Raw genomic sequence first — 69,545 nt, 5'->3', positions numbered from 1 at the left:
TAAAGGATGTGCCTCTACTTAACATGTCATTAGCTAGAACTTAATTATGTAGTCTCACCTAGCAGCAAAGGAAGCTGGGAAATGTCTTCTTTTGGCTGGGTACCTCAATGACCTGAGTAAAATCAAGGTTAGTTTATAAAGGAAAAAAAGGACAGTGCATTTTGAGTGACTATTAGCAGTCTTTGTTTTAGTCTAAGTGCCCGACTGTCAACTGCAGTGGCTCCGAACCTTCAATAGGGCACCTGACCCTGAGAGGACTAGCCTGCCACCTGGTGGCAGGTTGGTGACACTGGCTTCCTTTCATTATGGGGGCAGCGTGAATTTGTCCTCACTGGAACAGGCATTTTTTTCTAGCTAAGGGTTTGCATTCTCGGCCTGTCATGCTTCGGCCAGCAACATCATTAGCAGATTTACTGAGTAACTTATTCAGAGTCACGGTAGTCCAAATAGCATTGCTTTTGACCGGAGACTTCATTTTTCAGCCAAAGAAGTAAGTAAATTGGCAGGTGAGCTTGAGATTTACTGGTCTTGCCACATGTTCTTATCACCAGAATCATCTCTCTTTGTGGGCTGGTGACATGGCCTACTGGGACTCAGTTAGCATCATCTAGAAGACAACCTTGTATGAACCTGAAGTGTTGGTCTAAAGTTGGCATCTGTTCTGAACCAGCAACCAATGCAAGGTGCTGTTTCTCTCTTTTCTAGAATCCATGGACCAGGGAATCTTGGGTTGGATAACTTACAACATTTCTGCTTCCCTCCCCAAGACTTTTGGTTCTGCTAATTTAGAGGTCTTCGTATGTAAAGGAAGACTATTTCCACCAGGCACAGCACAGAGTCCCACTAAATGGAAACTGAGGCAGACATATGGCCATTTCCGACTCATCATGCCCACAACAGGGGGAAAAGGAGGAGTGTGGTTCGGGGTTGGCTGAAGTGAGTGATTCTGGTGATCAAGGGCAAGTCCGTTTGCACAATGGGAACAGGGAGAAGTGTGTCTCTGGATCCCATGAAATCCTCTGGGTTGCTTTTTAATTTCACAGCAGCCCAGTATGAGCAGGACAACCAGGGGTTCAGTTTCCTCTTGAATGAAGCTCAGGTGATCCCATTGGGCTAAAACCTCTGACCATGTGAGGTTCTTACTGAAGGCAGAGGGAAAATGGAATGGCTAGTTGAGGAAAGCTCTGATAAATGCCTCATGACCCACGGCAGAAACGATAATTTATAGCCCTTATTTTGCTGTGTCATCCATATTTGTATCGATGGTGCTAACTGTCCTTTCTTTCTCTACCATTTATATAGGGTGTCTTGTTGCTGGTAAAGTTTACAATTTTAGTGCACGGAATACAGAATATCAGCCAGACTCCTGGAGGTAGGAGCTGGATGCAGTAACTGTGGGACTTTGGGTTTTCTTTTCTTTTCTTTTTTTGAGAAAGGCTGAGAATGTTCTTGATTGATTGAGATACATTTGCATTAGGTTGGGCAGTAACATGCTGTGGTTGTGGGTGCTTTTGGAAGTTTAAGATGGAAAGTAGGATGGGCATGAATGTTGAGGAACTAAAGAGTGAACTGTAGCAAATACTGAAGACTGAGCCTACTCAGTACCCCTCCAAACCTCCTTCCATCATAACTGCTTCTGCGTTAGAGGCTGGATGGCTGCAGAGGACATTCCCAGACTCTCTTGCAGCTAGGCTGTCCATGTCACCTGGCTTCTGCCAGGAAGGTGCAACTGAACTGGAAATGGCAGGTAGAACTGAGTGCTGGGAGGAGGTGGCCACGTGGCTCTTCTGGATGCGTGGTGGTGGAGGTGTTTCTGTTCTCTTGAGGCGGCTGTGGTGGAAGCCCTGGTGCCAGATCTGTTCTGAGTTTCTTGGTTCAGAGCAGGAGTGTCAGCCCCTTCCTACCTTGGCAGCTTTCCCAACTACAAGTTGGACAGGGAGGTTCCTGAGTCAGCAATGGTGGCAGAGGTTTCCCTGCAGGCTAGTTTTGCAAAGACATTGTGGGGTTATTCCTGGAATAGCATCTGCTTCTCACCCCTTCTGAAACCTACGGAATCACCTTTTAAATCTGGCGGGTGGAATATTTTGTCTGCAATGGAACCCTGACTAATTCATTGTACTTAAGTTTTGTGTCTTTTCCCCTTCTTTTTAAAATTCAGATACTCTGGACATATAGTGTTATTTTAGTTTCAGGTGTACAACATGGTGATGTGATTTTGTATATATTGGGAAAGGATTACCACAATAAGTCTAGCTAACATCTGTTCCCACACATTGTTACAAATGTGTGTGTGTGTGTGTGTGTGTGATGAGAACTTTTCAGATCTACTCTCTTAGCAACTTTCAAAAATGCAATAGTTTTATGAACTCTAGTCATCATGCTGTATATCACACCCCCAGGACTTATTTTATAACTAGGAGTGTGTACCTTTGGACTCCTTTTGCCTATTTTGCCCACCTCAATCCCCACCCATATCTGGCAACCACCAATCTGTTCTCTGTCTATGAGCTCACGACGCCTGGCTTTCCCTCAGCCCCACATTCACTCTGTCACCATGCTCTGGTGAGAGCATCAATATATTTAAAAATTTTTGAATTCAGCTACTCTTCCCCACCTTCACCCCTATAACCCTTGTCCAAGGCACCACCAGTTCCTGGCTGGACCTCTAACTGGGTCTCCTGCTTCCTCTCTTCCTCTCTCTTCCAATTATGTTCTTTAAAAAGTGGCCTGAGTGAGCTTTCGAAAACACAAACACTCCAGAAGTTTCCACTATGTAGAAGGGAAGCCAAGGTCTTCACCAGGATCGATGTGGCCCCGCCCACCTCTCCAGCCTCCTGCCCTGCTTGCCTCCCATCACCCTCCAGACACATGGAACCTGCGAGGTTGTTCTCACCAATGGGTCTTTGCACAGGCTGCTGTCTCTCCTGGGCCTCTCTTCCCTGGCAGCCTCCGATGGCACCTCCTCTGAGAGCCTTTCCTGGCTGCATCTCCCCCATCCTCTCCCCTCACTCCCTTCACTTTCCTTCAGAGCGCTCATCCCAACCTGATAGCACTAGTTATGGGCTTCCTGTTTGTCTGTCTAGAATGGCAGGTGGAAGTCTATCTTGTATCCTGGGCACTAGACCAGTGCCTGGCACACAGTGGAGGTTAAAAACAAAAAACAGAAACAGGTGGGAGGTAGGGAGGAAGCCCCCGAAGTACAGTTCAGGGCAAAGTCAGGGGCCCCAGAAAAGACCTGAGTTGCTCTATTGGGTACTTGACCTTAAATAGCTCCCTGTTGGGGTCACCTGGCCTCTGCCAGAACTTCCTTTCTCCCCCATTTTAGAGTAGGCAGGCTGAAGCCCACCCAGGCAGCCCTTACCCTCCCCTCTGCAGCCCCCACAGGCCAATTAAGGCGACCTCACAGAATCCTCTAGCACCAATTCACTTTACACGGGAATAACTAAAGAAGCCAACAGGGAGGGCTCCCAAAACAAAGAAACTTGGCTCCAAATCATCTGATAATAATAATAACTAGATTCTAGTGAGCTATTATTTTGTACCAAACAAGATTTTAGGTGCTTTCTGTGCATTTTCTCATTCAGTGTTCAGAAACACCCCTTGAGGTCATCGTATGGGTCATTGATTGCTGCGTTACAAACCACCTTAAACTGAGCGGTTTAAAAGAACAACCATTTTATTTGCACACAATTCTTGTGAGCAATTTGGGCTGGACTCAGCTGGACAGCCCCTTACCACCACCACCCCCCCCCCCACCTCCATGACAATAAGAGGTTTTCTCCTCTGGACAAGAGGCCATTGTGGCCACATCACTCACACCCTGTGCCACCCTTGTGCACAGAGCAGCTGACACCAATCCCATTTCCCACCCAAAACTTGATTTTTTTTTTTCATGTAAAACACAGAAGGGAGCCTGGGTCCTCTTTCCCGATTTTGAGGGGCACGCACGATTGTCAGGTAAGGACTTCAGTGTCCAAGCCGTAGAGCTGCCCCGCTCCTAAAGCCTTCCTGTGCTTCATTTTCGAGAGGAGGAGACAAAGCCCAGAAAAGGAAGGAGACTTGGCCACGGTTGCACAGTGTTCTGGTGACCAAGGACTTCTGGACAGCACTCCACACCGCAGTCCCAGAGGAGAAGGGGTGTAGGGCCCTCCCTGGGCAAGGCCAGGAATGCCTGCGGCAGGAGAACGGGCAGCCAGGGCACACTTGGAGAAGAGGCGAGTTGGGGCAGGGAGGAGAGATGAGGAGAGACCACTCTGAGCTCCAGCTGGGAGCGCAAAGTAGGGGTCAAGCAGAGAGGAAGATGAAGGCAGCAGAGAGAGGTGGGGGCCTGAGGGGTCTGAGAGAGGATTCAGACAGGGGCTCGGGTCCTGGCTTTGAGGGTGGAAATAAAGAGCATCCTCCTGTCTGGTCCCACCTGAGTCCTTTTAATTCTTTGGGACCCCTACCCTCTCCCCAGCCTCTAGGAAGCTGGCAGCCAGCACCCTTCCAGAGCCGGAGCCACCGGCCTCTGCAGCCCTGACGTAGCAGGGACACCCCTTGGCGTGGAGGGCGCGTCACTGGACCAGCAGTCAGGAGACTTGGGCTCCATCAAGTCAAACGTGTTTTTTGTTTTTTTTTTAAATATATATTTTTATTGATTTCAGAGAAGAAGAGAGAGGGAGAGAGAGAGGAACATCAATGGTGAGAGAGGAATATTGATTGGCTGTCTCCGGCATGCCCCCCACTGGGGATCGAGCCCGAAATCCAGGCATGTGTCCTGATCCAGAATTGAACTGTGACCTCCTGGCTCACAGCTCCACGGCTCAACCACTGAGCCACGCCAGCTGGCTTTACTAAGCACCTACTATGTGCCAGGCACTGCCCTCAACAGACAAAAGTGTCTGCCTCATGGAGCCTCTGTTCTAATGCGGGAGATTGCTATTGGACAAGTAAACAATCACATGCTCAAGGTCACTTCCGATAATGACAAGCACTGTGAAGTCAACAGGCGGAGTAATGGGACCGATGACGCCTGGATGGGCCAACATTAGTTTGAATTGTGTGTGTGTTGGGGAGTGGGGGGTGGGGGGTGAGGGGTGGAAACAAGGAGGGCCTCTCTGAAGAGGTGACATGTGAGCTGAGGTCTATGTGTGAGAGGGAGGCAGCCATACACAAATCAGAGGGAGGTGTGGTCCCTGCATAGGAAATGCGAGTCAAAGGCCCTGAGACAGGAATGAGATTGACGTGTTTGGGGAATCTGACTGGGGAGGGAGCAGGAGGCAGAGTCTAAAAAGAGGCTCCTTTCCTTCGCCACTCATTCTCTGTGGGACTTGAATACATCTCATTTCCTTGTTTCACCCCCAAAATCTGGGCATCTGGGAGCTGAAAGGACCTTTCTTGGACCTATTTTTATTTTAACAGCTTTGCCCCTCCCTACCCTCCCTGTCGTTAATCCTAATTAATCTTAACCTGAGGGTATTTTTTTCCATCGCTTTTTTAGAGAGTGGAAGGGAAGGAGGGAGGGGGAGAGAGAAAAACATCGATGTGAGAGAGACACATCGACTTGTTGCCTCCCACATGTGCCCCAAATGAACACCTGCACCCAGGTACGTACCCTTGACTGGGAATCGAACCTGCAACCCTTCGGTGCATGGGCAGATGCTCTAACACTGAACACCAGCAGCCAGGGCTATTTTAATGGCTTTTGTCCAGAGGAGAGGACATCGGTCTGGGAGTCAGAATACCTAAATTATGGCCCCAGATTTCTCAGCAGCGATCTGTGTGACCTTGGACAAATCCCCTTTCTTCTCTGTAAACCAGGGATTGGGCCACAAATTTTAAGGGCCTTTCCAGCTCAGCCTTCCCAGCACCAGGAATTCAGGTAAACTCTTCTAGATCCTATTGAGTTCCAGCCCACACGTGGCTGTGCTCAACATACGTCTGCTCCTTCTTCTAGGCCAGCAGTTCTCAACCTGTGGGTCGTGACCACCGGAAAACACATATAGCATATCAGATATTTACATTACGATTCATAACAGTAGCAAAATTACAGTGAGGAAGTAGCAACAAAAATAATTTTATGGTTGGGGGTCACCACAACGTGAGGAACTGTATTAAAGGGTCATGGCATTAGGAAGGTTGAGAACCACTGTTCTAGGCAGTGCGGTTTGGAGATCTGCATACAGCAGATAAAGACACAGGACAGCCCAACACGCATTAGCAGGGCACCGTCAAAGACACGGTGCAGCTATTAAAAGTAGAACGAGTTCAATTTCCATCCACAGAGCTGGAGGGAGGCTCATGATGTAAGTGAGAATAAAGCCAGTTGCAGAATGTGTTCAAGAATGACTCCATTTCTGTAAAACCAAAAGGCAAACTCCCTGTATGTGTATATGTGGGTTATTTCACACCTAAGGAGACTGGAGGGAGAGAATCATGCCCAGTCTGTAGCATTAGTTACCCGTGTGAGGGCCGAGAGTCTGGGGGGTGGGAGAACAGAGGGGGCAAGAGAAGAGTATTTGTTTTTCTTATATGTCTGCTGTTTCCCTGATTGCAAGACAAAATGCGTTGCTTTTATAATCTTGGAGGAAGAATTAAATACGTCTCTAAGGAGCCAAACCACCAGGGGACCCATCCTCGCAGACATGTCCTGTCACGGACAGCAGGCCCTGCCCCGTGGGCAATGCTCAAGCCCATTGTCAGCCAGCCCCGTGTGTGCGCGCGTCCCCTACGGACTGGAGGTCCAGGGCCTGCCCTGTGTCCAGGCCTGCGTATCAGTGGGCTTGGGCAGAGGGGTTGATGTGAAGCAAACCCTGAGTCTTCTGCCCTTTGGGGACTGTGTGAGTGAGTGTCCCCTGTGATCGTATTGGACTGACCCTCTCCCCTGTTTCAGAGGCTGCCAGTGACCCCCTCTGAGGCCAGCTTCGGTGGCCGGAGACGCGGGGGAGCTGTCCAGGGCCTGTGACATATGACATCACAAGCGTGATTCCCACACGGGAAGCAGGTCCTCCAGGCACCTCTTCCCCAGTCCTGCGTTAGAGCTGCAGAGGCCGCTCCGGCTACAAGAGTCTCCGGGGCCTCCCTGGTCATGTCTCTGACTGCAGACATGGATGCGCCACTCAGCCCTCAGGTCCACCTGGGGCAGGGGTATGTGTGTGTGTGTGTGTGGGGGGGGGGGTGAGAAGGGTGGGGAGGGGAAGGGGCTTATTGTTTGAGCTCCACAAGCTGTTTCCTGGTCAGACCATCCTCCCCTCCAGGAAATCCCCGCAGATGTCTATTTAAAACCTCCCTCACTGCTGTCTGTGCTCATTTCCGGGCAGTGGGCTCCTGCCTCTAACTCAGTGGTTCCCAACCTTCTGGCCCTTTAAATACAGTTCCTCAAGTTGGGACCCAACCATAAAGTGATTTTCGTTGCTACTTCATAACTGTCATGTTGCTACTGTTATGAGTTGTCATGTAAATATCTGATATGCAGGATGGTCTCAGGCGACCCCTGTGAAAGGGTCGTTCGACCCCCAAAGGGGTCGCGACCCCCAGGTTGAGAACCGCTGCTCTAAATGGTGCCTTAGAGCTGGATCTGACTGAGCCGCCTCCCTCCAGCTTTCTTGTCTTAGTGCCAATAAGGAAGCACCCTGCCCCTGGCTCTTGTATGATTTTTTGATGCTTTTCAAAGTCCCCACGAATTCTATTCCATTTGAATGGTCCCTTAGGAGAACCCCCTGAGGCAGGAATGCAGGGAATATTACCTCCATATAACAGAGAAAATGGAGAATAGAGCACTTTAGTGACTTGCCCACATCCCAGAATAAAGAAAGGGCCCTGGCCGGGTAGCTCAGTTGATTAGAGTGTCATCCTGATACACCAAGGTTGTGGGTTCGATCCCTGGCCAGGGCACATACGAGAATCAACCAATGGATACATAAATAAGTGGAACAACAAATCAATGTCTCTCCCTCTCTAAAATCAATAAATAGCCCAGCCAGTGTTCTCAGTGGTTGAACATTGACCTATGAGTCAGGGGTCACAGTTCAATGCCCAGTCAGGGCACATGCCAGGGTTGCAGGCTGGATCCTCAATAGAGGACATGCAATAGGCAGCTGATCAATGATTCTCTCTCATCGTTGATGTTTCCATCTCTCTCCCTCTCCCATCCTCTCTGAAATCAATAAAAATATGTTAAAAAATAATAAAATCAATCAATAAACTTTTTTTTTTTAAAAGAAAGACATGGCAATTCCAGGCCTTTGCCTCTGAGATCAGCCCACCCATCATCAGTAGTCTCCCCTCCCCACTGCGGGTCCCCCAAGAAATGGGCGTAGGGGACCAAATTCCATCTAGTGAGCCCACTCCCAATTGCAGCTGAGTGACCAGGGTGGATTCATGATCTGGGGTGACACCCAGAGGTTGGGCTGACCTATCAGCCTCAGGTTCTAGCACTTGAAGGAAGGCCTGAGGCTTTGGTCAGACTGAGGAGGAGGCGTGTGGAGTGGGCGCAGAGCCATGTGCTGATAGAAGGCACAGAGGGACAGGTGCTGTGAACAGGGAAGGGGGCTGCTCCATGGAGAGGAGACTGGGAAGGTGGGTGAGAGGCAGGCAGGATGGAACACGGGGTGGCCCCAGGGAGGGAAAGGGCCTGGGGATGGCTGGCTCTCATGAGCAGGCTGGATGGCCCTCTGCCAGGCCCTGTAACAGACCCCGAAGCTTTTTCAATGACCCCTCCTCCCTTGTCTAGAGCTGGGGGCCTGATGAGAACAGTGACAGCAGGGCCAGGGCTTTCTCAGATTCAATGGACAGGAAGCCAAACTGACTTAAGCTAAAAGTACATCTTATTGGCTCAGTGAACTGAAAACTCCAGGCACAGATCTGGGCAGGCCTGTTGGGATTCAGGGGCTCAAGCAATGTCATGGGACTCTGTCTTGCTCTCCATGTCCTGCTCTGCTGTCCATGGTGAGGCCCCTTTTCCTCATGGGGGCAAGATAGCTGCCGGTGACACCAGGCATACTCCCCCCCTCCCAGCAGCTCCAGCAGAAAGTGAGTGTCTCCCTTCGCAACAGTTTCAACAACGTCCCAGAATTCAGTTCTGTTGGTTCTGGTCATGTCACACGCTCGTCCCGGAGCCAATCTCTGGGGCTGAGGAGGTGGGATATTCTGATTGCTCAGGCCTGGATCACATGTCCTCCCCTGGAGCCCATGTGTGTAAGGTCATCTCTGCTAGAACCCCAGGAACCAAGAGTGGGGAACTGTGGTTTCACCAGGGGCATCAGGGCAGTGGGTCACAAGAGGAGTGTGTTGGTCAAGGTGAGCTCTGTGCTGCTACAAGCAACCCTGACTTGTCAGTGGCCGGCACAATCACATTTTATTTCTTGTTCCCGTTGGTGGCAGGGGTGGGGCTCAATTTCATGTGGCCATTCAGCGACCCAGGCTAGTGGAGGTTGTTGTCATCTTCAACATGAAGGACATCTAGCAGGCAGGCAGGAGGATAAAGCGGAAGTTATGTTTTGCACAGTCAAGGCCTGGCAGTGACAGTCACGTGACCACACCTCAGTGCAGGGGGGAACAGGAGAGTTTAGATCTGTGCCAGGAGGGAGAGGAGGCAATCTCTACCCTGGAGTGGGGGAGGGATGGGTACTGGGCAGGCAAAAACAAGGTCTACCTGAGCATTCCAGCACAGCAACTCCCCTAGCCTCTTGTCAAGGGTTCCAGCATGCAGCAGTACTGGCCCAGTCTTCCCAGCGGAGGTCTCCTTTAGGATGGCCTGAGCTCCAGCTTCCCTTTAATTCCTTGCCTGCCCAACGTCCTTCCCACTTTCGAGCGGTGATTAAACTCAGTCATTCCGGATCAGTCAACAAACCCATGTGTGCCTCATGGACAGGCAGGCAGTGGGGCAAAGGGAGAGAGAGGACAGTCCTGGCTCAGAGACTGGCCAGATTTGCATGTTAGCCTCTTCCGTCCTTTTCAGCTGTCCTTTACTGGGGACCATCTGGTCCCTACACCAGTAGCATCTTCCTCTTCCCCATAGCCTATAGTTAAGGGCAAACAGGGCTGGGGGCGAGGCGAAAGCTGACTCATCCTCACAAAGGAATGACATCCTGCTTTCTGAAGACCTTGGCTGTGGAGGCTACCTGCCAACACTGCAGCTAACAGAGGCTTTTCACTCACTCATTCATCCATCCATCCATCCATTCATCCATCTATTCATCCATCCATCCATCCATTCATCCATCCGCCTCTAGGTGCTTTACTATGTGCCTGGCATTGTGCTGGGTGCTACGGTGAAAAGGATATACAGAAAGCATAAGATATTGGGTCGAATCTAGCGTTAAGGCAATCAGGTTTATATCAGTTGAACAACTAGAGACAGAAATAAGCCAACCTGTGGTTGAATCTGTTACCATGATTTAGAGATGAATAGGACTGTGGGCATGTAGCCACCCCGGGGCAGGAACAAGCAACATATTTAGTGTCTCAGAGACCAGGCACCTGACCTCCTCATCCCAGAGTTGTCAGTTAGGGGAGCTCCAGGTAAGATGATAATAACAAACAACAGTAGCACCTATCACTTATTGAGTGCATCAAGCATTGTTATAAATCAGTTACTCAAATGCATCACCTTACTTCTTTCTCCCAATAACTGAATAAGGTCTGACTCACCTATCCCTGTTTTTACAGATGGAAAATCAAGGCCTTCAGATGTTATACAGCCATCAGGTGGCAGAGCTGGGACCAGCATCCAGGTCTGGCTGAGGCCTAAGCCCAGGTTGAACCGCCTGTGTGTTAGAGCCTGCAGCTGTCTGGATGGTCCTTCGCTGCCCGGCTGCACATCTGGAGGGTGGTTGGCCGCCGCCAGGAGCTGCTCTGTATTTTGAGTTTCAGCCAGTTCAGGGAGTGGGAAGGCCCATCCTACGGACAGAGGCCTCAGTTTCCCACCCTGGACTCATCTCTTAGGCTGCCGATTTCCCCCCTGAGAATAGCCATCTGTCTGAGCAGGGCGTCTGAGGATAGTTCTTCAGCATCTCAGGGCAGAAGCTTGGCAGAGGGAATGCTTCTCTACCCACTTACTTCCCTGTTTCATGATGGCCCTCCCATCTGACTCATTCATTCATGTATTCATTCAACAGACTATCATCATTGAGCACCGACTCGCTGCCTGACGTGGTCAAGGTACTGGAGTGGACGGGAAAATGAAGATGGATCAGTGTGAGAGACAAGACACTTACACAGCAACAGTCAACCCAGGTGTAACACGAGGACCACGAGGAAGCACAGGCCACGTCCTGAGTGAGTTTGAGAGGAATCACCCCCAGGTTTGGCAGGAGTGGACGAAGGGTGTGCATTAAGGAAAGATTCAAGGCGGTGGAATTTGAGCTGGGGCTTGAAGAGAGGTAGGATTTGCATAGCCCGAGGGAAGGATGTTCCAGGTCACGAGAATAGCATGGGCACAAGCCTAGCGGTGGCCCTGTCTGGGGAATGGGGACAGGTCCATGCGTGGAGGAGAAGCAGTGAACAGGATGGCACTGGTGGGTGGGTCGGCCCACTGATCTGTGAGCTGTGAGCTGTGTGCTGTGGCATAAATCACATCAGTCACAGCCTAGCCCCCTGGAGTCGGTTGGAGAGAGCTGGAAATCAGGCCCCAGAGGTCCCGGGAAGCGTCTTGACTCCAAGTGGCTGGCCTAGCTGGGGTCACACTTCCCACATTGCCCTGGGCTGCCTGTTCTCGGCAAGCCCTCCATTGCCACCTGTACACCCTCCAACATTACATCTCAGGCCTATCAGCCCTTAGACACATAGGGCATCGGGGCTGGAAGGGAAGTTTAGAGAGCATGTCACCCAGTGATTTAAACTTAAAAGGAAATATCTACAGGATCCCATTATTCAGAGAATCACAGGAACCCCAAGGAGAAGACAGAGAGGCTGCTCCAGTTCGAGCAGGTTGGGGGACTCCCCACTCCATTTCCCATGGGTCCCACAGCAGCTCCAAGGGCACCCCGGGGAAATCTAGGACTCGGATTTGAAAACCATTGTCCACCGCCTCCCAATCTTCATTTTACAGGTGGGGAAGCTGAAGCCAGGAGAAGAGACGAAGGGGCACCAGACCGCTTGACAAGTGGTTCAGGCTCTTCTCCATTTTGGTCTAAGATCAGGGAAGATGGCAGTGGCCCTGGTTTCCCAGGTTTTGTCTCCCTCTCTTGGTAGCAATGACGCCTGGGGCCTGGGGTTGAAGCACCAAACACCCCACCCTGCGACCCGGTGGCAGTTGGCACTGTATTGGTTCACTGGTGGCTTATCTCATCATTCATTCCAGGTCTGCTGCTGCCAGGGAAAGGGGAGTTGGGGGAAGGCACAATGAAATATCCTTTACAGAGAAGGGCCCTCTGGGTAAAATGGTTGTTCTCCACATGCGCTGGAGAACAACCATTTTATTATTTACCAAAGCATTTTCAAAGAGGCGATTCTATTTCATTCTTACAGTCAGCCTGCAAGGTAGATAGTCTCCCCCTTTTACCACTGATAAGGCTGAGGCTCAGAGAGTCTGCATGAGTTGCTCAATGTCACCCAGGAGGTCTTGGGCCTTCTAACTCTGGGTCTACAGAGCAGAGGGTGAGCAAGAGAAGGAAGGAGGTGGCTGTGTGTGTGTGTGTGTGTGTGTGTGTCTGTGCTTTGGGAGGCTGCCAGAGAAAAGTGGAGAACAGCCACTGAGGCTGAGAGCATGTCTGTGAACGATTACATAGCAACTGCTCCTTTAATCATGTGCATCTCACTTGAGACTGTAGAAGCCACAAGGGAGGGACCCCTGGACTCCAGAGCCTAGTTCGGTGCCTGTCCCATGGCAGGCGCCGAGGAAAGATCTGCTGCAGGAACCTGATTAAAGAGGGCATGCTCGTGACCTGTTTCTGGGTGAGGCGGTCTCACACCCCAGAGGCTGCCTTGCCCACAGCCCATCCTCCTCTCCCAGGTCTGACACCTCCTACTTCCTTTTCTCCTCCTGCCAACGTGGAGAAACACCAACAAACCTCCTGTCGCGACATAAGAGGGAAGCAACGACCATGCAGGGCCTCCTTGTCACCCCTCCCCGCCCTGAACATGTGGAGCCAACCCCAGCTGTCCCCTTCAAAGTGCCCTGGCCACGCCTGGGATCCCCAGGGCGAAGTGGCAGTGGCACCCTCTGTTCCCGCAGCTCCAGGAAACAGAACCATCATGCTCACTGGCGATTGCAGAGGCCACTCGTCTGGGCTCTGGATAACTCTGGGATCAGTGCCCAGATCAGCACGAACTAAAGAAGCTATCATCCCAGCTCAAGGCGCGCACGGCCACAAAGGTCCGGACAGATTTCTCCAGCTCCTCTGAAAAAAGATTGGGTGGCCCACCCTCTCCTATTTTTGTTGTTAATCCTCACCTCAGTATATTTTTCCATTGATTTTTAGAGAGCGTGGAAGTGGCTGGGAGAGGATGGGGGAGAGAGAAACAGGGAGGGTGTGTGTGTGTGTGTGTGTGTGTGTGTGTGTGTGTGAGAGAGAGAGAGAGAGAGAGAGAGAGAGAGAGAGAGAGAGAGGAGGAAGATGAGAGATGTGAAAGAGACACATCGATTGGTGGCCTCCCCCAGGGCTGGGGATCAAACCTGCCACCTGGTACAAGCCCTTGACTGGGAATCGAACCTGAGACTCTGGTACGCAGGTGCACCACTGAGCCATGCCAGCCAGGCCCCCCCCCCCCCCCCCGCCCCTTAGTCTGCCTCCTTTCTCAGCCCCGAGGAGACAGTGTAAATAACACGTTTTGACAGACACAGGAATCTTCTCAAAGACACATAGCTGACGAGAAGCACCAGGAGGAGACACACTCTGGGAGGCTGAAACAGACAGTGGGCACTCCTCCAGGGCCTGACACATGTGATCTGCAGGTGAGGCACCTGCCACCGTCTCATTCCCTGACATCCAGGGAACAGCTTCCTGGCATAGCCCTCCTACCTCCCCAACCCTGAGAGTTGGTTCCAGCTGCTAAAGGGGCCTCTTTCTGGGGTCTTCTCCTTTCCTTTAGGCTTCTGATGAGAATCTTTTCACCCCACTCCTCCCCCCCGCAGGCCTGGCATCCAGCACAACACAGGAATGATGACAAGGCTGAAAAAGCAAATCCACTTTATTTACAATGATCAGTTGGTGACACACAGATCTTTGGGCTTTTTGTGACCTTGTGGACAGACGCCTGGGCAGGGGCCCACTCCCTCTGTTGGGGTAACGCACCCTCCTTCCTCACCCTGCTTTGAGAATCCAGCTGCTGGCAGGTCCCTCCTGCTCTGACAAGCCTCCACTTGGGGCCATCCCACCTACATCCACTTTCTGGGTAGTCAGTGTCCCCAAACCCCGGCCAAAGGTTCTCCTTACCTCCTCTGGAGGCCCTGTCTTGGTCCTGGTTGTGGGGTACCTAGTGGGGAACCACACACATCTGTCTGCAGAGAGATGGGGTGGATGAGGAGTCTTGTGGGGATGCCAGGTGCCGGCACAGGCTTGGTGCAAACAGCTTTTACCGGCCTAATCTGTTGTTTGGGTTGGTAGAACCATCCCAATCTTCTCCAGGGGGTAGCGAGGCCAGGCAGAGGGCCTGCGAAGTTCCCCTTTTGTGTAGGCAGCACACTCAGTTCCCATCTTGGGGCCCGGCCTCCATTCCCCAGAGCCACTGTTCTTCCCCTACAAGAAGGCCTCACCTGGGTCGTCCTCATCCCAGGGAGAAAGGCGAGGCTGCCAAGGGCAGGGCCACTGCCTCCACCTGGCCAAGGTCCAAGCCACCCTCCAGGATTTCTGGAAACTTCTCCCCCCTTATCTTGAGGATTTAAAAAAATTTTTTTTTTTGTCTCTCAAAGAGACTTGGTGTAAAGCGTAGGAGGCAATTCCACAATGGAGGGCGCCCAGAAACTCCGGATGGGGGTGGAGGGGATGAGGTGAACATCGGCTACTCCTCCCCCCAACTTGTCCCCAAATAATCAAGGGCATATCAGGCGTCACCCCGAGGCAGGATGAGGCGCAGAACAGACAACGGAGACCACGAGGCAGGCAGGGGCCAGGGGCCAGGGAGGAGCCAAGCGGGTAGGGCCGGGGTTGGAGGCTGTGTCAGGCCGGCCGGGTCTGGGGCCGGGAGTCCTGCCGGGTCCGCTCTCAGCGCGCCTGGCCCGCCCGCTCCCTCAGGCCGGCCTTCCAGCGGCGGGGCTGTGCGGGCAGCGGAGGCGCTGGGGCGCCCCGCAGGCTGCACGTCCTCAGCTCCCGGGTCAGGCTGAGCACCTCGGCCCGCTCGGGCTGGGGGGCTCCCTCCGGGCGCTCCTCCGCGTCCGGGTCCTCCTCCTCGTCCTCCTCCTGGATGCTGCTGAGGCGCGGCACCCCGCGGCCGCGCTCGGCGGCGGGCGGCCGGTAGGCGCACTTGGCGTTGAGCTGGCGGCGCAGCGGCGCGCGGGGCACGGAGGCGGCGGCGCCCCCGGCGCGGAGGTGCTGCTGGCGCACGTGGCGCGCGTCGCTCTGGCGCTGCAGGCGCTTGAAGTCGCTGAAGGCCGCCAGCGCGGTCTGGCGGAGCAGGCGGGCCAGGGCGCGCGCCTTGTGCGCCCGCGCCAGCAGCACGGCGTGGCAGCGCAGCACCACGGCCTTGTGGCGCGCCTGGTGGCGGTAGACCCAGGCGAAGACGCGCGGGTGGCGCCCGTCCGCCGCGCAGTAGGTGATGCGCGGCAGCAGGTAGGTGTGCGCCGGCCGCCGGCCCCCGGGGCCCCCCGCGGCGCTGCGCTCGCCCGGCTGCATGCGGATGCCGTGCGGCCCCAGCGTCAGCTTCATCTTGGTGCCCCCGCCCGGCCCGCAGCGCGCCCAGATCTTGCTCACGGCGTCGTCGGTGCAGCCCTCGCCCTTGGCGTGCAGGGTGACGGCGTTGCCCAGGTACCACACGGTGTAGGTCGGGTCCTCCCGGTTGAGCTCCACTTTCTGCCGCCGGCTGCGGAACACGCGGCCCAGGCGCTCCAGCGGCCAGTCGGGCAGCAGGTCCGGGCAGGAGCGGAGGAAGCTGGAGAGCAGCGACGTGTAGGTGAGCCCCGGGCTCAGGCTCTTCGCCTTGCACTTGGCCTCATCCTCCACCAGCACGAATTTGTTCCGTCTCCAGGGCAGCATCGCGGCGGCGGCCGAAGGGGCTGGGGTCGCCGGAAGCTCACGGGCGTCCTGCCCAGCGGCCGGGGTCGGGGAGGGCGCGAAGTCCACGGCCCGGGAGTCGCAAGAAGCTGGGCGGCGCCCGAGACGGTAGGTGCCCGGAGATGGCCAGTGCCAAACAGAGCTAGCTTCGCAGATGCCCGGTGCCCAGCCGGGCTGGCAGCCGAGATGGTCGGGCGGCGGCCGAGCGTCCGGGAGCCGCTTCCCCCGGGAGTCGCTCAGCCGTCTGGGAAGCTAGGAGGGGTGGGGGCTGGGCGTGGCGGAGGCGCCCCCGGGCCTGAACAGGGTGGATCCCGCGGTCCCTGACGCTTCAATGTGAGGTCTCCGGAGCTGGGGCTGGCGGCTGCTGCTCGGTGGGGTAGACAGAGCGCGACTGCGGTGGGGACTCCTCAGGCGTGGGGCTCCACCTCCCAGGGCTGCCTGCATCACCGGGCGGGACCGCTAGCTTTCTTGTCCCCTCCCCTCGCCCTCCACCCTCTCCTCCCCCTCGCAAGCTAGCGCTGCTCCCAGCCCAAGACCCAGCACAGGCGCGCTAGAACGGATTTAATCATTATTACTGGAGCGGTGGGGGTGGGAGGGGCGGGTAGGGAGTAGGAACCGCCTGCAGCGGAGGGAGGGCTTTGCCAATGCAGATTTCTCGGGCCTCACTGGTGGTCTCCAAGCTCCCAGAGCCGCATTAGCGACCCCCCTCCTCTCTTTCTAGGATTCCCCCTGCCGCTCAGCACAGCGTGTTCTTACCCCCAGGTCTCAGCGTGGTTTTGGGAGGGTTCCTGATGGGGCGGCCTGGCTCCCTTTGCCTCCTGTCTGCACAGCAGAAAGCCAGCTGAGGTGGCCTGAGCGGTGCAGTGGAAAAGTACTGTCGCCTGGTGAAGCTCTCTCCCAGGTTCTTCCAAGGTCGTGGGCCAGGCGCTTCGTCTGAGCTGGGAGGCCCGGCAATGCTCCAGTGGCTGCTAGTGCCCCTCGCTTGGCTCGAAGCAGGGAGGGTATCCTTTGAGGGTGCAGGAAACTTCCAGAGCATTTTGGGGGCCTGTGGGCCCAGCAGATGAAAAGCTCCTTTCTGGCCAAAGGACCGCCTCTGGCTTCTCCAGAGGATTAAACAGAGAAAAGGGACGGTGACTTCGCCCAGCATTGCCCAGCACCCCTGAGGGTTTGTTCTGGGTATCCCATTGGACCCTCAGGACAGCCCAGGCCAATTAAGTGACTTGCCCAAGGTCACAAGGCTGGTAGGAGGTGGAACTAGGGCCCACTCAGGCTTGAGTGACCCTCATGAGCGGGCCCTCACTCTCTGCATCCATATGCTGCATGTGGATGGGGCATTTTCCATCCTCCCCCGGGACCCTCCAGTGGGGGCTCCTTCTAGGGAGGGGTTCTGATGTGCTGGGAAGGAGACAGTTGTCCCTGAGTGTGGGGACACACCTCCCCTTTCAGGATTTGTTAAGACACAAGCTCCCTAGATTCCCAGGTCTGCGCTGATGGGGGCCCGGGAGCTGCCACAGGAGGCTCTCGCCTGAGCCCTTTCCTTGGCTGCAGAACAGGTCATCTGGGGAGCCCGCCAGGTCAGATATGAGCCTAGACCTAGACTTTTGGGCCTGGCCAGACGGAAGCAAGTCCTCTGAGAGTGGGGGGCAGTGATGTGCTTCACAGTGGGGGCAACATTCAAGGTAGAGGGCAGGAGTAGTGAGTGGCTGAGTTCAGAATCCTTAGGGCAGTGGTTCTCAACCTTCCTAATGCCGCGACCCTTTAATACAGTTTCTCATGTTGTGGTGACCCCCAACCATAACATTATTTTCGTTGTTACTTCATAACTGTAATGTTGCTACTGTTATGAATCATCATGTAAATATCTGATATGCAGGATGTATTTTCATTGTTACAAATTGAACATAATTAAAGCATAGTGATTAATCACAAAAACAATATGTAATTATATATGTGTTTTCCGATGGTCTGAGGCAACCCCTGTGAAAGGGTCGTTCGACCCCAAAGGGGTCGTGACCCACAGGTTGAGAACCGCTGCCTTAGGGGAATAAAAGCAAAAAATCCACAACAAGGCCGCATTTCTGAATGCTCTAAAATGACATGCAAATAAAGAACAAGAAATTACTTAGAATTACAGAATCATAGCTTTGGAGGGGCCACAGATTTCTGGTCTACTGCAGCCTTACTTTATTTTATTTACAATATGGAAATATCTTTACTGCCTTTGGCTGATTATAAAAATAACCCGAGTGGATAGAGCGCCGGACTGCGGATTGCAGGGTCCCAGGTTCGAATTTCATCAGGGGCACATGCCTGGGTTGCAGGCTTGATCCCCAGCGGGGGCCATGCAGGAGGCAGCCGACCCTTGATTCTCTCTTATCGTTGATGTTTCTAATCTCTCCCTCTCTCTTCCTCTCTGAAATCAATAAAAATATATTAAAAAAATAAAAATAAAAAATAAAATAGGAACTCTAAAAAAAAAAAAAAAAAAAAAAAATCCGTGCTTGTGGTAAAAATTGCACCGGAAGGACATGGAAGTCTCCCTCTGTTCTCACCCCGGAGATGTAGACATGACCTCATTTCCCCACAAGAGAACAGGTTCTGAGAAGCCCAGTGATCATCCGAGTGCTTTTCATGGTGCCAGGTTAGCCCTGGGATCTAATGAAGACATGAACTCAACCAGCCCCCCTTTTAGAATGGACTTTGGTTGTTTTTGGCCTGAAGGACATTAAAAAATCCTGCTGTAGCTCCCGCCTTGGGTCTCCTCAACAAACCCTCTGGACCTTACTGCCCTGGGGCTCCCCTCCCCGAAAATAGCAGGGGCTGGTGGGAGTGGCCAACAGCAAAGTCTCAATTTGCAAGGCTGAGATGCCTCCAAGCTTTTGTCCAAGGCTAGCGTCCTGACGTTTCTGGGGTTAACATATAAAGACACAGGACACCAGTTAAATTTGTTTCAGATAAACAACAATTGTTTATATAAGTATACTATATCTCTGGTATTGCACGCATTTTACCTGGTAACGAAGCCTTCTGCCTACTAGAGAATAAAGAGCAAGAAGCCACGGACAGGTGGCTTGCTCACCTAGACCTGGTTCTGTGCTGTTCCCACTGCTTTTGGCAAATCCTCTCTGGGGGTGAGGACCCAGGACCGTGTGAGATCGCAGTGTTTTTATGTTAAGTCCTTGGACCTCAAAGCAGTATTTGACATTGTCAGCCCTTGTTAGCCACTCATCTGGGCTTCCTTGGCAGGGATTCCCATACCCCTCCCACCCCTGGACCACTCCTCCCTTCAGAGGCTCCTCCATACACCCCCAGGCGTGGCCTTCTGCTTTTCTTCCTCCAAACTTGTTCCTTTAGACTCTAAAGTTTAGAGGACTCAACTGTCCTCCCAGCTTCCATGGTCCTTTCTATTTCCTCAGTGGGCACCCTTCAAGGCCCAGCTTTGAATATTTCCATAGTCCTACTAATTAAACGCTGAGTAATGACGCCACAACAACAAAATACTCTAACTAAGCCGGGAGGGAGGTTACAAAATGTGTTTGATGGGAGTAGGTAAAAGAGCATTAAATCTTCATCTTCCATAGCAGGAAGGTCATGTCTTAAAAATTGGGAAATTTGAATTAGAAGTGTTATTTAAGAACACATATGACAGAAGTGCCATCTAAAATGTGTAGAAAATAGTCTTTGGGAATGAGAATTGAGACTGGAGAAGGGTGGGGCAGAGGATTAATGTATTTTATTTATTTATTTTTAAAAAATATTTCTATTGATTTCAGAGAGGAAAGGAGAGGGCGAGAGAGATAGAAACATCAATGATGAGAGGGAATCATTGATAGGCTGCCTCCTACACACCCCTTACTGGGGAACGAGACCAAACCTGGGCGTGTGCCCTTGACCTGTATCGAACCTGGGACCCTTCAGTCCGCAGGCTGACACTCTATCCACTGAGCCAAACCAGCTAGGGCGGATTAACGTATTTTATTAGTAAATAGTGTCTCCTATAAACCAGCTGTGTGACTTTTTAAACTAATACAAAGAAATAAAAATCAAATTGAAAAAAAGAAAAAAATTCCACTGCATGCCAATCTATGAAGTAGTGATGGTTGAGGCAAAGTTGGGAGCTTTTTTCATGGGCAACTTTTTTACTTTTCTGGAAGTACCTGGTATGTAATCAAAGAAACCAAAAGCTTCCCTGCATACCTACCACTAATTCATCTCCCAACTGTCAGCCTGGTCGAACTCACCAGGTGATCTTTAGGTCTACGTGTTTCTTAGAGACACACCCCTCTTGGAGGCCTCCTCTCTGGGCTCCGACCTGGACTACTCTATAGACCTGTGTGGCTATTGTCCTGGGATTTTGCTCTGCTACCATCCTAGGAATTTCCTCTGCCTTTTTCCTGTACTGGGTCCAGTTTTCTGGATCCCTTGCCCCACCCCCTCCACCCTGCCCTGATTTATTTCCTTGTTTTGGCAAAGCATATAGTCCAGTAGCTTTGACTGATGGTTCTGCTGGGTGTAGAATTCTGGATTGGAAATAAATTTCCCTCAGAATTCTGAGGACATGATTCACTGCTGCTGTTGAAAAGTCAAATGACATTCAGAGACCTAATCATTTAAGTGTGAGCCAATTTTTCTCTCTGGCAGTTTCTAGAATTTTCCAGAGGTCTAAAGTTTCATGATGATGTGCATTTACTCTGAGCACTTGGTGGGTCTTTTAGTCTGTAAATCAATATTTTTTAATCTGGAAATCAATTTTGGGGACATTTCTTTGGGCTAATTTCCTCCACTCTGTTTTCTGGATTTGTTTATTTTCTAATTTAGTTGGATATTGGGCTTCTTGGATTGATACTCTAATTTTTCAAAATGTTCTTTCCAATTTTTCATTTAAAAAAATGTTTGTTCTATTTTCTGGGCCATTACCTCAACTTAACCTTCCAACTTTTCTATTAGATTTTTTTCATATCTCTTCTCATAATTTTTCACTTCTAAGAGCAATTTCTTCTTTTTTTTTATAGTATCCTATTCTTGTTCATGGACATAATAATATCTCTAAGAATGTTACTTATAATTGCTTTGATTTGTAATTGTGATAAAATACACACATAGAGTTTGCCACCTTAATTATTCTTAAGTGTATTCTTAAGTTCATATTAAGTATATGCAATTGTTGTGCAACCCGTCTTCACAACTTTTTCTCTTGTAAAATCAAAACTCTGCATCCATTAAACAATAACTCCCAGTTTCTCCCTGTTCCTTGTTCCTGGCAACCACTATTTAACCCTGTCTCTATGAATTTAACCACTGTAGATACCTCATATAAGTGGGATCATAGAGTATTTGTCCTTTTATGACTGGCTTATGTCACCTAGCATAATGTCCTCAATGTTTCTCCATGTTGTAGCATATGTCAGAATTTCCTTCCTTTTTAAGGATGAATAATATTTCATTGTATGTATATAACACATTTTGTTTATCCACTCAGCCGTTGATGGACACTTGGGCTGTTTCCACCTTTTGGCTATTGTGAGTAATGCTGCGATGACATGGGTGTACAAATATCTCCTCGAGACTCTGATTTCAATTGTTTTTTTGATATGTAACCAGAAGTGGAATTACTGGATCATATGGTAATTCTAGTGTATATTTTTTGAGGAGCCACCATACTGTTTTTCATAGCTGCTGCACTATTTTACATTGTACAAGACTTCCCATTTCCGTATACCCTTGCCAGCACTAGTTATTTTGTTTGTTTGGGTTTTTTTTTTAATAACTATCCTGTGGGTTGTGATTGTGGTTTTGATTTGCATTTCCCTAATTAGTGATGTTGCACATTTTAAAAAATATATATACTTTTTTTTTAATTGGTTTCTGAGAGGAAGGGAGAGGGAGATAGAAACACCAATGATGAGAGAGAATCATGGCTCCGCCGACTCCTGCACACCCCTCACTGGGGATCAAGCCCACAACCCGGGCATGTGCCCTGATGGGAAATTGAACCGTGACCTCCTGGTTCATAGGTCGATGCTCCACCACTGAGCCAGGCCTGCTGGGCTGTTGCACATTTTTTTAATATGCTTGTTGGTTATTTGTATATCTTCTTTAGAAAGAAGGGCCATTTAAGTCCTTTGCCCATTTTTAGATTGGGCTATTTCTTTTTTTGTCATTGAATTGTAAGAGTCCTTTATATATTCTGAATATTAACTACTGATCAGATTTATGATTTGCAAATATTTTGTCCTGTTCCTTATGTTGCCTTTTTTATTCTGTTGATTGTGTCCTTTGATGCACAGAAGTTTTCAATTTTGATGTGGCCCAATTTATCTATTTCTACTTTTGTTGTTTGCGTTTTGGTGTCAAATTCAAGAAATCCCTCGCAAATCCAATGTCATGAAGATTTCCCCCATATTTTTTCCTCTAAGAGTTTATAGTTTTGGGACTTACTTTTATGTCTTTGATCCATTTTGGGTTTATTTTGGTACATGGTGTAAGGTAAGGGTCCACCATCATTCTTTTGCATGTGACACAGTATTTGTTGAAAAGACAGTCTCTTCCCTAAAGAGTGGTTTTGGCATCCTTGTCAAAAATCCCTTACCTTAGCTAGTTTGGCTCAGTGGATAGAGCGTTGGCCTGTGGATCAAAGGGTCCCGGATTTGATTCCGGTCAAGGGCACATACCTCTGTTGCAGACTCCTCCCTGCCCCGACCCTGGTCAGGGCGCATGCATAAGGCAACCAATTGATGTGTTTTTCTCAAATCGATGTTTCTCTCTGTCTTTCCCTCTCTCTTCCACTCTCTCTGGAAGGTCAATAAAAACATATCTTCAGGTGGGAATTAACAACAACAACAAAATCATCTGATCATATATGCAAGCACATGTTTCTGTCTCTATTCTATTCCATTGGTTTGTATGTCTTTTTTTTTTTAATATATTTTATTGATTTTTTACAGGGAGGAAGGGAGAGAGATAGAGAGTTAGAAACATCGATGAGAGAGAAACATCGATCAGCTGCCTCCTGCACACCTCCTACTGGGGATGTGCCCGCAACCCAGGTACATGCCCTTGACCGGAATCGAACCTGAAACCTTTCAGTCCGCAGGCCGACGCTCTATCCACTGAGCCAAACCGGTTTTGGCAGTTTGTATGTCTTTTTATGTCACTACCACACTGTTTTGATTACTGTAGCTTTGTAATATGTTTTGAAACCAGGAAGTATGAGAACGCCACCTTTGTTCTTTTTCAAGATTATTTTGGCTATTCAGGGTCCCTTGAGATGCCATCTGAATTTTAGGATGGATTTTTCTATTTGTGCAACAATGCCATTGAAATTTTGATAGGATTGCATTAAATCTGTACATGACTTTGGGTACTACTGACATCTTAAGAATATGAAGTCTCCCAATCCATGAACACAGATGTCTTGCCATCTATTTGTTGCTTCTTTAATTTCTTTCAGCAACATTTTGTAGTTTTCAGTGTATAAATCTTTTGCCTAGACTGCAACCTCATGGGAGACCCTATGCTGATTCCAAATTCTTGACTTGTCAAAACTGTGAGATAATAAATATTTATTGTTGTCTGAAGTCACAGAGCTTTAGGAGAATTTGTATTAGGTAACTAGTGTGGTCTCTAATCTCACTGGCCCCAAAAGCACTGTATGACCAGCCCCCTGTGCTAGCCTCCTTCCAGGTCCTCTAACTACTGAGCACCTTCCCACCCCAGGTCCTTTCCACATGCTGTTCCCTCTTGTCCCCACCCTTCCTCCTCTAGCCTGTTCGTCTTTCAGGCTAATGCTTACATGTCCCTGCTCTAGGGAAATGGTTCCCTGACCTCTCCTGGCTTCCCTGGCTCTGCCCTTCACAACATTGATCAGAAGTTAATTCCTAAGTATTTTATTCTTTTGATGCTATTGCAAATGAAATTGTTTTCTTTGTGGAATTTTAAACTATAGTTGTCTTTAAAAACCCTCTTAAGTTTTAGGCATTCCTTGGCTCCTGAGTTCCTTCTTCGTGTTTTTAATTTTTTTAAATAATGAATTTTAAAAATGTGGACCTTTGACTTTGATGTTTACAGTTTTCCTCTGACATCTGCTAATCATTGTGTCTGAGAGGCACACGAGCTGATTGGGGGGTGAATGGGACTTGCTATGTGTGGATCTCATTAGTTATCTCTAGTGACTTAATCCTGACAAAGACTCTCCTTGATCAGATTTTAGCCAGGCTTCTCCGAACCGGTTCTCCACTAATCCCATCCCAGCCAGTCCTGCGTCGCCCAGTTTTAGCAGTAATCTTGTTAAGTCAGTTTAACTCCCAACCCTGAATATCGAATATCTGATCAAATTCTTCATCCCTCCGGCCCCTCCTCCCCCTGATGTCTGAGGATCCTGGCCTGCCTTCAGCAGGACTCCTGTCAAGTCAGAATCCCTCCTACCCCTGACGTTTCCACTTAGTATTTTCCCACACTGACTCCCACCTGCGCCTTGGCTGTAAATCCCTACTTGTGCCTGCTGTATTCAGAACTGAGCCCTCTTCTATTTTTAAAAAAATATATTCTTATTATTTTCAGAAAAGAAGGGAAAGAGATCGAACCGGCCACCTGGGCATGTGCCCTGATGGAGAATGGAACACCCAACCACGGAGCCACGCCAAATGAGGTCTTTCCCCGCCTGTTGTTATAGTTTCTGGTTAAATCTGCTTTTACCATTTTACCTACTGTTCTGCTCTGAGTTTTCTTTAACGACCCTGCAATGTCTGTAGGTATTTTCTTTTGGGCTGGCCAGTGTCTCCAGAGAGCACTGCCAGTCTTCTGCCCATGGGGCCAAGGCCCTGCACATCTGGCTGCTCACATTCCGGGAGTGGATGGAGCCGGGACCTCCTGCCTCACTGATTGGTGCGCAGGCTGCCAGTCAAACCGCGCTCAACATGGTGCCTCCCTCCCCTTCCGCTGTGCCCGGGGTCCTCAGTCCAGAGGTGTTTCGGGTCAATTTCCCCAGAAAGCAAAGCTTTGGTCTTTTGGTGCAAGGGGTGGGGCGGGGATCTTCTTGCTGCTCGGGAGAGCGAGGGTACCTGGGGTCTCACTGCTAGCTTTCATCTCATCCTGGGTTTTTAGGTACCACCTGCACCTCATAACCAGAGATGTCTGGTGCCTGGAATCCCTGGGTCCCCACGGGCTTCCAGCGTAGTGCTGGGGTTGGATTCTCATGGGTTTCCATCTTTTCCACTCTAGGAGCTTGTCATCCCTTGTCCATGTTGACCCCTCTCGGCGGCTGTCATCACCTCTTTTTTTCCCCTGTCATTTATGCCACTTTTATTCCTTTATTATCATTTTAGTGAGGCTTGGGGAAGGAATGCGGCGTTTGCCTTAATTTTCCACGTCTAACCGGAATCTCGCCTCAGTGCTTTTCTGATGCTTGATAATTGTGCTCAAGATTCATATATCGCAGTCACATGGTCTCATGATCATTTTCTGGGAATGCAAAAGTACAGTACCTCAGTGCATATCAATTGATTAATTAATGCATGTTTTTAATGCATTTATGCAGTTATTTTTTTCTGCCAAATGAAGTTGGACTAATCTGCAACAGTCCCTTCAGGTTTGAACATTCTGCCATCTTAGGGATCATTTTATTAAGTGGGTGCTGAGTTCAAGACCAGACCCAGCGATCCTCGCCACCTGGTATTCATGCCTGTGAGCAGAGCTCTCCTACCCTGAGTAGCACCGGCCGAAGTAATGAATAAGATTGTGAAAACGAAGTTGTGTGAGTTGTGAGGCTAGGCCATGAAGGACATTGTAGCTTCTGCCTTGGTCTCTCTTGGGTCACTCACTATGGGGGAACCAGCTACCATATCATGAGGACACTCAGGCAGCCCAATGGGGAGGGCCGCACGTCAGGGGACTGAGGCCTCCCACCAACAGCCAGCACCAGGCTACCATGCACCTGAGGGAGGCTTCTTGGAAGTGAACTCTCCAGCCCCAGATTCATCTATTGAAGCCTTTACATGACCACGGCCCCAGCTTATACCTACACTGCAACCTCATGGGAGACCCTAAGCTGCTCCCAAATTCTCGACTTACCAAAACTGTGAGATAATAAATATTTATTGTTGTCTGAAGTCACAGAGCTTTAGGAGAATTTGTATTAGGTAACTAAATGGTCTCTAATCTGTCACACTAGCCCCAAAAGCTCTGTATGACCAGTCCCCTGTGCTAGCCTCCTTCCAGGTCCTCTAACTACTGAGCACCTTCTCGCCTCAGGTCCTTTCCACATGCTGTTCCCTCTTGTCCCCACCCTTCCTCCTCTAGCCTGTTCGTCTTTCAGGCTAATGCTTAAATGTCCCTGCTCTAGGGAAATAGTTCACTGACCTCTCCTGGCTTCCCTGGCTCTGCCCTTCACAGCAGTGATCAGAATTATAAACAATTCATTATTTGTGTAATCCTTTATTTAATGCCTGTCTCCTCTTCTCATAAGGCTCTGAGCACTCTGAGGGAGGGGTTGCACCTATTTTTTACACTGTCGACTCCACGTGCCCTGAGCAACATCTGGAACTTAGTAGGTGTGCAGCTGAATGAGTTGTGTCCCCACCATCTGACTCCATCTTCATCCTTTCCACTGCAGGAAAGACAGCTCAGAGCAGATCCCTGATTGAGGACAGGTCAGTACATTATTCTTAAAGGACAGCACATGCACTTTTATTTTTATGTATTTTTTAAAGTCTCACTTCCGACAGTGACTCATCTTGTGACCTTGGGCTGCCTGCCTTCCCTCTCTGAAAAATGTAGATAGCAATTGGTATGATGCTTCTCTTGAAGGCTGGGAACTGTTTCTTTTAGAGAGATTTTGGCAAGGTTTTCAATGCTCTTAAAGTACAATTTTCGTAATCCCCAGATGGTTGTAAGTGATTATATAGGTGATGAATAGAAATGAACTATGATTGATCGTGTGGCTATATCTCAGTTATAGGTGTGTGCGTATGCCTTTTGGTGCTAGATTGGTATACTTTGTGTGTGCGTATTTTTTTAATGAAGAGTCTCTGCTTTAGAATGCTCATGAACATCCAAAATTCTGCTGCAGATTTGTTTGAAGCTGTATTTATTTCTAATTCACTTGGCTCTGTTCATTTCTAACAATAACAAACCAATATTTACTTCAAGCTTGCTATATGCCAGGCATTATGCAAAACCTTTTCCTTTCTTGTAGCCAGTCCTCCCTATTACCTTTAAAAATACATATATATATATATATATATATATATATATATATATATATATTTATTGATTTCAGAGAGGAAGGGAGAGGGAGAGGGAGAAACATAAATGAAAGAGAATCATGGATCACCTGCCTCCTGCACGCCTCCCACTGGGGATTGAGCCTAAAACCCGGGCATGTGCCCTGACTGGGAATTGAACCGTGACCTCTTGGTTCATAGGTCGATGCTCAACTGCTGAGCCACACTGGCCGGGCCCGATTACCTTTGCAAAGAAGGAACTATTAATTCTTATTTTACAGATGGGGGAACTGAGATGAGGCTCAGAGAGGTTAAATGACTTCCCGAAGGCCACTCAGCGAGTGACTGGCAGAGCAGTAACTAAAGTCAGTTTGGCATGCTCTTAACTGTTGGAAAAATTGTGTATTCATGACGAAGGAATAAAGAGAAGGAGGAATGCGACAAAAACGACGATTCATTCTGAAGTATATTACGCATCAAGGAGACTTCAGAATAGCATTAGTCTGCCGTCAGATGGCCAGCTACTGAGTGGTATGGATGCAGGAGACGAGAAAGGTGATGGATGGAGATTTTCCTTTCAGTACGCCTTGCCTGTATTTGAGAGATAAGCTCCTGGTGCATCCATCAACTCATAGTCTAGCTCAGAGCAAAACCATGTTCGCATAACAAGCAGAACAGGCTAAACTGAGGCCAGTACTAGGATCTGCTGGGTCTCAGGATGGGACGGGTAAGAGGAGACAGCTGCAGCCCACCAGGCCTTGAGCCAGAGCAGCTGGGAGCAGAGGCAGGGCCAGAGAAGGGGATTTCCAGGTTGGCTCCCTTTCGTACTGACCCTGACGTCCACACGAATCCCTTTACCTGACTCCCTAATGTAACCACCTATGGTTGCTCTTCATTCACCCAGTCAGCCATTCAACAAATGATTGCTGCACACTTGATCTGTGGCAGGCGCAGGGCACAGAGGAGATCGAGGCAAATGCGGCCCCGCTCCTCTGGGGCCTCAGTTTCTCCTCCTGGGACGGCTGGAGTGTCTTCGTGGCTTGGTGGCTGGTTTTCCCCAGCGTGAATGAGCCAAGAGGCCAGAATGGAAGCTGCGGAGCCTTTGGTGCTTTGTCCCAGGGTCATGGAGTGTTTCTCTGCCACATTCTATTGGTCACGCAGGGCCAGCCCCATCCAGTGTGCGTGCTTGGCGATGGGGGCATCGGGAGGCATTGGGAGGCTGGATAAAAAGGGATTAAATGGCGGCCCCTCTATGCAATGTTTTCCTGCAGCCTGCTCAAGAGATGGCTGGTCCCGTCCCACAGCCCTCAAACCGCTGGGCCTGCAGTGGGGCAGGCGTCCTTTTTGTTCTCCTTTGTGGCTCACAAATCAAAATCCCCTTTCCTCCTAGATTTCCCTTATCCTCTGAGGATCCTGTCCTCCACGCCATCTCAGCACGCATCCCCACCCTCATATCCTTGACCTAGCTATTACCAATAACTGCAGCCCTTTGGAATGTCAGTTGAAAGCATCCCACAGTATAAGAATTTTTCCTTCTGGTGTTCCAGCTCCAACAACTCTTTGACTCCACCTGGCCCTCCAGTTCACTGATCTGACTATCTTTTCATCCTTCTCAGAGCTCATTTCCCTCCTCACTCTCCTTCAATCCATGACTTCCTCACGTATTCCTGTGTTAGTTTCTTACTGCTGCTATAACACATGGCCACAAACTTAATTGTTCTCTTACAGTCCTGCAGGTCAGAGTCTGAAGTGGGACCCATGTCCCTTCTGCTCGAGGGGGAGATCTGTGTCCTTGCCTATCCGGCTCCTAGAGGCCACCCCTGTCCCTTAGCTCATAGACTCTTCCTCCCTCTTCAAGTCAGCAACACTGGGCTGAGTCTTTCTCATGCTTCTGTCTCTACTGCCTTCCTCTGTCTCTTATAAGGGCCTCTGGGTGACATTGACCTACCTGGACAATACACGATAACCTCCCCGTTTCATGGTTAACTGATTCCCAACCTTAATTCTATCTGCAACCTTAATTCTACTTCCAGCTGTGCACCTACTCCATGTCTGCACCCGTGCAGCTCAGCCTGGCTGGAGAAAGACAGAAATCACAGGCCATGCTACATTGACGGCCATGCGTCGTCAGTAAACTCTTACACCGCCAGGCAAGCCAACTATACTTCCCCAGTCCATTCACTCTCCTCTTTCCTACATGATGATTCCACACCTCCTCCTCTCTCTTCAGACCTCCGTGCCTCCTTCCTCGTTCTTGTTCTCAGCGGAGGCTCTTGCTTCCTACTTTTCCAAGGAAATGGAGACAACAGGAGAGAACTTCCCCAGACTCAGCGACGCACTTGCATCTGTGCTCATATATGGCATCCCGTGCGCTGCGTGGATGAAATGCCTGCAGCCAGCCCTTCCACAGTTCCTGGTCACTTCCTCCAGGTCTCACTGCAGAGAGCTCCTGCCCTTCTGTGTTATCTGTCCCCCTCTCCTCTCTTTGGCTCATCAGCATACAAACACGCAGTCATTTCTTTCATCATATAAGACAAATACAAACACAAACAAAAGAACACTCTCTTTTTTTAAATGTATTTTTATTGATTTCAGAGAGGGAGGGAGAGAGAAATAGAAACATCAGTGATGACAGAGAATCATTGATCAGCTGCCTCCTGCACACCCCCTACTAGGGACCAAGCCGAAAACACAGGCATGTGCCCTTGACCAGAATTGAACCCGGGACCCTTCAGTCTGCAGACCAATGCTCTAGCCACTGGGCCAAACTGGCTAGGGCAAAATAACACTCTCTTGATCTTACACCTCTCTTCAGCCGATGCTTATTTCTCTGCCTTTCTTTATAGTAAACCTTGGAAAGTGTTCTCTGCCTCTTGAGTCCAAGTCCTTCTCTCTTACTCCCTTGGATCCCCTCACGTCTGTCCTTGGCTTCTGCCGCACTTCTCAAGGTCACCGATGACCTCCAAGGTGCTAAATCCCGTGGCAGATTCTCACCTTCCTGAGGTCCAACCAGCATTTGGTACAACGGACCACCTTTCCTTCTCAACACACTTCCTTTACATCCTCACTTGGTGTCCTTCTCGCTCAATGACCACTCACCTGGGCTCCTTTGGTGAGTTCTCCTTATCTCCTTGACACGTTGGCGTACCCACATTCTCTTGGTGGTCTCATCCACGCTTTTAGCTTGAAGTACCATCTTAGAAGCTAACAACCTCCCAATTCTATCTACAGACGATCTCTCCTCTGAACTCCAGACTCTTTCCTACCCTCCACTTGTAGGTCAAATAAACATCTCAAAATTAAAATGACCAAACTAGCCTCCCCAGTTGCTCAGGCCAAGAAAGTTAGCATTAATCTCGACTCCTCTAGTGTCCTCACATCCTTAATCAATCTTTACCCATTCCCATCAGCTCCGTCTGCGGGAGGGTCTGACCGCTTCTCAACACGTTCATGGCTCCCACCCTGGTCCAATCACTTTCACCTGAGTGGAGGCAGTAGCCTCCTCACTGCTCTTCCCACGTATGCCCTGGGCCCAACTCAGCCTATTCTCATCACAGGGCCCCTTTTAGCAGGTAACCCTGCCCAGTCATGTCCCTCCCATATTCAAAACCCTTCTGTGGCTCCTGTCTGTTCCGGCTGCTGTAACGAAGTTCTGTAGACTAGGTGGTTTATGAGTAACACACATTTATTTCTCACAGTTCTGGAGGCTGGGAAGCACAGGCAGGTTCGGTGTCTGGTGAACCTGGCTCATAAGTGGTCATCTCACGGCGTGCTCACGTGGCGGAAGGAGCGAGGGAGCTCTCTGCTGTCTCTTATACGGGGCACTAATCTTATTCACAGGGCTTACTCTTGTGACTTAATCACCCACAAAAGCCTCACATGACTTTTTTGGGCGATGCACACATTCAGCCTGTAGCATTCCTCATGGCCTACCAGGCCTCAGAGCAGCTGCTCCTTGGCCTGGCTGACCTCCTCCCCTATTATTCTCATCCCCTACGGATGTGATCACTCCACACTGACCTCCTTGATGTTCCCCTAGCAGGCCAGGTCCACTCCCACCGAAGAGTCCTCACACCGGCTGTCCCCTCAGCCAGGAATGTTCTTCAGACACCAACAGGTCTCCTCATCAATTTCTTCACATCTTGCTGAAAAAAAAAAAAAAATTCTACCTTCTCAGAGCAGTTTGCTAACCACCCCATTTCAAAGGGCCACCTCCACACCCTGGTACCAGCTCTCTCTGCCCTCATTCTCTGCTGTATTTTTTTTCCATCAGCACTTGTCACCATCTGTATTAATTTCCCCGTGTCACTGTAACAGATGATCGAAAACAGTGGCTTAAAACAACACACATTTCTTACCTTACAGTTCTGGAGGTCGGAAGTCTAAAATAGGGCCACAGGGCTGCATCCTTGGCAAAGGCTCCAGGGGAGAAGCTGTTTCCTTGCCTTCTCCACCTTCTAGAGGCGAAATTCGAGGCTCGGGCCCTCTTCCTCCATCTTTAATGCCCACAGTGTAGCATCTTCTCTGGTTGCCATGTGAGGAGACATAGTCACATGGTTCACAGGGATCCGGAAGTGAACATCAACCCACCACATCTTCTGATAAACCATATTTTCCTTGTTTATTTGCTTATCATCTGCCTTTTTGAGGGCAGGGTTGAGTCTCCTCCTGGAGGATTTTTATCTGTCTCCCAGTGGCTACAACTGTCCATGGGTAGTAGGAGATGCTCAGTACATGCCATTGACCCTTGAACAACATGGGTGTGAGGGGTGCCAACCCTCAGTGCAGTTGAAAATCCATGTATAACTGAAGTTGGCCCTCCACCGTGGGATTCCCCACTGAAGATGGAAAATACTGTTTTTGATTGATTGACTCTCTGAAGTGAAACCTGGGGATCCAGAGGGCCAACTGTATATTGAAAAAAATCCGTGTTAAGTGGATCTGCGCAGTTCAAACTCATGTTGTTCAAGGGTCAGTTATATATTTTTGAATGAATCAGCTCTGGCTGTGTTTGTCTGTTCTCAAGCTGTGTGGCACCAGCAACAGTGACTGGCACCAGGCACCCGTACCTATGTGGCAGGTGGTGTCGACAGTGCCTGGGGTGGCTTTGAGGAGGACGTTGGGCAGCCCTCCACCCCAGGCAGGCAGATGGGAGCTGAACTCCCTTCCCATCAACCATTTTTTACCCCAACCATTTTTTTCAAGGCTGCTTCCGTGCAATTTGATTGAATTCTTTGATGTTTATTGAGTTCGGAGGTGGAAGGCTTGGTCCCGCCCTGCCACTCCAGGAGATGTCTAGAAAGAGCCTCATCTCCCTCAGATTTAAGCCAGAGATTCATCTTCAGTCTGGCAAACAGTATTTTGTTACCATGGCAACTGAACTTCTAAAAAAACGAATGTCAAGTAACATGAGGATCCTAGTGCTCATGGCAACCGCCATTGCTGCATATTTTTGGGAGAAAATGTGTCTGGCCTCCTTCCTGCCTGTGAGCTGGGAGGGTGAAGGTGAGGTTAGCAGCACCAGGTGTCCTCCCAGATTTGATGAGGCACTGAGGTTTGGCCATAACAGGGTCAGAGGCTGGTCCTTTCCCCCAGGTAAAAGCAGCTCTTTTCTACAAGATCACATAACCAAGTCCTTCCCCCCCAATGCCTAGAAGGAATTCTGTCTTTTGCTCCCTCTCTCTTCTTTGATGCTCTAATCCCTGGAGACTTGTGTGGGTTCTACCAGGGATGTGGCCATACACGGGAACACACACACACACACACCTGTGGGCGGAGGATCTGACAGGTGTAGGCATCACCATTCACCCACTCTACCATGTATTTGCTCATTGATTCATTCATGCATTCCCTTAGTAAATATTCACTAAGAGCCTGTAATGGGCCAGACCCTTTGTTGGGATCTCGGAGGCAAATAGGACAGGATTCAGGATGTGCTCCGGGCTCTCCAACCCAGACTCTTGCAGAGGAGGTATGTAAACACATAAATTACACTGCAGCTTGAAAGAAAGAGGCGTGCAGAAGGCACAGGAAGGAAGGGAGTGATTAACTCTGGCAGAGATGTAGGTGGGGGGTGGAAATCAAACAACCCAGCCTTGTTTTAGGTTCTTTTACAGAAAACATTGGCCAAACTACATCCATGCAAGGAAGACTTAAGAAAAGGTCTCCAGCAAGTTTCTCAAAGGAAGGTGGGCTACTCCATGGCCTCATTGGAGATGCACGTTGTCCCCGTTATAATGTTTCTGAAATCAGGATGTGTCTGATGATCAATGGATATATTTATTGAAGTGTTTATTGCCTCACTCCCAATGAAATGTAAGGTGTGTCTTAGAATCCAGGAAACACGAGGCTTTCCTTTTTTCATCCCCAATACTCGTTAGTAACAGCCTCAGAGAACCCTCTTGGCCTTACACCCCTGCTCACATTTCCTCCATGAACTTAAGCCTTTCTCATTAGAGGCAGGGTATGGGCCCAGTGAGCGGGAGTTCAGGGGGCTTCTCTGCACTGGGTGGCAGCTCAGTGCCTAAGAGCCAGTCTTCCTGGGTTCCCTTCACATCCAGACGCCATCACTTCCTCGTTGTGTGGTCCACCCTGAGCCTCAGCATCTTCATAAGTGAAATCATAACGTTACGTACCTTTAGGGTTGGTTGTCCTCCAGCTCATGCATTCAACAAATATGTATGGAGCATCTACTGTGTATCAGGCGCGACTGAAGAGCTGGGGTGTGGAAGTAGACAAAACAGAAAACCTCTGCCCTTGTGAGCTTATATTCTATGGCAGACCAATTACAAACATGCAAATTATCAAAACAAAGCAGGGGAGTGGGTAGGGAGAGCCGGTACAGGGGAGTCAGGATTCCAGCTGAGATTAGGTACAGTTGGGAATAACCGAAAAGTCAAAACGACGGTGGCGTAAATCGACAAAAGTTCACTTCCCTATTAAAGGTGTGGGAAGTGCTTCATAGCCACCGGGGACCCGGCCCTGTTTATCTTGTTGCCCTGCCATCCTCACCACCTGGCTTCTTACCTGGTGACCCGCGATCACTGCTGGAGCTCCAGCTTTGTTGACCGAATTCCAGCCAGCAGGAAGAACGGAGGACAGGAAGATGTGCCTCCTTTCCTTTAAGAACACTCCCTGGAAGTTTGATGGGACACTTCCCTTTCCTCTCCTTTGTCTAGAACAGTGATGGCGAACCTATGACACGCGGGTCGGAGGTGACACGCGAACTCATTTTTTTTTTTGTTGATTTTTCTTTGTTAAATGGCATTGAAATATGTAAAATAAATATCAAAAATAGAAGTCTTGGTTTTACTGTGGTTGCAAATATCAAAAAATTTCTATCTGTGACACGGCACCAGAGTTAAGTTAGGGTTTTTCAGAATGCTGACACGCCGAGCTCAAAAGGTTCGCCATCGCTGGTCTAGAACTTAGCCCCATGGTTGTACCTCTGCAAGGAGAGCTTGGAAATGTAGTTTTTTATGTGCCCCGTTAAAAAGAAGAGGTTTGATTACCAAGAAAGAGTGGATGGGACAAATATTGGGGTGTAAGTAGCTGTCTCTGCCACAGGTTATCGCAGGGATTTGATTAGATAAAGCTTACAAAGGATTTGGTACAGAAAAAGCACTCAGCAAATATTAGCTTCATTTCAACACAAAGTTTTCTTAATGTGTGTGCTCTGGGGAGCTATTGGTACACGGTAAACAGTGAGCAGATGGGGAAATGGGCCTTAAGGGTCTTCAGTGACTGACCACAGAACTGAAAGGCAGCAGATCCTGGCGGTGGGCGTCACGTGGGTCTGCCTGGAAAAGAGCAGGGTGTGTCAGGGATGACGAGGAGCCCTTGACATCCTGGGGACCATGCCCCACTTGATTTGAGCCTCTGGATCCAGCCAACGCTGAACTTTTCAGTTATTTGGACCAGCACATTCCACGTTTTGCTTCAGGTGTTACAATTGGGCTTCTGCACCCATCACTGAAAAAGCCCTCTGTTTTTATCTGTGCATCTGCTAGGATGCTCTTGGTGGTGGTACTTACCAATGGCCAATTCACTGGGCTTACACAATGAGATTTATCATCTCACTGACAAGAAGTTCAAGACTATGTATTGGTCTTGGTGGCAGCAACATGGCTTCAACATGTTATGTCACCTCCAGATACACTGGTTAGAGGCAGAACAGGGACTATCTCTTTCAGCTGTGCTTCTAAAAAGAATATTTTTATTGATTTTAGGGAGGGAGAGGGAGAAAGAAACATCAAAGATGAGAGAGAAGCATTTATCGGCTGCTTCTTGCATGCCCCTACTGGGGATTGATTCTGCAAACCCAGGCTTGTGCCCTGACCGGGAATCAAACTGTGATTCATAGGTCAACTGAGTATTGGTTCATAGGTCAATTCTCAACCACTGAGCCAGGCCAGTTTGTGCTTCTTAAGAGACTTCCCTGAAGTTCCTCAGCAGACCTTCCCCTATAGCTCATTGGCCTGAACTGGATCACATGCTCGTTCCTAAGCCAATCCCTGGCAATGGAAACAGGACCACCATGATTGGCTGGGGCCCAGGCCAAGGTCCACCTCTCTGCAGCACAAGGCCCCACAGAGGGTCCCACATTTATCCTTTCTGCTCTAGTATCAACAGTCTGTTTTCTCTTCAAGTTCCATTCCATTTGCCTCACACATAGTTCCCTCCCATCTTGAGGAAAACTGACCTTGCACCCTTTCTAGCCACCATATTTTTTCCTTCCATCAGTGTTAGGTGGGCTCTTGGTTGGCAGAACTCAAAGGAAGTTACTGAGATGTGCAGAAGGGCTCCGTATCCAGCGTTTTCCTCTCGATGGACAAAGGCTCAGGGGCAGAACCAGGGCCCAGGAGGAGAAGTGCCAGAGATATAAGATAGTTGACAGTAGACTCTTTGTGAGGTAGTGAGTTCTCCACCAAGGGGATTGTTTAGGCAAAGACTGATGTCCCTCTCTGAGTCAATGCAGAAGGGCTTCTCCTGTTGGGAGTCAGTTTGGAATGGGGTTGTTGATCCATTCATTCATTTAGTCAACAAATATTTATTGAGCACCTATTATATACCAGGTACTGGGCTAAATACTGAGAATGCAGCAGTTAACAAGATAGGTACAACTCGGGCTCATTCAAGTTGTACTTGTTAACGGCTGCATTCTAAGAGCTTTGAATTTAGCAGGGGAGAGGGAACCTAAATGAGTAATTATACATGTAAGTGTATAATTACATGTGTGGTAGAATGATCCCTGAAGTTGCTTCAAATAAAAGATTTATGATTCTGTATATAAATTAATGCTTGGCTTAGTGCCTGGCACACAGTAGGTGTTCAGTATATGTTACTATTGTTTTTATTTCCTAACCATAGAAGCCTATGGCAATGTGTTTTTCTCCTCTGAACTTCTGTATTATTTGTGTCTCTGTATTACTCATTTGCCATTCAGCTATAGTTTTATCATTAAACTTTTATTTATCTTGTGACTACAATAAACTAAAAAAAATTACAATATTACCTACCCAAATGATGTTGAATGGATTTAATTGGTTTAAAAACAATTGTTCAGATTCACCCACTTCCTTGCGCATGTTTTGCAAACCAAGAACACAAATAATAAAAGGAGAGGAATTCCTAACATGCCTACCCACACCTCAATTTCTCTGGGCCAACAGCAGTCAGAGCAGAAACAGGGATATTACCCCCTTCTCTGCCCGAGAAAAGGAACGCTCAGATCAGTAAAGTGGTTTGCCCAGGACCTGGGCAGGAGGTGTAGCTTGACTTGAATCCCAGCTGGAATACAGACGGGAAGATGAGATTCAGGAAGGTGCTGGGACTTGCCAGAGGTCACATGACTAAATGGCAGCGCTGATAGAGGACTCAGGGCGCCTGACTCCCAAGCCTGTCCTGAACCATCCTTTCCCAATACCCAGGGTGCCAGGTGCCTCCCGCTGACCAACAGGTGCTATTAATACAGTAACTAAGGGGAGGGGCGGGATCCTGCACATCACAGGGGTGATGGTCACCGGGCCTGTTGGCGGGTCTGAGAACTAACTGGGCCCCTAGATACAGCCCAGCGTGGGTCCACAGTGAGCTCCAGTGGTCCCTTTAAATCTCCAGACTCTCATTCCTTTATCTCCCTTCTTTAGGCCACAGGCGGGTCTACTCTCCCTCCCCCTTATTTTTGCCTTAGGCATCCTGTGCTCATTGCGCCTCCTTGTGGCTAATAGTATCCACTGCAGCCTTGACAGCATCTGTTCTAGGAAAATCCGAGATTATAGAATGTGGAAATGGAAGGACCCTTGGAGATTATTTTACAAATAATTTCCATTCCCTCCCCGCCCCCCGCAGTGGAATTCTGGCTTCCAGACGAGTTTTGCAAATTGGCTGTCATTGAATATATCTTTGAGTAGGAGGGACACGTGAGGTTCAGGGTAGGAAATGACCCCCATCTGTTTACAGAACTCAAATCTCTTCCCTTGGGTGGAAAGTAAACTGCACCCCTCTTGCTTGCCCTAATTTCACTGGGCCTGGGACGGTAGATTCCCTGCCCCTGTCTGCTTCTTCACAAAACCCTAACCATCCAGAGAGCAGAGCCTGGCTCCTTAACAACTTACTGCTACTCCCGTAGCTGGGATGCAGTTTGTAATTGTTGGTTATGGAGTGACTGGCATGTTCTTCCTCTTTTTTAAAATTCAAGTTTGATTAATTCAAAATATGATGTACATTCACACTCAAGAAGTACAAAAGATTAAAAAGTGGCTCTGTTCTCTAGCCATCCAATTCCCCTTTAGGGAAGCAACCAACATTTCAGCTTTTATGAATCCTTCTAGAGATATGAAACATAGAGTATTTCTCTCTTCTTTTTAAAGTAAATGGACTCATCTTCAAACAGGTTTTCAGTCTGCCTTTTCACTTTACTATGCTCATATACACATATTTAAAAATTTATGTAACCAATTCACTAGTTATAACATTTAGATTGTTTTCACTCTTTTGTCATGAAAAGTGATGCTGCAGTGAATAACCTTGTAAATTGACCATGTTCACATGTGTACCTATGTAGGAAGAATTTCTAGAAGGGGAATTGCTAGGTCAAAAAGGAGTCGATGTCCCCACACCTTTGCCAACACAATGTGTTATCAAACTTTTTGACAAGTTCCATTACAAAATTAAATATAGATCTCATTTTAAGTGTGTGTGTGTAAAAATTTATGATAACCTCTTGGATTGAAAATCAGCAAAGGTATCTGGTGGTGTTGGCAATCTGTAGATTCTAGCCTCATATTCATAGAATGTAACTCTTGTTTGACTCCAAGAATAATTAAGGAATGGGGTAGAAAAATGTCAGGGGTAGCCAGCTGCTGTATTAAAGAGATTTTACTTGTTGGGAGCAATTTACCTGCAGTCTTTAAATGCATTTTATATATATTGAGTTGGGCCAATGGGTACATTCCTATATTTTCAAGAATTAAAAGCATAACCCGTAGGACAAATGCTTTGTAGGTTGATGTTCTGGATAACATTTTGGGTATCTCTTGATTATTTTAGGGAGATCACTATAGAGGTCAGAAAACACTCTTTGAAATCTGCTTCACAACCGTGCTTTGAGGAGTAAATGGTATGATGTCTGTGAAGCTTTTTGTCATAATACTTGACACGTAATAGACATTCAATAAAAGTAGCTGTAAGTATTAGTTAATAAACAATAATTGTTGCCGAAGCCGGTTTGGCTCAGTGGATAGAGCGTCGGCCTGCGGACCGAAGGGTCCCGGGTTCGATTCCGGTCAAGGGCATGTACCTGGGTTGCGGGCACATCCCCAGTGGGAGATGTGCAGGAGGCAGCTGATCGATGTTTCTCTCTCATCGATGTTTCTGGCTATCTATCTCTCTCCCTTCCTCTCTGTAAAAAATCAATAAAATATATTTAAAAAAAAAAAATAAACAATAATTGTTATATGTCGTGATGGCAGGCTAAGGGGCTACTTTGGTGATATAATCTGCCTTCTTGGAGTAAGGGCTCTGGAGTCTAGTAAATGCCTCGCTAGCACTCAGTGGCAGTGTGATTTTGAGCACATCCCCTAACCTCTTCGGCCTGTTCTCTCATCTGTCAAGTGGAAGAATAAAACCCAAGTCCCAAGGTTTGCCCCGAAGCTTAAATATGTAACACTCATAAATGCTTATTACCCATCCTCTTCTTTCCGTCTAATCTAATGGTGGAGACGTCGAACAACATTAAACAGCCCCCAAACCCTAAGAGATCAACGGGACCGCGATGAGGTAGACGCGGAACAATCAATTGTGCTCGGTGCGCCGCGAGCGGAAGGCGAAAGGATCTAGGAGGGCGGAGGCCCGGCTCGGGAGGCCCCGCCCCTGGGGACGCCGTGGCTGCGCGGCCATCACCCTGGCAACACCACCTTCCGGTCTGCTCTTTCCCCGCCCCCCACTTCCGGTGTGCATTACGAAATCGCTTGGCGACCCGATAAGGGTTTCCGGGAAAGGTCTCCTGGGCGGGGGGTGCGGTCCCGGGTGGGAGCGAGGTGGAGGGAGAGTTTCGGCCGGGGTCGCGGGGCCTGACCTCGCTGTGCCCCCCCGCGCTCGGGGTTCGGCGCAGCCATGGAGAACGGAGGGCGGCCCTCGCTGGGCCAGTTCATCCTCCTGGGCACCAGCTCCGTCGTCACCGCCGTCCTGTACTCCGTGTACCGGCAGAAGGCCCAGGTCGCCCAAGAGCTCAAGGTCAGTGCTGTCCCCGCCGGTCCTCTCTGGCTCCGGTAATGGTGAGCCCGCAGTTCGCCTGGGGCCGGTCCACCGGCGGAAACTCCCCCAAAGAGGAAATAGGCCCAGGAGCGTGTCCCCCGGGGCAGGAAATGGAGGACCGAGGACCAGAATTCGGGTATTGGGGTGACTGCTTCACGACTCCTTCTCTGCCAAGTCCCTCCCATGATTCAGAATATGCATCTTGGCTTCAATACTTGATTCAAAATATTGATTGAACATCTAAGTGCAGGCTCTGGGGACAGCGCTTGGGTAGAACAGACAGAAGCCCCTGCCTTCATGGAGGCTCCATTCTGCTACAACCGAGACAGACAGTGGACGAGCAGATCAGGCGGTGACAGGTGGGGATGCTGGAGAAACGGAGGTTTGCTGTTTTAAATAGGTGACATTTGCACAGAGCCGGGAGGAGGTGAGGGGGACCTGCAGATGTCTTGGGGAAGCGCGGCTCAGGCAGAGGGAACAGCAAGTGCTAAGCTGCAGCTCCTCAGCTGCTTGCTTCTACAGACGCCTCCTTTTTTAATATTTTAAGTTACTTTAAAAGTAACACTCTTCAGCCGCACCTTGCAGCTTACATAAGACATTCCCATCTTGTTATTTTTTTTTTTCTGCACACTAATTTTGGAGATAAAGTGAAAATTGCCTCCAGGTTGCAAATCAGGAAGTTGGGCGGACAGGAAAGGTCTTACAGTTAGTCAGGCTGAAACTGAAACTTAGATCTTTTAGTTCCACTTGTGGGATTTTTTTTTTTTTTCTGATTGAGGACATTGCTGTACTGTGAATGGCCCACGAGAAAGAGATGGACCTCATTAGGTTGGAAACAGGGCCCTTATCTTCTGATTCAGTGCTTGATTAGATGCTCAGTAAGTGTGGATTCATTTTGGCTGACATTTTTACACTACAACAGTTAGGGTTTAATTGGACATGTATTTGAAAGATGGATTCCTAAACCTACCAACTTCACTATCAGATTGTTTTCTGGTAGTGTTAATTGTGTTAGAAACAAATGTGTGAAATTCCCGCTGTGAGAGGAGTTTTGGAATCTATCTGCAGGGAACCAAGTTACCAAACAATTGAGTCTGTGGTGTGAATGGGGTCCTAGTGAGATTCCAGCTCCCCTGTTCTTCGCCTAATTAAATAACCAAATTACTTTGGAAGTGACTGGCTATCTGATACTTCACTTCCTGACTCAGAAATCAGGAATGGGCCTGATGTGGGATTCTTTGAAACGTTGAACTCCCCAGCACCCATTTTTGGATGATCTTCAAAGCTTTGCCAATTAGTTCCTAAGTGAGGATGAAATGGCCCCTTTTTGTAAAAAGATTTGGGACTCCTAATATTTTAGATTCTATTTTTTGATTAGATTACAGGACTTGTATAGTCAGGTTTGTGTGTTATCACTGTGTCTCTCTTATAGTGATGGGAATGCATGTTTATTGCATGCCTACTATGTGCCAGCCTCTGGGCTAGATTCTTTACATCTTAAGATTCATATAATCCACATAAAAATTCTGTGAGATCATTCTCCCCATCTTTTACACTTTTGAAAACCGAGACTTAGATAAATTAAGTTGCTCAAAGCCACAGGAGATGCATTGAAGCTTGATTGAGTCCCACGTCTTTCTGAGCATACTCCTCTTCCAGCCCTTTAAAAAAATTCTAACTGGCCATCTCCTGGTGGATACTTCACCAGCTGTGTGACTTGGGACAAGTCACTTCCCCTCTCTGAGCCTCAGTGTTCTTATCTGTAATTGAGGTTAATAATGTCTACTGTATAAGGATGGTGTATGCATTAAACGGATTTATAGATTTAAAGTGCTTAGCAAAGTGCTATAGCATATGTAAGAGCGTGTGTATTCATCAAATACGTACTGAGTGCCTGCTATGAGTCAGGCTCCGTTCTCAGCACTAGGGGGACAGCAGTGAGCTAGCCAAGCAGGGCCCTAACTTTCCTAGAGTCTCATAGTCCAATGGAGGAAGACAAATAATAAAACAAGCAAATACACCGTGTTAGCTGTTACGGTATTATTTTAAAAATTTTCTTACAGTGTAGGTGGTTAATAAGTGTGTGCTGACCTTGCTCATTTACTGTGTAGCAGTAGCTTAATCTTAGAGTGACCTTAATATGTATGCAGTATCTCATCTCCTCTGTAGAGGTAACTTATCTGGCATCCTTAAGATTTGTTGATGGGAGTACTGTGAAAGTGGAAATTGTCCTTCATTCATCCCTGAATCCCTAGCGCCCAGCACTGTGCCTGGCACATAGGTGCTCAGGAAATGTTTATTGATTTGATAACTTTTTTCATAGTTTTGCTAGAGCAGTAACAGGCTTGCTTGGTTCCCAAGCACAGCAGGTGGGAAACTGAATTGGAAGGGGTGGGAGAACTAGTGGTTGTCAGAGGAAGACAGCGGCAGATGTCGCCATGCACACCTGATTGTGAAAGGGAAGAGACAAACTGAAATAGAACAGTGTTTGGCACCAGGTAACAGACCCTTGCCTATAGAGCAAAGGCATCCCTTTATGATGGTGTACGATGCAGGGCGTGAGTTCATAAAGGCCTGGTGATAAGGGTGCCTACCAGTGCTCCAGCCCCTACCATGTACTTTAGATGCTTTACACATGAACCTTTGGATGTATGGTTCTGTATTGTCAAGAAGAGATTCAGATATTTTCAGCCTATGGTATACTGATTGATTCATAAGTTTCATTTAAAAACGAAGATGAAAAGGAGTGTATATTTCCATTAACTGGAGAAAGGATATGCCCAGCTGGTGTGGCTCAATGGTTGAGCATCGACGTAGGAACTAAGAGGTCATGGTTCAGTTCCCTGTCAGGGTACATGCCCGGGTTGTGGGTTAGATCCCCAATAGGGAGTGTGCAGGAGGCAGCTGATCAATGATGTTTCTCTCTCATCAATGTTTCTATCTGTCTATTCCCCTCTCTTTTCTCTAAAAAATCAATAAACATATTAAAAAAAAAAAAGAATATATGTGACACCCCGTTCTGCAGATGGTGGAGGGAGGCAGGGCCCCATGCCTGTTTGTATGATGAAACTTCTCAGACACAGCTTTGGAGTCTGAATCTACTATAGTCTCCTTCCAGCCTGATTTCCTCATTCTTTCAACATGAAAAAAGTAAATAGTCTTTCTTTTTTTGCCCTTTAAGTTTGATTGAACATGTCGGTACTCAGTAGTCAATTTAATATGTTGTTTGCATTTAGGGAGCTAAAAGGATCCACTTGGGTGAAGACTTAAAGAGTATCCTTTCAGAAGCTCCAGGAAAATGTGTGCCTTACGCTGTTATTGAAGGTATGTTTGTTTATTGGTAAAATGAAAAGTAACTTCCTCTTCTGAAAGTTTGTTCTTGGCTGATATGTGTATATTTGGGGCAGTAGTCCAGAACTTGGACTTGGGGCTCAGAAAGACCTGGAGTATTGCAGTGTGACCTTGGGGTTGCCCAGCCTCTCTGAACCTCTCTTGTCCATCTCTAAGAGAATTTCTACCTTACAGGGTTGTTGTTGTGCTTGGAAGAGCACCCACAATATTGTCACCATTGATACGTTGATAATATTGTCACCATTTTGTTTAGTGAAATGAACTCAAACTAAAAACAAAATTTAAATGACCTAAAGGGAAGGGCAGAGCAGTGCTTCAGAAATAAAATAATTGGTTTCCATGTAGGAGCTGTCCGGTCTGTTAAAGAAACGCTCAACAGCCAGTTTGTGGAAAATTGCAAGGGGGTGATTCAGCGGCTGACGCTTCAGGAGCACAAGATGGTGTGGAACCGAACAACCCACCTCTGGTACGTACGTAGCCTTTCTCTGCTGGCTGAAACCTGACGTCAGCTTCTCCTGAGACAGGGTGTAGGCCCGTTTCTTAATGTTGTTAATATTCTGTGTGTGGTCTGAGGACCTCTTAACTTAGAGTCACCTGGGCATCTTGTTCAAATGCAGGTTCCTGGGCCCTGTTCCAGACTTGCTGGATCAGTGTCTCCAGGACAGGGGCTGGAATTTGTTGATATGACCACCCAAGTTTGAAACTACTCACTTATGTTATGGATTAATGATTTCAATATTTATTAAAATGAATTTGTGGATTATTTTGCTTTAAAATGGAGTACTATTTTCCCAAATGACCCTAGTGGGTTTTTGTTTTGTACTTTATTTTATTTTTTTACTGTAGTAAGAACACTTCACAAGATCTACCCTTTTAACAAACTTAAAAAAAGTATTTTTATTGATCTCAGAGAGAAAAGGAGAGAAAGAGGGAAAGAGAAACATCAATGATGAGAGGGAATCACCAATTGGCTGCCTCCTGCATGCTCCTATTGGGGATCGAGCCCGCAATCCAGGCATGTGCCCTCACCAGGAATTGAACCGCGACCTCCCAGCCCACAGGTCTAGGCTCAACCAGTAGAGCAGCCGTGGGCAAACTATGGCCCGCGGGCCGGATCTGGCCCGTTTGAAATGAATAAAACTAAAAAAAAAAAAAAGACCATACCCTTTTATGTAATGATGTTTACTTTGAATTTATATTAGTTCACACAAACACTCCATCCATGCTTTTGTTCTGGCCCTCCGGTCCAGTTTAAGAACCCATTGTGGCCCTCGAGTCAAAAAGTTTGCCCACCCCTGCGCTAGAGCCATGCTGGCCTGGGTCCCTTTTAACAAACTTTTCAGTGTAACGGTACAGTTTTGTTAATTAGAGGCATACAGTTGTATAGCAGATCTCTAGAATTGGTCCATCTTGTGTAACTGAATCTTTGTACCCATTCAATAGCAGCGTCCCTTTTCTTCCCCTGCCCCTAGCCCTTGGCAGCCACCGTTCTGCTTTCTGCTTCTGTAAGTTTGACTGTTGTAGATACCTCATATAAATGCAATTACGCGTGTCTGACCTTCTGTGAGTGGCCTCGTTTGCTTAGCATAGTGCTCTCCAGGTTTATCCATCTTGTTGTGTGTGGCAGGATTTCCTTCTTTAAAAAAAAAGTTTATTGATTTCAGAGAGGAAGGGAGAGGGGGAGAGATAGAGCAACGTCAGTGATGAGAGAGAATCATTGATCGGCTGCCTCCTGCACACCCCACACTGGGGATCAAGCCCTCAACCTGGGCATGTGCCCTGACTGGGAATCGAACTGTGACCTCCTGGTTCATAGGTTGGTGCTCAACCACTGAGTCATGCTGGTGGGCAGGATTTCCTTCTTTTTATGCTGAGTAATATTCTTCTGTTTGTGTGTGTGTGGCATTCTTTCTCCATGCATCCGTCGATGGACACGCAGGCTGCCTCCATGTTTGGCTGTCGTGAGCAATGCTGTCGTGAGCATGGGCGAGTAGATCTCTCTTCGAGATCCTGATTTCAGTTCACTACCCAGAAGTGAGATTACTGGATCATCTGGTAGTTCTGTTTTTAATTTAAAAAAATATATATATTTTATTGATTTTTTACAGAGAGGAAGGGAGAGGGATAGAGAGTTAGAAACATTCATGAGAGAGAAACATCAATCAGTTGCTTCCTGCACACTCCCTATTGGGGATGTGCTTGCAACCAAGGTACATGCCCTTGACTGGAATCGAACCTGGGACCCTTGAGTCTGCAGGCTGACGCTCTATCCATTGAGCCAAACCGGTTAGGACTGTTTTTAATTTTTTAAAGAATTGGATATTTATTTTAAAGTGGCTAAAGGAAATAGATGGTAGAGGTGATCTGTGATGGTATTTGTTGCCCACTGATCGCCTGAGAACCTAACAAATTGAGGCACTTGGGTAATATTGATTTCTGTTGTCCTCTCCTAGCTGCGTCAGATTTTACCCTGTCCTCTGGCATGTATGCGACCTCCATCTCTTCCTGGGTGTGAGGTGTTTGCTTGTCCTTTGTTTTATCTTGAGTTCTCTTATTGTTTTAGGAATGACTATTCAAAGATCATTCACCAGAGGACCAACACGGTGCCCTTTGACCTGGTCCCCCACGAGGAGGGCGTGGGTGTGGCCGTGCGGGTGCTGAAGCCGCTGGACTCCGTGGATCTGGGCCTGGAGACTGTGTATGAGAAGTTCCACCCCTCGATTCAGTCCTTCACTGATGCCATCGGCCACTACATCAGCGGGGAGCGGCCCAAGGGCGTCCAGGAGACCGAGGAGATGCTGAAGGTTGGGGCCACCCTCACGGGGGTCGGTGAACTGGTCCTGGACAACAACTCGGTCCGCCTGCAGCCCCCCAAGCAGGGCATGCAGTACTACCTGAGCAGCCAGGACTTCGACAGCCTGCTGCAGAGGCAGGAGTCGAGCGTCAGGCTCTGGAAGGTCCTGACGCTGGTGTTTGGCTTTGCTGCGTGCGCGGCCCTCTTCTTCATCCTCCGGAAGCAGTACCTGCAGTGGCAGGAGCGCCTGCGCCTCAAGCAGATGGAGAAGGAGTTCCGGGAGCACGAGGCGCAGCTGCTGAGCCAAGCCAAGCCCGAGGACAGGGAGAGTCTGAAGAGCACCTGTGTCGTGTGTCTGAGCAACTTCAAGTCTTGCGTGTTCCTGGAGTGTGGGCACGTGTGTGCCTGCACCGAGTGCTACCAGGCGTTGCCAGAGCCCAAGAAGTGCCCCATCTGCCGGCAGGAGATCACCCGGGTGATTCCCTTGTACAACAGCTGACAGTCTCGAAGCCCCACGGTTACACATGAAAGGAAGCTCTCCCCTTTCAGGGGTTTTATCTCAAGGCCTTACAAGAGTATGGGGGGGGGGGGGAGGGGAGGGGCAGCTGCTATCTCCAGGTATGACTGAGGGAGGGAAGCCGGGGGGAGCCGTGCAGACCTCACACTCCAACCTGAGAGGGAACCTTCCCAGCACAGGAGAGTTCAAGCCCAGCCTGGGTGGGTGTGCTGGCCTGGCCTCCCTCCCTGGAGCCCGCCAAGTGCGACTGTGAGCACCTCATCGCTCCGGCGCCGGAGCCAGTGATCTTCAGCTCGTGCCCCCGTGTCTTCGGGTCCTTTCTGCTGACTCTGATTCTTGTGGACTTGAGCCTTAAGTGACGCAGAGGCGGGCAGAGGCGGGCTCGGTGTGACGCACGGCTCTCGGAGCTGCCTCTGGAGAGACTGTCCGGGTCTCTCTCCCTTTTGCTCACACCCCAGGAGAAAATTGTAAGGCTGGACACGTCACTATGGCCCTTTCCCCTCCCTGCTTGCCTCCTAAATGCGTGCACCTGTGCGTCAGGACAGGCGACGGAAGTCCAGCGTCTGCTTCTCCCGAGCAGGACACGACTCTGAGCAGCATAGTGGAGAGCGGTCACCTGGGGGTGGGAGTGGTGGGCTCAGTGGTGGGTTTGGAGGACGGCCAGCTGGCTGCCCCCCTCCTGGTGTCTCTGCTGCCCCCACCTGGCGGGGACTGGCTTTCCCTGCTTGAGGGGAGCTGCAAGGCCTCACCTCCCACAGGAAGCAATAAAAACGCTGCTGCCCCACCTCTGGCTGTCAGCTTCTCCCCCAGCCTCACCAGCCAGCACCCTGAGCACAGCCTTGTCCCGGCTCCCTCTCCCGCAGTGAAAGTCGGACATGCCTCGGGTGTAATCACATCGCCTCCCTCTTCGTTGCCTTCACCCCCCACCTGCCCCTCCTGTTTGTGAGTGGAAGAGAAGTGGTCAGCGGTCTCCACGGCTCTTTAATCCCTTCCCTGCGCCGAATGTTCATTCTCTACCGGTCCTCCCTTTGCGGGGGAGGAGGGGTGCTCTCAGGGGCTGGCACCACTTCGGTGTCCAGCGTGGACAGCACAAATTAAACATCTTCCAACCAAGCGTCAGCCTGTTGCTTTGCCAGTAAGGCTCATTGGTTAGGCCCAGACTCCCCCGGTGGAAGGGAAGCCCCCCGTGATGGAATGAACTAGAGACCTGGAGGCCTGGGTTTGGGGCTCCCACAGATTGCGGGCCTGAGGAGTGGCCAGCTCAGGAGGGCCATCCTGGAGGGCATCCCGGCCCTCCACGCCTGAAGAACTCTGTTCTGACATCCTGAAAGCTGAGCAGTGGGAGAGGGTTGGGGTGGGTGTTGAACAGCAGGGAGGAGACTCACATTCGGCGAGTAAGAGTGCTGAACTAGTGTGTGCTCTTGAACTTTGAGTTAATCCTCACAGAACCCTTGCAGGCTCATGGGATCTGCGTTTTCCGGATGAGGGAGTAACGCCAGATCTGTTCACTGGGCTGGGGGCACAATGCTAGTAAGCGCTGGGTCTGAAGTTGTTTCCAAAGCTCCCCATCCATCATCCTCACCGGCAACGGGGCTCATCCCCTCAGTGCTCCCAGGAACACCCTGTAAGACACTTGTGCCCCAAGTTACGAAGAGGCGGCTACTGTGAAGGAGCAGGTGTGAGTGGTGAGAGCCCACTTAGCAGGGCTGGTGTTCAGTGAGGCGTTAGGGCCCTGGTCATATAGAGCAGCGGTTCTCAACCTGTGCGTCGCGACCCCTTTAGAGGTCGAACAACCCTTTCACAGGGGTCGCCTAAGACCATAGGAAAACACATATATAATTACATATTTTTGTGATTAATTACTAGGCTTTAATTATGTTCAATTTGTAACAATGAAAATACATCCTGCATATCAGATATTTACATGAGGATTCATAACAGTAGCAACATTACAGTTATGAAGTAGCAACAAAAATAATTTTATGGTTGGGGGTCACCACAACATGAGGAACTGTATGAAAGGGTCGCGGCATTAGGAAGGTTGAGAACCGCTGACATAGGGCGGGGCAGGTGTTTGGGGGGAGAGGTGGCCCAAGGGAATGTCCTCTGAGCGCCTTGAACGCATCCACTCCCATGTCCTTGTCGTTTCTGCTGTGTAATTGGGTCCAGGTTTCAGTAGAGAATGAACTGCCGGGGTGAGGGGTGTTCAGTGGGAATGTATCAGAGTTCAGTCCTTGGCATAGATTTCATGAATAAATCTGGTCAAAGTGATGGAAAAGGAGGGAAGCCAGCCTGCGCTACCCCAGCCCAACTCCTGGGCAGACTTCGGCCTCCAGTACCCCAGACAGCCAGCCAGGGAGATGCAGGAGCAGCCACGGTCCCTGCCTCCGGAACAGCTGGTTGGGAACGCAGATGTGCACGTCCCCAGTTCTGCGTGTGAGGTCCATGCTCAGTCAGCCTGGCTGGGACAGACTGTCCCGGGCGCTCATCCACGGTGGCAGTTCCCACTTTCCATTTGAGGGGCCTTATCTGCAGGGGGTTGGATGGACTGATACTTGGGGCCCAGGTTGGGAGTGGGAGGTGACGGAGACAGGAAATTGGAAGTTAGTTCCCAACTGACATTGGGATTGTTGAGTTTTGATTCTTTGCCAAGTTGACCCTGATGCTCAGTCACTTCAATGCTAGGAGACAGCGGCAGGCAGGGGTCATCTTGAAGAACTGCCCCTGGTGTGAATGTCTGCGCTCAGCATTTTGAATGCATTAATGCTTGGCCTCCTATAAAGTGGGTGTTGTTATCCCTCCTCACTTTACAAGCGCGAGAGAGAAGCTCAGCGGGCTTATGTTTTGCCTACAGCCTCACATCATCGAGAGCCAGGCGATGTTACGTTCTTTGTTTTTTTTTAAAAAAAAAAATATTTTATTGATTTTTTACAGAGAGGAATGGAGAGGGATAGAGAGTTAGAAACATCGATGAGAGAGAAACATCGATCAGCTGCCTCCTGCACACCTCCTACTGGGGATGTGCCCGCAACCCAGGTACATGCCCTTGACTGGAATCGAACCTGGGACCCTTCAGTCCCCAGGCTGACGCTCTATCCACTGAGCCAAACCGGCTAGTTATGTTCTTTATAGGCTTTGCTGAACAATCAGGGCAGGCCGAATTACCCCTTTTTATAAGTGCTGTGATTTTCCCACAGCTACCAAGGTCTGACTATGAAGCCTACGCCCTTGGGCTTTTATCACATCAAGCCTGAGAGGCTAAGGAGGAAAGCTGTTCAATAGACAACGGGATTACAGACACAGAGTGTTTTTCAAGCCAGTCAGCATGACAAGTCACCAGTCACACCCTAGGGCCTAGGCCAGTGGTTCTCAACCTTCTGGCCCTTTAAATACAGTTCCTCATGTTGTGACCCAACCATAAAATTATTTTCGTTGCTACTTCATAACTGTAATGTTGCTACTGTTATGAATCGTCATGTAAATATCTGATATGCAGGATGGTCTTAGGCGACCCCTGTGAAAGGGTCGTTCGACCGCCAAAGGGGTCGCGACCCACAGGTTGAGAACCGCTGCCCTAGGCTCACGTACTGCAGCTGGAGGCTCTGAGGTTCCCCAACTCACCCTGGCGGAGGAGGAGCTGGAAGGCTGGTCTTTGGAATCCTAATTCATCCAGTTATGTTCAACAATTCAAGAAGCAGCCCCAGCCAGTTTGGCTCAGTGGATAGAGCGTCGGCCTTCGGACCAAAGTGTCCTGGGTTCGATTCCAGTCAAGGGCACGTACCTTGGTTGCAGGCTCCTCCTCAGCCTGGGCCCTGGTCGGGTCTCATGCAGGAGGCAACCAATTGATGTGTTTCTCTCACATCGATGTTTCTGTCTTTCCCTCTCTTCCACTCTCCCTAAAAATCAATGGAAAAATATCCTCGGGTGAGGATTAACAGCAATGACAAATAACAAACAAAAAACAAAAGAAAAATTCAAGAAGCAAACAACAATATGTGGAAAAAACTAAAAAGCAAACAACAACATGACAAACTCGGCCAATCTGACCCCCTTTCTTTACAACCCTGGGCCTGGGCCGTGCACACCCCAGCTGGGTGCTGGATCCGGGGCTGGTGGTCCCACAAGGGCCTCAGGGATGCGCAGAGAAGTTTCAGATCATGGGTGGGCATTCATCTAACATTTGCTACCTGTGCATTCTGCGCCTAGAGGTGCCGAAGTGAGTGTGACAGTCTGCCGTCGCAGGGTTCAGCCTTGTCTCTGAGCGTATCCTATCCTGCGGGTGAGGCGCCTCTCAGTGGTTGGCAATACTTGTGGTTCACAGGATATGGTCGCTGGGAATGGCTTTTGGCACTGGCCTGGTTAGAGCAGATTCCCTGACTATTCAAGATAGAGCAACCCAGGGCAGTCGCTCCTTGCTGAGGGAGAGCCAGGCAAACAGTCCACAGAACCTCGCCTGGTCTAATCACACCCGCCTGACCGAGCCCCTGGCCGAAAGCCCTTCCCCAGGCTCCCTTTTCTCTCAGGCCCAACCCCGGCTCCTCCTGCGTGTCCTGCCCTGGCCCCTCCCCACGGCCCTCCCCACCCCTCTCTGTATCACACCTGTTGAGGCTCCTTAGATGCGCTGTGCTGGTTCTTCCCCGCGCTCCCGTCTCTCTCACACAGCCGCAGCTCCCACAGAAAACTGTTCCCGACCCTCCCCACCCACGTTAGGGGCCCCGCCTCTGAGATCCCATCGTACAGACTTCCTACTCCTGCTCTTAACCACACTGCCCAGGTCCCCGGCAGGAACTCTATCTTATTTCTTCTCCAGGACAAATTGTGAGTTGTTACTATACACGAACTGGCTAACTTCAGTGCTTGCTCTTGGCTAGGTGCCGCTCCGTGCTGCGCGGGTATTGTTCACTCCTCACTCTGAGGCACGTGTGTGCATCGTTCTTACTTTAAAGAAAAGATCAAGGCCCAGAGGCCAAGTGTTGCCCAGGCACATGAGAGATACAACATTTAAACCCAGGCAGTCTGACTCCAGGGCCCGAGCTCTCTTTTTGTTTTTTCTTTTTTTAAAACATATTTTTGTTGATTTCAGAGAGGAAGGGAGCGGGAGAGAGAGAGAGAGAGAGGAGAGAGAGAGAGAGAGACATAAATGATGAGAGAGAACCATTGATTGGCTGCCTCCTGCATGCCCGCTACTGGGGATCAAGCACACAACCCAAGCAAGTGCTCTTGACCAGAATCGAACCTGAGACCCTTCAGTCCGCAGGCTGATGCTCTATCCACTGAGCCAAACAGGCTAGGGCCAGAGCCTGAGGTCTTAACCATGGAATTCGGTCTTCGGACATGGAATTAATGAGTAAACTAGCAAATGAAATGGGTGAGGTAAAACAATCCTGGAAGGCTGCCTGTGGGAGTTGGCTCTTGGACCAGAGATGAGGGCCAAGCCTTGGCTCTAAGGAGTGAGGGAAGGACCTCTCTTAGGGCCTGAGGTAAAGATAGATAGAGCATGTAGAGAAACATCACGCCCAGTGGCCTCATGAGAGCTTGAGGAATCCACACAGGAGAGTCTGGACAATGTCATTGTATGGTGGTAAATGGTCTGGACTGGGAAGTCCAAAGGCTGGCTGCTTTCTCTGGTCCTGGCTCTGTTGCTGTGTGATCGTAACGGAGGGACTTAACTTCTCTGGGCCTCAGTTCTGTCTATAAAAGGAGCCATTTGAATGGGAAGCTTTCCCAGGCGCATTCAGCTCTGATGTTTTGCATGTCTGTGAGCTAGCAGGTGGACGCGAGACCAGGGAGGGCAGGTTCTCAGCCCGCCTTGGGGCTGCTGGTCCGAAGGATGCCATGTGGACCGTCTCCAAGCTAGCTACCTGTCACACCTCAGAACCACCTTCCCAGAAACCAGGGAGCCCAGCACATTCTCTCTAATTAGATAGTGTTAACTTATTAATTTTGAGTGAGATAAGTTTCTTTTCTTTCTTTTTTCTTTTTTTGAGAGCAGTTTCCTTGTATGATGTCCTGAATTGCTCCCGGGAGGGCTCATTAGTCACTTCCTCGGCAGCTGCCACACTGTCTTCCAGATGCCAGCAGAGGGACCTGGCATTTCCCTTACCCAAGAAGGGGGGCGGGAGCACATAAGGCTGAGCCAGAGACACTGGCATTGGTCAGAGGGGCCAACCAGACCTGGATGAAGGCCTGCTTGGTGATACAACCTTTGGCCTCTGACCCTGACAGAGCTGTTGCCTCACATCCAGATTCTTCCAGGATTGGGCCATGACACTGGAAGGCCACAGCTGAATGCAACAGGCGTTTATTAAGACCCTAGCGTGCCAGGCACTGTGGCTCTCTAACCTGAATGTTCTCTGGGCTGGGGGAAGAGGGGTACAAATGAGGTCATACTAATATTAATGTCCAAATTGCCAAAGCTGCAGGCCTCCCACCCCTTCAGTCTTCCCTAATATTTAAGGTGCTTCATAGAATGGGGCTTCATACATGCTTGCCATAAGTTGGCTCATAATTTTTCTTTCTTTCTACTGCCACGCAAGACTGTGGATAGAATCCCTCCTAGCCCTGCACTCTCCATTATGGCCTCCAGGTGGCGCTGTGCCCCTATGGTTGAGGCGGGCCGGAGGCCTGGGAGGAGAAACAGGTTGTGCTTCCAGGGGCCTGAGTAATGTTCTCTTTCCCAAGGAATGGGGAAAAGGCCTGGAAGGCCTGAGAGCAGAGGCAGAAGCGGACCCTGGGCTGCTGATCCCGGGCCCACCTGGGCACAGCCTGCCAAGAGGAGAAGCAGGAAGCAGGACTTTTCTCTCCAGTTCCTTCCTTTCTCTGCCCAACTCACCAGGAAGCTGGGTGCAGATGTGAACGTTTCGAGAAACCCAGAAAATTCAGGGGGAAAAAAAAATCCCACATTTCTCCCCCTATAATTTTCTAGGCATTCACATCTTTAAATACACTAACCATGATTTCCTTCAACAAAAACGAGATATGCATAATGCATCACATGTTCTTAAAATACCCAAATGACTTCACGCTGGGGAAGGGTGCTTAAAAAAACTGTACCGCACGGATTTTGCTTTCTCCCCAGAAGCGTTTTCTCAGTGGAGAAACCCTGCTTCTCCCAGCCCAGCTGCTCCCCTCTCCTCCGTCCTGTCTCTGCCTTTGGCTCTGTCTCCCGTGGGATCAAGCTCCTCTGTCCCCTTCCCTGCCACCTCTGGGAGCTGACGTCACCTTTCCTGGCAGTTCTGCTGCTTGTCTGGCCTGTTTGCCTCTTGCCCCTGAGTGTGGGAAAGGGTTTCTTCCTCTGCACATGGATCTGTCTTCCTCTCGAAGCTCTTCTGTCTATTTCTGGGAGCCTGTTTCTCCTCACATCTTTCTCACCTGTGCCTGGCACCTACTCTTCCAGACCGATTCTCCTCCTCCCCAGCCCATGCTCAGACCAGGGTCTGGCAGGGCACAGGGGAGGGCGTCTGTGGCCAGGCAGTGACTGCTCCTCAGTCTTCTACGCTTGCTGTTGTAGGGCAGTTCCCTTCCTGGGAAGAAAAGGCCCTCTGTCCACCCCTGCAGGCCACCCCCCGTCACTCATATCGTAGTGACCCGATCAGCATCTCATCCGATCTTCACAGTATCCCTTTGAGGTGCAGCTGGTCACCCCCTGAAGGGAATTCTGGCTCACAGAATGAAGTGCCTGCCTCCAGGTCACACAGGTAGGAAGGGATGGAACTGGGGTAGAAATGGGTCTTCTGATTTACCCTCACTGGACCTGCCGTTGGCGTGATCCTGGGGCACGGGGAGCTCTTAATAGTGAGTGGGGGTGAGAGTTTGGGATCTGAGAGTGGTGGACCCCTTTCTGAGCTGTTGGGGTCAGCTCCTCTGTCCCCTTTAGGGGTAACAACGTGGCTCAGCTGATTGCGCTGGTGAAGTCAGGGCTCTTTAGTCAGGGGACCTCAGGCCTCTTGAGAGCCCTGGACAGGAGAAGGCAGCCCGGCTGGGTGCAGTGTTCAGGGCCAGGCTGGGACTAAGCTCACACCCCTTGTCTGCCCCCAGGATCACGTGGCCACGGAAGAGTGTTGTGGTGCCAGGCCTCTCTGGGGCTGAGAGGAACAATTGTTTTCCGGGGTGACATGGGGCCCAGCGCCTCCCACCTGCTCATCCTGGGCAGGGCGGGGGGTGGGGTGGAATTGTAGGCAGAGCTACTGTCTCAGAGTTCCGAGCTGTCCTCACTCGTTCTTAAGTTTTCTGGAAGAGCATGGGACTCTCACTTTGTGGGTTGCCGGTACAATAAAATTTTTAAAAAATTACCCCGTCATCTTTGTAGTTTTTTTTTTTAAATTTTAGAGAAATACAGCAACTTCATTGTTGGGGAAAAAAACCCACACCAAACCCTTTTCTTTTCTGACTGTGCATTGCTGGAGCTGCCCCACCCCTACTCCCCATAGAACCCAAGTGTGCAAGTGGGTCCAGTGGGATCCAGACTGGGAGCAGAGGCCTGGGTTCCAGCACGCCCCCCCTGGGCCTCAGTTTCCACATCTGGACCAGGAGGGCTTGGTTGGCTGGATGACTCTAGATGTGGTTTTACGTTGAGCTGTGTGACACTCTGGGCATTCTTTGGAGACCCCTTGGGGGCCAACTGGAGTATGGGGGACCCAAAGGATGGGGTCTTGAGCCCCTATCTCCCCAGAAGCTTGCCCTTTATATTGAGGTTTCTTATAAGATATTTAAAATATATATATTTTTATTGATTTCAGAGAGGGAGAGAGAGAGAGAGAAACATCAATGATGAGAGAGAACCGTTGATTGACTGCCTCCTGCATGCCCCACACTGGGGATCAAGCGTGCAACCGTGACCTCCTGGTTCATAGGTCGACACTCAACCGCTGAGCTACGCTGGCCAGGCTAAGATTTTTTGAAGAAAGGGTGTTGGTGATTAAACAAATAAAGAAAAGCTCATATTCCTTGAGTTGCATTGGGGGAAGGTCTGTGCCTGCCACGAAAGTCCTCAGCAGATGTTTGCTGAATGCAGGGAAGATGAATGAATCTTCTCTTGCTGTTTCTTGACCCTACGCACACGTCGCCGCGAGTCAGGTAACACGCTTGCTCTCGCTGGGCGTGTCTGGGCACCTGTCCTGGGGCTGCCCTTCGAGGTGGCGGGGGAATTGGCTGCACCCAGGTCCCAGTCACTGAGCCGAGAAGGGTGGTGATGCTGTGGGTTTTATCCAGCCGTGGCTCAGCGTGGTGCATGCCTGCTGGGCGGCCACTTAGCCCCTGGAGGTGACCAGCTGGCCACTGATGCTGCAGCACACCCTGGCCTTCCCTGCTGACCGACGGTGGGAGCCATCCCTGAGCAGGCTCAGCACTCCCAGGCCTCCTCCTCTATGGGACCCGGGGCCGGAGCTGCCAGCTGGAGCCCCATGTCAGGGCTGAGGTAGCCAATGCTTTCCTCTGATGCTGCTGCCTGTGCCTCTGTTTCCCCGTGTGGACAGGTGCGAGGGGAAGGAAACCAGGGAGCTAATGTGTCCTGGGCACCTGCTCTATGCCGGGCACACTGGGGCTGAGTCTGCCTTTTCTACCCCCCAGCACCGTGCTGAAGGAGCCCATGGATGAGGTCCGGTCCCGTGGTTCTCAGCTCCACAGCATACTAGGGCAATGGTTCTCAACCTTCTGGCCCTTTAAATACAGTTCCTCATGTGACCCAACCATAAAAATATTTTCGTTGCTACTTCATAACTATCATGTTGCTACTGTTATGAATCGTAACGTAAATATCTGATATGCAGGATGGTCTTAGGCGACCCCTGTGAAAGGGTCGTTCGACCGCCAAAGGGGCCGCGACCCACAGGTTGAGAACCGCTGTCCTAGGGTTAGGTGAAGGAACTTCCAGGTGAGGTTTGCGGGGTGGGGAAGACAGCTCCCCACCTTTGCCTCAAGCAGGTTTTAAGTAGATTTGGGAGAACTGCCTAATTTTGCAGCTGAAAAAAAAGGGGATTTTTCTCCAAGTTTCCCATTTTATGAAATAGAGTCAGAGGCCTAGAGGAGAGAATCAATTTATTCAAGGCCACAAAGAGAGTCAATAGCTAATAATAGTCCATTTATTGGGGACTTATTGTGTGTCGGCATATGATACATGTATGATCTCCCTCCTCAGAACAAACCACCAAGTGGGAACAATTATTATCCCCATTTGGCAGATGAGAAACTGAGGAACAAAGAGGTGAAATGATCACAGATTCAGGAAATGACAGAGTGGGAATTTGAAAGCGGGGGGGTGTGGGTGCTGCCCCGTTCACCCTGAGCTATGGCACCAGACTGTGTCTTGCCAGGCTGCCTTGCTGAGTGGTTGGGCTGGGCCATCCCCACTCCTACCTTAGTTGGTCCATTCCTCCATCTGGACCTGGCTTCTTCTGACCTAACATAGCCCTGGTCATCTGAGCCAGCCTCCTTTGGGGAAGGCAGAATGGAGCCTCAGGGTGTGCCTGTATCCAGGCCTAGGGCTCCAGGACGAAGGGATCCTCCACTGAAGGCCTGGGGCAGTGGGGGGCCGAGTGAGGCCTTTGTAAAGGAGCTGGTTGGGAGTGATGGAGGTGGAGGAACGCCACTCTGACTCAGACGTGCCGGTGCAGAACTTGTGTGTGACCTTGGCGACATCACTTTCAACCTTCAGGTACCTTATCTGTAAAATGGGCCTGACTGCCCCAGTCTTGTTGCTTCTGAGAGGAAGGTCCTAAGGAGGTAGGGGTCATGAACATGCTCTTTTAACTGGAAAGTGCCATGTGCCTGGGAGGGCGGTGTGGCTCGCTAAGCCGGTGGGTGCTGAGTTGGGAAGGGGGGTGCTGCCACCTTGAACCTTGTTGGAACAAGGCAAGGCAAACCTAAAAGCAAACGGCTGTAAAACCCGGCTTCTCGCCTTACTCTGACTTGCTGTGTGCAGGGGTTGCCAATCCTCTCGGTGGCTTTCCGCTTGCTTCGGCACAGTTGGCGCTATGGTAGGTGCCCAACGTGTAAATTGCTTCATCACTCAGCAGCGAGGAGGGAGCGAGGTGAGTGTGAGATGAGTGTGGTGGTTCCAGCCCGGCACGCTGTCACCACGGTGGGGTTTCCCCTACAAGGACCTGGCACCACAGCTGGGAAGAGGGGCGGCTCCAGGTCCCATCAGTAGCCCGTGACCTTGGCGAGTCCCTTATCCTCTCGGTGCTACATCCGTTACACAGGGATGCAACATCTCCTCTTTCTACCTCCGAAGGTGTTTATTTTGAGAAGGAAGGCCAATGATGGATGCGAAAATGCTTTGGGGGAAAAACAGAAAGCATGATACAAATGTCCGAGCTTCTTGTTGTAACCTTGATCGTCCTGCACGTTATGCTTCTGTTTTCTCTTCCAGCACTTGGCCTGGTGCTAACCTCAAAGCAGGCATGTAAAGCCTTAATGAATGGAGACAGGCGGCTTGCAGTGTGAAGCAAAGGCAGGCTTGAGACCTGTTGCTTCTACCGACTGGGGAGTCAGGCAAACCCCTGACCGGCTAGGGGCTTTAGTTTCCCCGTTTGTAAATGAGGGGCCTGGCTGGGTCATCTCTATGGATCCGTCCAGCTCTGATGGCTCTGGAACGGGAATGGACAAAGTGCTACTGTTCTTTCTCGCTCATTTCCGAGGCATTTCTCAAATGTTTAGTACATACCCACTCTTAGGCACCGGGAGCCTGATGCGTTTTTAAAAATATATATATATTTTTATTGATTTCGGAGAGGAAGAGATAGAAACGTCACTGATGAGAATCATTGGCTGCCTCCTGCCCGCCCCCCACTGGGGATTGAGCCTGAAACCCAGGCATGTGCCCTTGACTGGAATCAAACCTGGGAGCTTTCAGTCCACAGGCCAAATCAGGCTAGGGCCTGATGCATTGTTTTCATAACAGTCCTCTGAGGGACACAGGCAGTTCGCTGGTTTCAAGCGCCGCTTCAGAGCTGACATTATGAGGTCCAGAGAAGGGACGTGACTTGCTCAGTCACACAGCTAGCCAACGACCGGGCTGGGACTCAAAGCCAGGCCTAACCCAGAGGTCACCCTCATTCCACCTGCCACATTTCTTAGCCCCTTCTTCCCTTTCCCCCCAAGGTGTCTGGTCCCCGCAGGCCAGGTGGCTTTTTAAAACAGTTGGGGAGGGGACTGGGCAGGCTGCTGTCTGGCAGCTTCTCTACCAGATGTGATATCACGACCCCCCCTTTCCCCTCCAGCCCCCCAACACCCAAAGTCCTAGAATTAAGGGGGAGAGTGAACAGGTTGAGCCAGCGGCCACCTCCCACGGTGACTAGATGTGTTTCCTAACCTTGCCCTCAGCATTGCATGACCTTGGGCTGGCTGCCCCGCTCTGTGGTCAGGCTGGTCCTGCCGAGCCAACGCGGTCGCCAGGGGGAGAGCAGGTGCTGTTGGCCCCGGACGAGGACAACAAGCTCTCCCCGTGCACCTAGCCCCCTCCGAGGTACTGCGGTACCATCTGCCTGGCAGATGCGCCTCCCAGGCCTCCGGGGCTGCCCCAGTTTCCCTCCCGGGATCAGGGAGCCCGCTCCTCCGCTCAGCAGCCACAGTCTCTCCCCAGGGCTCATGGCTGTTGCTGGAAGGGAGGTCCCGAGGGCAAAGGGCTGCAGGCCCCGACGTCTCGGGCAGACGCCGCCAAGAGCCGGGTATCCCGGGTGAGCCCGGCGTAACGAGGCGCTCCCCTCTCCTCCGGGCGTGCGGCTGCCCCTTTCCTCCCCGCACCGCCTCCGAAGGCCGGCCGGGCCTTCCTGGGAGAGCAGAGAAGGGGGGAGGGAGAGTGTGAGGCCCAAGGGGACGCGTCCTGAGACTCCGAAGTTGGCCGAAGTGCGGTGGTGGGGGGTAGGGGCGCCCTGGTTTGAGGCTGGCAGGGGAGGTCGTGTCCGCGGGTCACCTGGTTGCCCTCGGACCTTGCGCCCCCGCATCGGGCCTCTGGGAGGAGAGCGCGGCTTCCACCTGTCCTTCCCGGAGTGCGGGGTCTGCCCGCGCCCCTCCCGCTCCCGGAAGCCCCAGTCCCCCCGGCTCCCCGCAGGCGGCGGGGCTGGCGGGTCCGCGCGGAGCCGCCGCGTCAGTCCCGGCTCGGGGCCGGGTAAACACCCGCGGGAGGGAGCGCGGGGGGAGGGGAGGGGGTGCCGGAGGCCGCGGGCCAGGGCGGGGCTCGCGGGGGGGCCCCTCCGCGCGGGCGGGCGCCGGGTGCTGGGGGCGGGGGCAGGAAGCCAGCCGCGGCCCGGGCCGGCCGGCGCGGCCCCGTGACGTCGCTCGGCTTCCAGGGATCTCTCCCCGCGGCCCCGGCCCCCTCCCCTCGCCTCCCCGGCTTCCTCCCGGCCTCGCCTCCCCGGCCGGCATTGCTGGCTCGCAGCGGGCTCCGCAGCCCCAGCGCCCTCTCCGCTCGCTCGCTCCCCAGCTTCCCTCCGCGCCCTCCCTTCCTCCCCCCGGCTCCTCTCCCTTCCCAGCTCCTCCCTGGCCGCGGCCTCTCGGATGCTGACCTAGTCGCTCCTCTCGCCTCTCTTCTCCCCTCTTTCTCTCTCTCCTCCCTCCCTCCCTCCCGGTCTCTGTTTTTCTCCGCGTCTCCCTTTCGGTTGCTCTCTCCCCGCCCCCTCCCTCCGGGTACCCCCCCCTCGTGTCCTCCCTCCTCCCTCCCTTCTCTCCACCTCCCCCTCCGCCCCTCACCAACCCGCTGCTCTCAGCTCCCCAGTCAGCCTCCCGGACCTGCCCGCCGCCGCCCGCACGCAGGACCAGCCCGCCGGCTCCGGAGTGCGCCCCGCTCGGCCCCGCGCCCTCGGGGCTCGCTGGGACCCCCCTTCCTCCCGGCTCCCGCCCCGCCCGCCGGCTCCAGCCCCGCGCCCGAGCGAGCGCGCCGGCCGAGGATGTGAGTCCGGCTCTGCTCCGCCCGAGCAGCAGCCCCTCGCGCGCCCATCGGAGCGCAGCGCAGCGGCGGGCGCTCCCCGGGTCGCTCCGGCGGGCCGCGCGCTCCTGCCCTAGCGGCGCCCCCTGCCTCCCGCCGGCGCCGCCGCCGCAGCCCGCGGGCCGTCCCCGGCCGGCCGCCCCCGGCCCCAGCGCCGCTGACCCTGTCCGCCGCGGGCGGGGACGCGGGCGGAGGAGGCGCCGCCGCCGCCGCAGAGCCCCCGGACGCAGCCATGTCGGAGGTGCTGCCCTACGGCGACGAGAAGCTGAGCCGCCTGCAGGACACCAACAACTTCTTCGCCGCCGGGCAGAACAAGCGGCCGCCCAAGCTGGGCCAGATCGGCCGGAGCAAGCGGGGTGAGTGGGCGGCCCTCTCCCCCAGGCACCCCCTTTCTCGGGCACGGGGGCCTGGCGGCGGTGTGCGAGGATCTCCCGCACCCGGGAGCCCGTTCCGACCCAGTGGAACCCCCTTCGTGCGGAACTGGGGGAGCCCGCACTGCGGTTCGGCTCCAGCTGCCGCGGGCTCCCTCCACCTCCGCCCGATTCCCGGTGGGGTCACCCAGGGGGCGTGGCGCTTCTGGCTGCAGCGGGGGCTGGAGGCTTTCCCGGGACCCCACCCGCACCGAAGTTTGCTGTTTGATCTCCCACCCCCCCTCTTTTGCGCAGTGTAGTCGCTCTGCACCTGGGCGGTGGTGTCCCAGGACTCCCCAGGGGACGCGTGGGGAAGTGCGGAGAGAGGACCCTATTCCTGCGGGGAAGTCTAGGCGCTTTCGGGCTTCCATTGTGACTCTGGGGGAGGGAGTTGGCGGAGCCTGGGCGCTGGGCGCGAGAGCTGGGAAAGCCCGGAGACACAGGGACACCGAGTGGCTCCGAGAGGAGGTCCCGAGGCGTGTGCACAACGAGGATGCAGGCAGCAGCCGGGAGACACCGAGGCGCGGAGACAGGGAGGGAGCCGGCCGGTGGGGTGGGGGTGGGGGTGGGGACCGGGATGGGTGAGACCGAGACAAAGCTCGGGAGAGGGAGCCAGAGCGGGAGAGACTGTGCACGGGGACGCTGGCTCCGGGGAGGGCAGAGAAGCCGCTGAAACAAGGAGGGCGGCCGGCACCCCAGATGCAGAGAGCGCCCCAGAGATCCCGACAGGTGACTGGTGCGCGGAGAGACTGAGAAAGGGAATGGGGAAGGCGAGGCCGGGTCGGGATGGAGAGAGAGGCGGGGGACGCAGCGAGAGGCAGGCGCGGAGAGGCGGGCGAGACCCGGGAGGCAGCGGCGGGGGAAGCGGAGGGGCCGAGTACGCTCCGGAGCGGGTCCCGGGATCCCTGGACCCGCCGCGCGCCGTGGGAACCGGCCCCCAGCGTCCGCTCTCCCTCCCAGCACCGCCTCGCCCAGTCTGGGCTACCCGCGCCGCGCTTGGAGCGTCCCCGAGGGTCCCAGACCCGGAGACCTTGGCTTCTCCTCCCCTCCCTCTTCTGACCTGGAGCCTTCCTTCTAAATTACTGTCCCCCCTCCCCCCCCGCGGGTGAGGTGGGTGGGGTGGAAGCAGAAGGGGCTGCGCGATTTGCGCCCTCTCTCTGATTCCTTTTCTTAGAACTGAGCTGGGACACAGCCAGGGGGTGGGGTGGGGGGAGGGGTTCAGAGGAAAGCCACAGAGGGACCCTGGGCGGAGGCCCGGGAGGAGAGGGCTGTGTCTGCTCGCGAGGAACCCTCCCCCTGCCCTCCTCCAATCCCCCCTCCCCCGCTCGAGTAACCGAGACCCCTGGCGAGGCCCAGCGCGCTCACTCTTCCTCTTCTCCCCCCGTTTTTTGCAGTTGTTATTGAAGATGATAGGATTGATGACGTGCTGAAAACTATGACAGACAAGGCACCTCCTGGTATTTAACTCCCCCAAGACAATGGGTTAAGGGTGAGGCTAAGAATAAGAACGGCGCTAACAGTTATTGGCAAAAAGCGTGTGAAGAGAGGAAGCACTTTGAAATTTATTACTAGCTTGCTACCTGCGATGGAATCAACAGCCTGTATGTCGAGTCAGGCCGGGAGACAGATGATGAGGCGGGAGAAGGAGGAGGAGGAGGAGGAGGAGGAGAAGGCTCTGGGCTCCTCTGCAAAAAATAAAATTAAAAAAATAAGTAACAAAATCACTATATACACACACACATATAAAGGAATAAAGTCTCAGTTGCAGCTATTTGTCAAAATTAATATCCATTTCTTTTTATATACAGTGAATGTTGCGCAATTATAGATCCGGATTTTGAACCACTTTAATAGCGAAGCGGCAGCACCGGGTGTTTGAGGTGGTGGCAATCTTCGCTGATTTGGCTGTTCCCAATGTTTACATTATTTAGTCTTGCAAAAATTATTCTGTGCACTTGGATGTGAAATGCTGTTCAGTTTTATTTTTTTATGTTGTTATCCTTGGATGTACAAAAAAAAAAAAAATACCGGAAAATGATCTGTATAGATACTCTGTTTTATTTTGGTCCTCTTTCAAAGTTAATCAGGAATGTGTTGAAGATAAGAGAACTTTTCTAAGAAATGATGGCTACCTAGAAGGAATCCCTGTTTTATTCTAAAATGAACTGTAAAGCTGTGTTTCTTTCTTGCTGCAAGCTATTTGCCCAAGTTAATGCAAATGGAAACATTTTTCTATGTCAGGAAAGAAAAACCATAAAAAAAACAAAAACAAAAACAAAGAAAAAAAATGCTTGAGCTTTTTCTAATCTCTCTCTGCAGTCTGTTGGGTGAGCAGCCTGTTTTTTCCTCTGATATTGTGTCAGTTTATTTTCTTTAATGGACTGTAAAAAACAAAATGTAATCACAAGAGTGCCAAATATCTTGAAATGCCAAACGGCATTTTGGTTTCTTTTCTTTTTCTTTGTGCTCTGAGTCCACGTAAAGGAATGCTTAGAGTGTCTTTTCTGTTATTTATAGGGGTTCTCTTAAGGCACACCAGCTGCCTGTTTTGCATGGTATTTGCAAAAATGCCTCTTGCGTGAGGAAATCTTTTACCATCTTTTCGTTTGCAACTTTGGACCTCAAGAGGTTTCTTCCCTTCCCTTCCCTGGTCCTCTTTTCTTAATTCGATATTCTGTATGTTGCACCTTTAACCAGCACACAGGGCTATTTCTCCGATGTACAATAAAAGAACTGTTCCTGTGTCTCACTCCTCTCTTTTCTCTGCTTTGGTTCTGGGGGACTTGCTTTTTGCCTGTGAAGCAAAAAGGCAAAGTGGGAGGCACTGTGGACTGGGCTCCAATGGTAGGAAAGACAAGCTGGACAGCAAGTTCAAAGAGCAAGTTCATTCACTGTGTAGATTTTCACTGGGCCTCCCTGCCTCCCTGAGGTTCCTGCCGTCGCTGGTGGGTGTGCAGAGAAGGGGGGCTGGTGTGTAGGGAGGCAGTCTTGTTAAGAACAGTGTTTGGAGGCTGGCAGACTGGGACTCAAATCCCAGCTCCTTCACTTCCTAATTGTATGGATTTGAGCAAGACCCTTCACTTTAAGCCTTTCGAAATCTGTGAAGTGGGGATAATGCAGCCCCCACCGCACAGGTTGTTGGGAGGGTTAACACAATACCTAGCCCTCAGGATCGTATGTCCATATAATCCTTTACCGAGGGCCACCTGTCCGAAAATGCAGGGCCGAGGAAGAGCTAGGCCCCCCTCACCCCTCTCCTTCCTGAGTTCACTGGTCCTGGCGTGAGCGATGAGTCGGTCCTCTGGGGTCCACGGCCTGGGGTGTCTCAGGCTTCCTCACTCAGAAGCTTTCCTGCAACCACCGCTCAAAAAGGCTCCTTATGAAAAAACTTCTCGGCCCCTCGTGTTCAGGGCAGTTCATGGCGGTGGAGCAGGCCCCTGGGGAAGGAGGGGTTGGGAGAAGGATTTTGGCTGAAGAAAGTCTGTTCCACATCCAGGAGCCCCAGTGCCGGGAGCTTTTAATGTGTTTGTTGTAAAACTGTCAGCCTGGGAGTCACAACACAGCTCACAGTGACGGGAGCCTGCCTGTGACTCAGACATCAGGTAAGACAGGCCTTGGGGTGGGGTTGGGGGTGGGGGAGGAAGGGGGGCTTCAGACAGCCTGTGGGGGAGGGGGGATGTCTCATTCCCCCTTCCCAGGCGGTGGAGGCCCAGAGCCCAGGAGGGCCCCCCAGAGAGCTGGTTCTCCCATCAGCCGTTGTGAGGAATGACGGGCAAGCTGGTATTATTGGCAGTGCCCGCAGGGTGACTCGGGAAGGCGAGATTGATTTTCCCAGATGCATGCCCCTGTTCCTGAACCTGCCTCTGCTCTCTGCTGATCTCAGAGAATCCCAGCATTTTGGAGCTAATGGGACCTGAGCCCAGCTTTTCCCGTGAGAAGGCCCAAGGGTGCCTCACGGAGAGTTAGGGACAGGGTGCACCTTCTGTGTGCCATCCATCTGCCAAGATGGGTAGGAGCCATATGGAAAGCTTCTCTCAGAAGGCACACATATTCGCACCCCGGAGTAATTACCACTTACCTGAGCCGAGCACTGCAATTCCAAAGTGCTTGCCCTTCCATCCTTTCACATAATCGGCCCAGCAACCCTGGAAACCCACCACCATGAACTCTCTTTAGTCAGGGAGGAAATTAACACACCAAAAGGTTTTGCTAAAAGGACCACAGGGCATCCACATGAATTAAGCTTTGGCTGTTTACCCCACTCACAATAGCCCTATGAAGTAGGCATTATTATCCTGATTGTGCAGGAGCAGCCAGGGCTCAGAGACATGAAGGAGCTTGTATGAGGCCACTCAGCTAGTTAGGTCGCTGGGACAGAACTCGAACCCAGAGCCCAAGCTCCAGGATGGAGATGCAGAGTCATCTGACCCCAGGCCCGGGCTCAGTCTCCGGTGCAGCCACTGTCCGTCAGCCGTAAAGATCCTCTTGTGGGTTTGTTGTTTTGAGGCTGGGCTCTCCTGCTATGCTGCACAGCAGACAACTGCAGAAGGGATCAGAGGAGGCAGGGCTTGATGTGGTCAGCGAAGGCCCTGAGCTGCCCTCTGCTGGGAAGGGGGGAGCGTGGGAGCCCTTGGCCGAGGCTCCAGGTCCATTTTAATAAGTGATGTATTAAAATGTTCCTGCTGGAGGCCACCCCGTCAGCCAAAGCAGGAATCTCGGCCTGGGAAGCCAGTCCGCCTTTCCGGAGGACTCCACTCAGCAAAAGAGAACATAAATCTGACACATCCACTATAACATCAGGGTGAGCATTTGTTGAGAAGGCACTTTGGGGACTGGGCAGATATCACATTATACCAAGTGCAGGATATCTGGTTAGGTAGCAATACATATGACAAGGGCCATCAACAGTCCGAGGTGGGGGAGGGTGTCTCCATGCCTCCATGCGTGGATGGAGCATCCGTGGCTGCATCATTCAAACGCCACTAATTGAATGCTTGTAATAAGCATCCATCTCTTCGGATTCTGCTTGTGGCCTGTCCAGGCTGACAGTCTGAAGGAATATCAAAAAGCACCTCCAAGGGGGAAATTGGCAAATTAAGTTTTAAAAGAAAGAGACTTAAAAATTACTGCTGTCTGGAGGCCCCAGATGAAGGAGTGAGTTCTGCAGACAGCAGGCAGCAAAATCCGGGGCCCTAAGGACCCAGCGGGAGGGGCAGACTGTAAGGAGGCTGCTGCAAGAGTAAAGGGCTCGAATTTAGGACTTAGGTGACTTGGATTGGAAACTTCTCTGGTATGCTTTCTAGTTGTGCCTTGGGGCCAGTTTCTCAAGCTCTTTGGGCTTCTGTAAAACGGGGGTGACAAAATGCCTACCGCACAAATAAACAGAACCCCCTTTCTCCTTCCCAGCACAGGACCTGGTGCATAATAAATGGTAGCCATCAATATGAACATACTAGAGGCCTGGTGCATGAAATTCGTGCACAGGAGCGGGGGATGTCCCTCAGCCCGGCCTGCACCCTCTATAATCTGGTACCCCTCAGGGGACATCCTTCTTGCAACCCTGGAACTCTGGCTCCTAACCTCTCGCCTGCCCTCCAGCCTGATCCTCCTAACTGCTCTCCCCTGCCGTCCTGATCACCCCTAACTGCCTCTGCCTTGGCCCTGCCACCATGGCTTTGTCCAGAAGGACATTCAGTCTAATTAGCATATGACCCTTTTATTAGTATAGATGTGAAGTGCCTACTATGTGCTAAGTGATGGACTTTCAAGACCTAGCAAACAGTTCTGGCTGCCAAAGCTTCTTTGCAGATGTTTTTTGGCAGCCCAGAGCTGACACCCAGGGTACTAAGGGGCAGTGGTGGCATCACCATAGGGCTGGGGAGGAGGGAGGCGTCAGCTTGCTTCTCATTATCTCCATCAGCTCCCCAAAGCACCCAACAAATCCAATCCTAAGTAAATCTGTGTGCTTGCTCCCCAAAGCAGTGTCAAGAGAAGTCTCCACCCCCTTCTAACCAGATTGTCTGAAGTCTTCGCTCTATGGATGGAGACGAGCAGGTAGGACTTTTTGCCTAGGAAGGGAAGAGCTTGGCTTTCTGCTTGGATCCCCTCCTACAGATCCTCCTCAAGCATTGTATTCATTTGACAGATGTTAACTTAGCACCTACTGTGGGCCAGGCCCTGTGCCAGGCTCATTGGGTATGAAATGGTAAGGAAGTGAGTTTTCCCCGGTTTGAAAATGATGATGCCATGAAAATGAGGTGGGAGCTAGTGGCTTGGATACTCTGAAAGTCAGCGGCTCAGATCCTTAATTCTGGCAAAAAAAAGGAACCAAAGGGACTGGGTCTTGGGATTGCCTGAAATGTAAACGTGAGAGCCACTTAAAAAAAACTAAACTTTTACTTCAGAACAGTTTCAGGTTTGCAGAAAAGTTGTGATGATAGTGAGTGCATCTACCCCTGACCCAGTTTCCTCTATTGTTCACATCTGTCATTACTACGGTACATTTTTCACAATGGAGGAGCCGACATTGTTCCTTTATGATGAACTGAACTCCACATTTCATTCAGATTCATTCATTTTGATCTGTCCCAGGATTCCATCCAGAATACAGCATTACTTTTAGTCACCGTGTCTCCTTAGGCAGCCCTTGGCAGGACAGTTTATGAGACTTTCCTTGTTTTTTTTTTTTCTTTTAAAATATATTTTTATTGATTTCACAGATGAAGGGAGAGGGAAAGAGAGAGAGAGAGAAACATCAATGATGAGAGAGAATCATGGATTGCCTGCCTCCTGCATGCCCCACACTGGAGATTGAGCCCACGACCTGGGCATGTGCCCTGACCTGGAATAGAACCCTGACCTTCTGCTTCATAGGTCGACGCTCAACCACTGAGCCACACCGGCCGGGCTTTCCTTGATTTTGATGGTCAGGTGTTTTGTAGACTGTCCTCAACTGGGGTCTATCTGATGTTTCTCTCATAGTTCAACTGGGGTTATGGGCTTTGGGAGGGAGACCGTGGAGGTAAAGGATCATTCTCATCACATCAGGTCAAGGATGCATGCTGTCAACATGGCTTATCACTACTGACGCTGACCTTGACTTGGGATTCTTCTGTCCAGGCGATGCAAGTGACACACTTATCTGCGGTTCAACTCTGCCTCCGTGTTGAGCAAGCCACTGTGGTCTAGATGTAATCGTGAGTTCCAGGCAAACCGGGGGAAAACAGAAATGCCACAAGGCCCAAGGTACTGCCTGATGACCGATAGATGGAACCTTACAAAAGAGAAAGAGAAAAAAAGAGAGAGATGAAAAAAAACAACCAGCACCCTAATAAAAGCAACTTCCTGTGGACGGGAGCTGTCACTCTGCTTAGAAACTGTGCAGAATTTTCTCTTGGAAACCTTCAGGCAGCTGCTCTAGTTTATAAGATCTGCCTATTGGAAGGAAGGAGAAGGGGAAAAACGGTTGTCGTTATTCCAGCAACAGAGATTCTCCCAGACCATGTGCAAAAATAAATCCCTGGAGACCGAGCTGTGTCCGGGGAAACCTGGCCTCGGGGCAGGAGCCTGGGTCCTCCGGCCCCAGACCCTTCTCCAGTGGGACCAAGAACCCAGAAAGAGAGCCCCACCTTGCCGGCACTGCCCCCCCTCCCCCACTTTCCCCCTTGTCTGGAATGAAGACTGGTGTCTGGCGTCACCTCTCACATGGGAGGGTTTGTTCTTAACCCCGGGGCAGTGCACACCCATGGGCCTGCAGGAAGGCCTTTGACCCAGAAACAGCTGTTTGAGGACAAAAGGTCGCTAAAGGGGAAGGGAGGTCAGGAAGGACAGGCTGAAGGGGAGTGAGGGACCCGGGAAATGTGCCATGGGAAACCCTAACGGAGTGGTGATGGGGGCGGGGTCGGTGGGGGGCCGACAGTGAGGACAGGAAGTCGCTAAGGAAAGGGGTGTCCTGTAAGGCAGAAAGTGGGTGGCTAAGGTATGAAAGAGTTTGGTTGGGAAGGGTGTTTGGGAAGAGGAAATCAGCTAAGTAATCAATGAATTAAATAAATCCATATTCATTCAAGGACGTGTCCCGTCAGGTGTGGGGTGGGGTGGGCACTGGGGAGATAGGGCTTGCTAAAGCAAGGCCTTTTCGGGCTTTGGGGGACCTCACTGCCTGGTCATTGACCGTTCAGTGACAGGGAAGCTCCCAGAGGTCAGGAAGAGGGGTGCCCAGGAAGCTTAGGAAGCCCTTGGGGAACCCTAATAGGTGTCACCAGCATTCCCGGTGGGTGTCTCCGAACGGATGGGCCAGTGCGTTCCACTCCCAACTGTGCGTAAACACCTCATGTGCGTGTCACCCCGCAGGTATTTTGCCTCCCTGGGGCTCCGTTTCCCGAAGTGTAAAATACTATTTATGAGGTGCTCGCTCTAGGCTGGTAAATGTTCTACACTCTGCCTTCATTTCATGC

The 69,545-nt window shown here is 50.9% G+C and overlaps 3 protein-coding genes and 1 long non-coding RNA gene across 6 annotated transcripts; 3 read left to right on the top strand and 1 right to left on the bottom strand.

Annotated features, from left to right (window-relative positions):
- Positions 1 to 14,091: 14,091 nt before the first annotated feature.
- FAM43B (family with sequence similarity 43 member B) lies at positions 14,092 to 16,608 on the bottom strand. Its single transcript, XM_036352686.1, has one exon. It carries the CDS (start codon positions 16,107 to 16,109, stop codon positions 15,123 to 15,125), a length of 987 nt encoding a protein of 328 aa, XP_036208579.1. The 5' UTR covers positions 16,110 to 16,608; the 3' UTR covers positions 14,092 to 15,122.
- A 23,185-nt stretch (positions 16,609 to 39,793) lies between these two features.
- Positions 39,794 to 46,840, top strand: MUL1 (mitochondrial E3 ubiquitin protein ligase 1). 2 transcript variants are annotated; one of them, XM_036351296.1, is made up of 5 exons: positions 39,940 to 40,078; positions 43,099 to 43,249; positions 43,336 to 43,423; positions 43,796 to 43,916; positions 46,014 to 46,840. In XM_036351296.1, exons 2-5 carry the CDS (start codon positions 43,241 to 43,243, stop codon positions 46,741 to 46,743), a joined length of 948 nt encoding a protein of 315 aa, XP_036207189.1. In that variant the 5' UTR covers positions 39,940 to 40,078; positions 43,099 to 43,240; the 3' UTR covers positions 46,744 to 46,840. The 2 variants fall into 2 exon arrangements, with proteins under 2 accessions (XP_036207187.1, XP_036207189.1); XM_036351294.1 differs by lacking the exon at positions 43,099 to 43,249 and having other exon boundaries at positions 39,794 to 40,078; positions 46,014 to 46,839.
- A 13,569-nt stretch (positions 46,841 to 60,409) lies between these two features.
- Positions 60,410 to 63,841, top strand: CAMK2N1 (calcium/calmodulin dependent protein kinase II inhibitor 1). The gene is made up of 2 exons (XM_036351657.1): positions 60,410 to 61,038; positions 62,487 to 63,841. Exons 1-2 carry the CDS (start codon positions 60,915 to 60,917, stop codon positions 62,555 to 62,557), a joined length of 195 nt encoding a protein of 64 aa, XP_036207550.1. The 5' UTR covers positions 60,410 to 60,914; the 3' UTR covers positions 62,558 to 63,841.
- Positions 63,842 to 64,768: 927 nt separating this feature from the next.
- Positions 64,769 to 68,468, top strand: LOC118676970. 2 transcript variants are annotated; one of them, XR_004974274.1, is made up of 3 exons: positions 64,769 to 65,893; positions 67,072 to 67,146; positions 68,140 to 68,468. It is a non-coding gene; the product is annotated as an uncharacterized LOC118676970 (long non-coding RNA). The 2 variants fall into 2 exon arrangements; XR_004974273.1 differs by having other exon boundaries at positions 64,769 to 67,146.
- The last annotated feature ends 1,077 nt before the right edge of the window (positions 68,469 to 69,545 follow it).

This window comes from Myotis myotis, unplaced genomic scaffold, assembly GCF_014108235.1.
Source record: "Myotis myotis isolate mMyoMyo1 unplaced genomic scaffold, mMyoMyo1.p scaffold_m19_p_2, whole genome shotgun sequence".
NCBI classification, from domain to species: Eukaryota; Metazoa; Chordata; class Mammalia; order Chiroptera; family Vespertilionidae; genus Myotis; species Myotis myotis.
This window is presented reverse-complemented; position numbering and strand designations above follow the sequence as displayed.

What these genes read in the sequence shown, in the direction of transcription:
- FAM43B (XM_036352686.1), bottom strand. Translation starts at nt 16,109, where the DNA reads ATGCTGCCCTGGAGACGGAACAAATTCGTGCTGGTGGAGGATGAGGCC.
- CAMK2N1 (XM_036351657.1), top strand. Translation starts at nt 60,915, where the DNA reads ATGTCGGAGGTGCTGCCCTACGGCGACGAGAAGCTGAGCCGCCTGCAG. An exon ending in GATCGGCCGGAGCAAGCGGG is followed by an intron (nt 61,039 to 62,486) that starts GTGAGTGGGCGG and finishes CGTTTTTTGCAG; the next exon opens with TTGTTATTGAAGATGATAGG.
- MUL1 (XM_036351294.1), top strand. Translation starts at nt 39,959, where the DNA reads ATGGAGAACGGAGGGCGGCCCTCGCTGGGCCAGTTCATCCTCCTGGGC. An exon ending in AGGTCGCCCAAGAGCTCAAG is followed by an intron (nt 40,079 to 43,335) that starts GTCAGTGCTGTC and finishes GTTTGCATTTAG; the next exon opens with GGAGCTAAAAGGATCCACTT. An exon ending in AACCGAACAACCCACCTCTG is followed by an intron (nt 43,917 to 46,013) that starts GTACGTACGTAG and finishes TTATTGTTTTAG; the next exon opens with GAATGACTATTCAAAGATCA.